The sequence below is a fragment of the Ruditapes philippinarum genome, unplaced genomic scaffold (genome assembly GCF_026571515.1).
Source record: "Ruditapes philippinarum isolate M1 unplaced genomic scaffold, ASM2657151v2 ctg1253_1_1_1_1, whole genome shotgun sequence".
Lineage (NCBI taxonomy): Eukaryota > Metazoa > Mollusca > Bivalvia > Venerida > Veneridae > Ruditapes > Ruditapes philippinarum.
The window spans coordinates 276,076-344,195 of NW_026858769.1; the positions used below are offsets into that span (position 1 = coordinate 276,076).

Here is a 68,120-nt window from a genome sequence, read left to right on the forward strand (position 1 = left end):
GACAAAAATTTTAATACTTGTACATAAGTCATTTTTATTTTTAAGGCCTCCCTAGAAAGCTTATTAAGTAATCTTTAATTACATACCAAATTTATGAAAATTGATTAAGAAATAAAAAAAGTTAGTAGGGGCGCCGTGTTTTCCTGGAGTGTAGGACAAAAGCCCCCCCCCCCGGACGAAAGCCCCCCTGTCTAAAAATGACAAGGTGGACAAAAGCCCCCCCCCCATGAAATTTACACATAGGACAAAAGCCCCCCCCCCATAAAAAGTAAAGGTAGGACAAAAGCCCCCCATGGTCCATCAAATTACATGTAGTGTAAATGAATTAATAAAAATGAAAACAATTTATTTTAATGTTTATTTATAATGTATATATTGAAGTGATAACAAAGTATGATAACAGATGAAATAATGCATGCATGCGATACTGATTTCATAGTTTTTCATATACACAACAAGCGTCAGAAGAGTAGTGATGTTTTATCACTTTTGTAAAGGGATCAAATTAATATCCTTAGCACTATATGTCACCTACATGTGATGTCCATACATATTTATTGAAAAAAAACATACATATACAAATATATGTTTTCTATTTGCTAATTAGATATATATATAAAAAAAAAAACAAATTGAAAAAATGCAGATATTTATACATTTACACTATGGGGGGCGCTTTTTGTCCTACCATTACTTTTTATGGGGGTGGGGGGCTTTGTTCCTATCTGGAAATTTCATGGGGGGGGGGGGCTTTTGTCCACTTTGTCATTTTTAGACAGGGGGGGGCTTTCGTCCGGGGGGGGCTTTTGTCCGTATCCGGTTTTCCTGACCGAATTTGAGAGTGTTGTTTTCAGAAGAAAAAATGAGAAACTTTGAAAAAAAATAATACTTTTACTTATGTCATATTAATTTTTATGGCATCCCTAGAAAGCTTATCAAGTAATCTTTTATTTGATACCAAATTTTTTAAAATTGGCCATAAATTATTGTATAATTGTGAATAAAAAAATAACAGGTCTTTATTAGCTTATTAATACCATGCATTTACTATAAAAGAGGAAGTGCGGTCTCTTTTAGGTGGTTTTGCTTCTTTTTGTTATTTTTTTTATTACGTTTTGATACCAGTCTACGATCCCCGCTAAAAACTGCACAACTGTCATTTCCCATCGTAATTACTAAAAAATTAATATATTTAACCTTTATTTGCATATAATTGACAGTAACTATATAGTCCATTAGTTTCTTTACATGATAATCCATTAAACAAAGGTTGCGGTTTGTCACAACCCTTCATTTGGTATGTCTGATCCAGAGGATCTGCAAGAAGGTAAACGGAAGATGGCTGACTGGGTTTTCCAGTTGAGACGAATTGGACCACCAGCTACATGTGCTAAAGTCCCAGATGCAATGAGGTACACATGGGTACAAGTTTTTAGGCACTTGTCTGAATTGCAATTTTTATAGACCTGAAAGGACTCTTTTCTGTAAGATATAGATTCCTAATCCTATAAAATTAGATTTTTTTTTTCTTACTGGCACCAAATCATCGGTCCTACTAAACACTGCTAAGGACTGCTAAGGACCGCTAAGGACTGCTAAGGAGCCACAAAGGACTACTAAAGAGGCACAAAGGACCTTCAAATACCTCCTAGGCCATTCTTATATTACATGGTATTATTTTTAGTGGAAAAAAAATTATAATTTTAAGAAAAAATATGATTTTGGTGAAAATTTTATGAGTTGTCGGACCGCTAAGGACTGCTCAGATACACAAAAAGACTGCTAGGGAGGCACAAAGGACCTTAAAATACCTGTAAGGGGCATTCTATAATACAAGGTAGTATGTTTAGTGACAAAAAATGTATTATTTTAAAGAAAAAATATCATTTTAGTGATAAAATTTATGTTTTTGAAGAGTTGTCGGACTGCTAAGGACTGCTCAGGTGCACTAACAACTGCTAGGGAGGCACAAAGGACCTTCAAATCCCTCCTAGAACATTCTTATAATATATGGTAGTAAGTTTAATAGACAAAAATGTATTATTGTAAGAAAAAAATATAATTTTGGTGATAGAATTTATGCTTTCGATGAGTTGCCGGACCGCTAAGGACTGCTCAGGTGCGAAAAGGAATGCTAGGGACCTTAAAATATTTCCTAAGGAGGCACAAAGGACCTTAAAATACCTGTAAGGGCATTCTTATAATACATGGTAGTATGTTTAATGATAAAAAATGTATGATTTTAAGGAAAAATATCATTATAGTGATAAAATTCATGTTTTTGAAGAGTTGTCGGACCGCTAAGGACTGCTCAGGTGCACTAACAACTGCTAGGGAGGCACAAAGGACCTTCAAATCCCTCCTAGAACATTCTTATAATATATGGTAGTAAGTTAATAGACAAAAAATGTATTATTGTAAGAAAAAAATATAATTTTGGTGATAGAATTTATGCTTTCGATGAGTTGCAGGACCGATAAGGACTGCTCAGGTGCGAAAAGGACTGCTAGGCAGGCACAAAGACCCGTCCAAAAGTAACAAGAACTTTCACACCAAGGAAGTGAACGTGTGTAATGATTCTGTTGGAAACAACAGACATCTTGTTCTGTCGAGCAGCACACTTTCACAACCTTTAAAGGAAATAAAAACCAATATGACTTAGATCATTGAAATAGTACTTGTGAAATCTTATTTGTATATAACTTATTTATCTCTATATTTATGTATTTGTAAATAAGTAGACATAGAAACATTAGGTCCTGCTGAGAGTGCACATTGCCTGCTGCACAGTAAATGGGCAAATTATTTCGGAACAAACAACATAATTATAATGCAGGCTTTTTATTTTAAAAATATATTGCATTTGCAATTACTTTGTTAGGTTTTCCCAAATGCCAAACTTAATTAATACATTAAATGTTCCTTAAAGTTTTTTTATAATAGCATGACTCAAAATATAGATACAGACATTTTTATACCCTAAAATTGCCCAATTTTATATGTAATGTAATACATAAGCATCTTTTTGGGGTTTTTTTTGTTGTTTTTTTTTGTTTTGTTTTTTTTGGTGATAGTGGAGTAACCACCACTATTATCTGTTTCATTTTCTTACATAGAGGATATTTGTTTGTTTTGCATGTAAGATTGAAATATAATTTCACTGAGTGAACACCAGATGCAATATTTTCAGGAGTGGCGTAGCCACGAGTGAAAATATAATAGCTGGTGTTCACGAATGAAATATATTTCAATCTTATATGTAAAACAAATAAATATTCTTTTTATTTCATGCTTTTAAAGTAATTTTAAGTATTTTTTACTGATTTTGCCGCGTAACGTCGCGCATTCTCCTTTGTGACGTCATCACATCATGACGTCACATCATCAATTTTGAAATATAGTTCTGTTAAATTCTCTAATTTTGTTACATTTTTTACATGATGTATGGTGACATCGACTTTCTTTTCCTATAGAAGCAAAATTTACGTATGATGACAATTATTTCTGCCTGTTATTCCATTTAGTTTAATTTTCTTTTCATCCGCATTCAGATATAGTCCGGCTACAGTGAAAATTATATTTTATAAATTACACTAGTGGTTTACCAGAATATAATCATCTGATATATTACAATAAAACACTGGAAAGCATGAAATAATTAATTATTTTTACATGCACATAGAAAATGTAATGACATTTCCGATGATATATATCACTTGGTATAGGTAATCCTATATATAATATATTTAAAATAAGATGTGATGAAAAAAACTAAAACACCCCCTCACCCCACATAAAGTATCCAATTGTGAAACAAATGCGCATTACGCATGACAAAACCATGTTACTGGTGCTTATTGATAGTCTAACAATGAAAATGTTACAAAAATTGCCATTTTCTCCGGCAATTATGTAACAGTTGTCTGTAACATCCATCCCTATCATCAGTATTAAATTTATATGAGCTGCGTCACGACAAAATCAACATAGTGCGTTTGTGACCAGCATGGATCCAGACCAGCCTGCGGATCCGCGCAGTCTGATCAGGATTCATGCTGTTCGCTATCAATTTCTCTACTTGTAATAGGGTTTGTAAGCGAACAGCATGGATCCTGATCAGACTGCGCGGTCGCAAAGCCATTATGTTGGTTTTGTCATGACGCGGCTCATATGGTGCTTACTTAATATCACAAAGGGAGTTTTACCCTAAATCTCCAAAGCAACCGATATTATTTTTTTCTACGAAAATTATTTACATAACATAGATTATATGTTACTCTAACCTTCAGTGGACCAACAATTTATCAACATAATATTAAAGCTTAAAATAATGAATTTCGGACACATATATAGAGGATATTGAATGAGTGTAGTTTAATACTAAATTTATTGAAAGAGTTGAATAAAATCATATTATGCGAGCCTCTGGCGAGCATAATACTGTTTTATTCAACGAGTTCAATAAATTTAGAATTGAATCTACACAAATATAATATTCTATTTATCACATATACAAAATAAGAACAGTGAACTGTTAAAATGAGTAATTCTACAATGACGCGCCCATAGTGTAACGCTATGTTTATATATAGCGCAAATGACGTCACGTCAAAGTGTTATTACACTAGTGTAATATCGTTTTTATTAAATGGCTTTATAACACTCCCGCGCCGGGGTTTATGTGATAAAAATATATATATATAAATATTTTTTTTTTAAGGAACTGAAGTGGACAGATGTAACAGAAATGAGCAAATGATTCTTTTTACAATAACACTAAACTTATCTTGTTCGATATGGAAGTAGTTAGCTTTGCAACTGTACATAGAAATATTTCACACTAAAATTAAATAGAATAATCATAACAGAATAATCTTATCAGGCTATATATTCACAGAAAACTATTAAAGTAGGATATATAGAATGTTGAAGTGACATTGTGGTTAAAATTAATCAATGGTTAAAACATAGATTCTTTAAGATCATTCTTTTTACTTCAATAAAAAACAAATCATCTATCCCAGCCCCTCATAAAACAGTGGGATAAGGATCCTAACTATATACATACAGATGGGGCTGGCACATTATTGGAAGTTAACAAGCTGTATATTGGGAGCTGTGTATTGTATATTGGGATGTGTGATATATTACAAACCAGTGGGGGTGCCAATATAGGGTGATATACTTCAAAACAGTGGGAGGGACTTTCTGTTAGAGAATGCCTATTAAGTAGGCTGTAGATCAATTAAGTCTAAGGATCTATTGAACATCATTTTTTTATTGGCCAAATATATAGTCAATGAAAAAAAAACACCAAAAAAAAAAAAAAATATATATATTTCACCACCCTGAATAAAGTATTTGTCTCCATATTCCAGCACATTGTCATATCACTTGACCAATATAATTATTATAAAAAATGGAAGAAGATCATAAGAAAAAGGATTTTAATAAATGGTTATGACCCTAGTAATGAAAAAGTGATAATAACTAGACCTATCACTGAAGGTGATTAATACCCCCACCAGCAACTTTGACTTTTTGAAAAATAAGTAGTCTGAAGAAAAATTTGAACACAAACTATCAACTGTGTACAAAGAAATATTTCAATTAATTGTAATTCCTACTGGGGTCTCTAAATAAGCTTGCTTTTCACAAAGTTTGAATACAATATCTCATTTCTAACTCTAGTTATTATCCGGAAACCATTTTTCTATTTTTAGTAACACTGTAACAGTGACCTTGACCCTAGGGGGTCCAAATGCAATACCAACCAAGGTCTTCATATTAGCTTGCTATACACCAAATTTGATTCCTAACTCAAGTTATTGTCAGAAAACCATTTTTCTATTTTTAGTAACAGTGACCTTGACCCCAGTGGGCCCAAATGCAATACCAACCCAGGTCTTCATATCAGCTTGCTATACCCCAAGTTTGATAACAATATCTCATTCCTAACTCTAGTTATTGTCCGGAGATTTTTCTATTTTTAGTAACAGTGACCTTGACCTTGACCCCAGGGGGTCCAAATGCAATACCAACCCAGGTCATTATATAAGCTTGGTATACACCAAGTTTGATAACAATATCTCATTCCTAACTTTAGTTATTGTCCGGAAACCATTAAATAACGGTGACCTTGACCTTGACCCCAGGGGGTCCAAATGCAATACCAAGCCAGGTCTTCATATAAGCTTTCTATACGCCAAGTTTGATAACAATATCTCATTCCTAACTCTAGTTATTGTCCCGAAACCATTTTTCTATTTTTAGTAATGGTGACCTTTGACCTTGACCCCAGGGGGTCCAAATGCAATACCAACCCAGGTCTTCATATAAGCTTGCTATACACCAAGTTTGATAACAATATCTCATTCCTAACTGTAGTTATTGTCCGGAAACCATTTTCTATCTATTTTAGTAACGGTGACCTTGACCTTGACCCAGGGGGTCCCAAATGCAATACCAACCGGAGTTTTCACATAAGGTTGCTATATACCAAGTTTGATTACAATACCTCATTCCAAACTCTAGTTATGGTCCGGAAACCATGATGTGGACCGACCGACCGACGGACCGACCGACGGACCGACCGACAAGCTGACTCCTATATACCCCCCCCTAAACTTCGTTTGTGGGGGTATAATTAAAATTTGTTTGTAAACAAAGTCCTAAACAAATATTTTGACTCTATAAATTTTAATGAATGACAGCTGTCCATTTATACTGAAACATTAACATAGAGAACTATCAATACTAGGAAATAATGAACTTATAATAACACTGAATCATAATAACATCTTCATATAATAATGTTACTGACATTTCACATAAATAAAAATAAAATTTCATCAATTGGTAGTAATAAATTACAACATTATAAAAGCAGATCTGTAAATTTTTTAATGAAAATTTTTATTTGTTGGTATTTACTATTTTAGTAAATAGAAATTCAAGCTTATGACAACTTATAATTTACTTCAGCCTGTATAATATCTATTAAAAACATAAATCTGATTATATCACTATATACGAGGTATGTTCAAAAAGTTCGTGGATTTTTGCTGCCATTTTTTACTTGGTTCATAAAAACACCCTTAGTGGATATGAATCGAAAGAGTGTCTTTATTTCTAAAAGTAAGATTTACTTTTATTGTTAACTTTTATTTCCTTAACGAGGTATGTGCACTTTAATAACCATGACAACGCAACATCGGCGCACGCCGAAATTTTCATATAATGTTTAAATATAAACAAATGTTAAAATAAACTGAATGATTGTTGTATGAAGTAAAATACAAGTAATCGTCTATTAATATTTAAATGACATAAATCTGAAATTTGACGTCGATTGGACGTTGAATAGCAGGTCCTTAGCGGTCCGACAACTCTTCAAAAACATGAATTTTATCACTAAAATGATATTTTTTCTTAAAATTATACATTTTTTGTCACTAAACATACTACCATGAATTATAAGAATGCCCCAACAGTTATTTTAAGGTCCTTTGTGCCTCCCTAGGAAATATTTATAGGTTTTTGTGCCTGCCTAGCAGTCCTTTTCGCACCTGAGCAGTCCTTAGCGGTCCGGCAACTCATCGAAAGCATAAATTCTATCACCAAAATTATATTTTTTCTTACAATAATACATTTTTGTCTATTAACTTACTACCATATATCATAAGAATGTTCTAGGAGGGATTTGAAGGTCCTTTGTGCCTCCCTAGCAGTTGTTAGTGCACCTGAGCAGTCCTTAGCGGTCCGACAACTCTTCAAAAACATGAATTTTATCACTATAATGATATTTTTCCTTAAAATTATACATTTTTTGTCACTAAACATACTACCATGAATTATAAGAATGCCCCAACAGTTATTTTAAGGTCCTTTGTGCCTCCCTAGGAAATATTTATAGGTCTTTGTGCCTGCCTAGCAGTCCTTTTCGCACCTGAGCAGTCCTTATCGGTCCGGCAACTCATCGAAAGCATAAATTCTATCACCAAAATTATATTTTTTCTTACAATAATACATTTTTGTCTATTAACTTACTACTATATATTATAAGAATGTTCTAGGAGGGATTTGAAGGTCCTTTGTGCCTCCCTAGCAGTTGTTAGTGCACCTGAGCAGTCCTTAGCGGTCCGACAACTCTTCAAAAACATGAATTTTATCACTATAATGATATTTTTCCTTAAAATTATACATTTTTTATCACTAAACATACTACCATGTATCATAAGAATGCCCTTACAGGTATTTTAAGGTCCTTTGTGCCTCCTTAGGAAATATTTTAAGGTCCCTAGCATTCCTTTTCGCACCTGAGCAGTCCTTAGCGGTCCGGCAACTCATCGAAAGCATAAATTCTATCACCAAAATTATATTTTTTTCTTACAATAATACATTTTTGTCTATTAACTTACTACCATATATTATAAGAATGTTCTAGGAGGGATTTGAAGGTCCTTTGTGCCTCCCTAGCAGTTGTTAGTGCACCTGAGCAGTCCTTAGCAGTCCGACAACTCTTCAAAAACATAAATTTTATCACTAAAATGATATTTTTTCTTAAAATAATACATTTTTTGTCACTAAACATACTACCTTGTATTATAAGAATGCCCTTACAGGTATTTTAAGGTCCTTTGTGCCTCCCTAGCAGTCTTTTGTGTATCTGAGCAGTCCTTAGCGGTCCGACAACTCATAAAATTTTCACCAAAATCATATTTTTTCTTAAAATTATAATTTTTTTTCCACTAAAAATAATACCATGTAATATAAGAATGGCCTAGGAGGTATTTGAAGGTCCTTTGTGCCTCTTTAGTAGTCCTTTGTGGCTCCTTAGCAGTCCTTAGCAGTCCTTAGCGGTCCTTGGCAGTCCTTAGCAGTGTTTAGTAGGACCCCCAAATCATAGCATAGTTTCATTGATGAAATAATTACAAATTAGGTAGGCTTGGCATTAAACAGACCCTGCAACAATGTTGTCTGGGAAACATTCAAAAAAGGGACCGGTCAACTCTGCCTGAATTAAACTTATAGTTACTGATAATAAGATCAATGCATTGTTTATCTATTTTTATCAAGCGTTTAAGATTATATTCGTAACTTGTTGGGGACCAACCAAAACCAAATAACTGTCAAACGCTGACGACCCTATAAATGGGTAAAGAGTCAACTAGGCATGCAGAGTTGTCATTAAGAGGCGGCAGGAGGCCAAAATGCCTGTCTCAAATGCATTATGGGCCGCCTCAAAATTAAGAAAACACTCTTTGTTATGCATGATAAAGACAGAAATGACCGCCTCAAGTTCAAAACAAACCTTCTGCAAAAAATGTTAATGACAACCCTGGGCATGGGTCAACTCAGCACACGTCAACTCGGCACACTTTTAAAAAAACGTGTTAAACTTTTCTGATTACTTGCATGTTATCAAGGTAAGCTGTTTTAAATGAAAAATAAGAGATATCTGTTATATTATTATATAATTGTACATTGTACTTCTGCCGATTAAAGAATATTAAGAAGAAATATGTTATGTTTATTCTAATTTCTTGCAGATTTGTTAAAAATTCATATAATAGTTAATACAAATGTGTTTCCTTTGATACTTTTTGTTTGTAAAGAAATCCCCGATAAAATACGAAATGATAACGGGTTTACTTATTATATTAAGCTTCTAAATAGTTGCAGGTGGGGCCATCCTTAAAAAAATGTTCGTTTGCAGTAACGCGACCGACTCACAAAATTTGCCCCCACTCAAAAAATTTTTTCATGGTCTGGATAAATTTTTTTTTTTAATCAGAAAATTATGCCTTGTGCTTTGTTTTCATTCTTTTAAAGGTTAATGGAAGAAATTAAATGTAGGTCTTATTAAATTAGTATTCAGTTATCAATTTATTAATTGTTACCAGATTATCAAGGCATATATTGTCCAGCATTTTGACATTCCATGTTTATTTGGGAGTACAGTTCAAAAAAAAAAAAACAAAAAAAAAAAAAAAAAAAAAAAATCGACCTACCTACCCACCTTGAAAATTCTGGGTCAGGTTACTGCAAACAAACATTTTTTTAAGGATGGCCTGGTCATAAATAAATATTGAATGATTTCATCAATCACCTGATTAAATTGGTACCCTTAATATACATGTGGTAATTAATTGGTAATAATAACAGTCCTTTAATTAGCTTAAATTATTTGTAATAAAACAAACCAATATATTCATAAATTGAAAAGTGGGCCTAGTTGACCCGTGCCGAGTTGGTATATAGGGTGGAGCTAACTCGGGGGAGACGAGTACGATTTAGGGCCGAGCTGACCCTTGATTCCTAAAAATGCCTGATTTAGTTTTATTTCTGTTGTTCAATCGGTGGCATTTTTATCAACACTAAATGCATGTTTCTTCCATAATTAAGTAATTGAATTTATTTAAACTTGTGTAAATTTTAATATTTTGAGTCCTCTTTCATTTTCAAGAATGTTGAATGACATTTGGACATCAGTGTAATAGCTGACCTCTTATATTAGATAATCATTGTAAGAGTAAACCATAGACTATTCAAAACTTCATACAAGTTCATTGCTACTGAAATATGTTAAAAAAATTAAAGCACCCAATCTTTTATGTGGATTAAATCAATGTCTAGTACATATCTGTCTGGTCCGACACATACTATAGTGTTGATTTAGGTAATTTTGATACCTGTCTTGACGGGCCTCAGATAAAAGTGAAACATAATCAGAAATAAACAAACTAGTTTGCTAGTTAAGAGAAGCAGGGTTCCCTCTGGGTCAAAATTAGTTTGCGCCACCAAATTCGCCAATCAGAAAAAGTTGGAGCCAATGGCTCCAAAGTTGGAGCCAATAATTCTGCAAGGGAGACATGCCTATCTTTGCTAAGATTTGCTAGCAGTTATATATCATTATGATTACAAACACATATTTATAATATTTCATTTTATTACAGCTGCACATGTTTTTTTATCTAAAATATAGACATATTATTATGTGGTTTTCAAATTCCATTTAAATAAATACACATAACAACATAAATGTAATCAAAAACATCATGTTAAGTTAGTCATGGGAGGCCCTGTTTTCCACCGTTTTGCCAGTATAGCAGTTCTTCTCACAGGCTGGACTGAGCAAAGATCTTTCCGAGCTTCTACCAGACAATCGGGTGATCTACAGATACAAAATAATAAAAAAACAACATTACTATAAATTGACTTCATCTAAAAATCAATGAGAACATAAAAATGAAATAAATACTAAGTATTTTTAACAATGAAAAATATTGTTTATTTTAATAGGGTTTGCATGTGAATAGACACTTCAGCACTTTACATTCAGATATGAAAATATTAACATTGCAGTAAACAGTGGCTTTAGATCAATCATTAGTGAAATTATTCTTTTAATTGTCATCCGATTTAATATTCAAACTGTAATTATTTTTAATCAGTTGACGAGTCAACTTACCTAAAGTTCAATGTTTGTCAACATAACAGACGATCTTTCACTTCTCTGTTCGCTACTAACACCTGTTGACCACACATGTTATTATCAGTGCTCCAAGTCAGAGAATGAAAGACGTAAATTGTTCCAATTAACACATTGACACTTTCATCTTCACATGTTCCCGAAGTGTCACACAATTGATGACATAATTGATTATACGGTACCCGATTATACAGTTTGATAAACAAACTAATAGTGCGTGACCTTTCACATTTGGGCCGCTTATGTAATTGACGCGGCCGCTTATGTCATTTAAGTGTACTAGTTGTCGGATGCTTTTATCTTACGTTGGTGCCAGTTAAATTCGCCAATTAAAGATTTTATGCGCCAGAATTAATATTTTGTCGCATTTGGCGCCATTGGCGAGCGACAGCGGGAACCCTGGGAGAAGCTATGTTTAGTTGGGAGAAGAACCTAGATGTACTGTGTCAAATTTTCAGATTTCTAGCTTTAAGATTATGAAATCTGTACAGAAAAATGTTCAAAAAGTGTCCAGTTGATGTCCAATTTATGGTATACCTTCACATCCTTATTATTCATCTGTGTTCTATGTACTTTAGTCAGTTGAGAAAACTTTTGTTTGTCTTTGAAAAAGACAGTTCTAACACTTAAGTATGTAACAACTTTTTTCTCAAATTGTGTAATTTTCATTTCTCGAAATCTTTTGATACAAGTTAAAATTGTATTTTTGTTTCAGATTGAATTTGGGACTAACAAAAGTTGGTAGAGGCCAGCACAATGATTATTACCTGGACTCCGCCGTCCTCAAAAATTTCATTTCACGATCTCATGTTGAAATATTCGGCAAACAGAATGAAAATGGCGAAATTGAGTTCATACTGACAGATAAAGGCTTGAACGGAACTTTTATAAATGATATAAGGGTAAGAAGAACAGAAGTTGTCTTGTGTGTTGTACAGAATGCAGACTTGCAAAGAAACGAAGCTGTTGAGAACTCATAAATTGGCCACTGCTTCATGCTTTCTAGTTATTCTGTTCGATTTATCTTAACCCATTCACTAATCAGTTAAATGTACTATTGCAGCTCAAAATTTTTGTGATGATCAAGCATTTTGTCTTCTTTCTGTCCCATTCTCGCAAGGACACAAAACATTCTGTCTATAGAATTTAATATACAGGACTTGTGCTCTTGATAATGGAAAGTCAGATTATTTGTTAAGCTCAGTTAAAGTAAAGTAAAGTAAAATTTAAGTCTTAATTTTTGTTATGTTGAAGTTTTAAAATTTAACCCTGTTTACGCCTTCATAAGTGTTTCAAAATGATGAAGATCTTCAAGTATTAAGAATAGAATTATGACAGAAGTAAAATGTAAATGTACATGTATGTAATAGTTTAATGAAAACATCAGGGCTCATCCGGAAGGGCGATTCAGGCGAAAACTTCGCCGTGTATATTTCCATTTCGCTCTCACAATTGATCAAAGAGAAGTCAACATCGCCGATAAAATCTTAATTCCCAAAGAATAATTACTTGGCGATGTAAAGAGCAGAGATTGTATACGCCCATATGACGACTGCTAATTATCATTATCCAATCAGAGCGTCGCTTTATACTACCCTTCTACCTGTATGCAAAGCGATAGACCGCCTACTCTAAACAGTAAATAATGAGAGCATCGGCCCGAAACGGGTATAATTGTGTGACAGTTTTGCGAGTTTAATACGGGATTTGGCGATAATTATAGATTGTTTTTTCCCGATCATCTAAACACGTGCAAATCTTCCCTAATTGATATACACGCGGTGTTTAACCCGAGTAAAGGCGATCTGCAATGGGTTTTTCACGGCTATCACAAAACTGTTAGTCAATTAAAAATAATCAATTTCATTAATGATCAGCGACCGGATTAAAAACTTAATCATAGTTTTGAATGATTTCAGTCTGTTAACATAAATTAGTTAACATAAATTAAAAAATTGTTATGTCGCTCACGTCATGGCTACAGGGCGAAATGCCCAAACCTAGAAGTAAAAGAAAGTTACTGATTCTGACGCAAAAATTTAAGAAAGCCAATTCGCAAAAATCTTACGATTGGTATGTTGAAGACAGTGAGAGTGTTTGGCATTGTTATCTTTGTAGAAATGCCAAATTTGACACAGCTTACGCACGTGGGCACGACATCCCGGAAAAACTACGAATCATGATTGGCATGCTACATATCGATCGTATATCATGTGTACATGTATATATCGGAAAGACGTGTTCTTATTGTTTCAATATATATATTTGTTTTAATGTCATAAATATGACGCTCAGATTAAGATTTATCAATATTGTAAATTTCAAAAAGCATTATTTATAAAGATATTACGAGTTTAACATTTCATGAAAATAAAGGGAGGTAATTAGAAATTTATTTTCTATAATTTCTCAGTCAAATTTTTCAATAAGAAATGAATGTATTTAATTTTAGTGATCAAATATAATGTGCACAAATGTTTGCAGTACATATTTTACATATTCTTCGATGTTTGAAAATTGTTTTATAAGCATAACTATATGTAGATAAATATGACATTACAACATGCAAGATCATATAAGAATTTTCTGTAATCAGAACAGAATAGGCAGATTTTGTTTGAAACTTTATCTTCTATTAAAAGTGAGGAAAGTAAAAATATGAAATTAATTTATTCATCAAATTTTTTCTTACACATTATTATCAATAAATCTACATGAAAATATATAAACAAATATGTAGAGAAAGCTTATAAATTAGCTGATAAATAGTTTAATTGTGTTTATATTATAGTTAAGGATGTATAGCCATGCATGTTAATGCATACACATTGGGCTGTTTCCCTTCTCCCTATTTTTCGCGAGGAAGTCACTTCTCCCTAAAATTTCCCCCCAGGATGAGCCCTGAACATTATTTAAGATTTGTTTCTTTTCCCTAAATTGTTAAGTTTTGATTAATTTTGCATGTCTTGTTTTTTTCAGACACACAAAACTTGCACATTAGAAATTGGCGATAAAATAACGTTCGGCCACACTAATGGATACAAGATACAGCCAGGCAGCTATGCGGAGCAACCACAGTCAGAATTTCAATTTGTGGTAAATATCAACTTAATCTGCGAAGTGACAGAAGTAGCTTAAAGGCCCATTTTGCCTCAGAAATGCTATCATTTTTATTTCTCAAAAACTTTCTAATTTTGGTATCTTGATTTACAGTTTCCAAAAAGATACTCATTTGCCACAGAGATGAACTTCTTTTTGCTCTGTTGGCAATGAGTATAATCATAGTAAATGAGTTTTTTGTAAGGAAATCAACATACTACTGTGATTACATTTGCTTCCTTTATGACACAAAACTGCACATTCAACACCAACTTTCTTCAGTTGTTAAACTTCTAATGTGCCCTAAATCCATTATTAAAACATTATTTTACACATGTTTGACATTTCTTAAAACATCATTGGAGTCCGTTATTGGGGTCAGCAACTATTCTCTTTATTATAAGTGACAAGTCCAATGCTCAGGGTTGGCACAGGTCTTGAAAAGTGCTTGATGCTGATCTGTGTCTTAAAAATTACTTGATTGTGAGGGTGTCCTTGAAAAAGTGCTTAATTTTGAAATGAGATACAATTATGTAACAAAATGTTAGTAAGTATGAAATGAAGACGGGATGTGTTTTACTTCCTCAATTTTTTTTGGGTAGATATGTAGGTATACAAGGTCATTGCTTTTTACATTACCTTTTGTTTACAAGTATAAAGAAAAATTGGTAAACTTTGAAAACTAAAGTTAAGATATATAACTTCCTGTTTAAAGTTGCTTCATGTTTACTGATTGGGAATAAGATAAAAGGATGTTTGAAGTGGCCATTGCCGAGCACTGATGGGTATACATGAAGATAAATAGTTGGTATGGGAGATGGTGAAAGTGTTCTGAGGAGCAATGAAAGTGGAAACACCCACAAGGAAAATACAGCCTTCATAATGAATGTGATAAGATGTCTAAAGAGTACAATTTGCTTTTTGTAATGTTTGCTTTAAACTTGATTGTTTACAGGAATATTTATCGCGGGACTTGTCCTTGAAAATGCAAAATTGGCCTTAAAAAGCACTTGAAAGTGCTTGAATTAAGTTGACAGATTTATGTTTGAATGACTTAATGGTTAGATTCAGGAAGCTGAATACAAAGTGGTTGAAAATTAATAAACAACATCATGTTTCATCACTGTCATGCATAAAGGAATACAATTAAAGAAGTAAAGCAAAAATGTGTTTAAAAGCAGTTTTATCTTTAATTTATGATATTTTTTAAAGGAACTCCACTCCGGTCCAAAAGCCAAAATACATAATATTTGAATTTCATACATAACTAAGCTGAGGCACTAAAACATACAAATATGAAAAATATAATTAAGAAATATACTCAGAAATAAATTTAAAATTGTATTTTTATGCTATTCTTGATCCGATTGGATCAATTTTGGGTCATTTTTTTCACAAAATAATTATTCTGGAGAAACTGAGTGAACAATCTGAAATTTTGCATACAAGTAATTGGTCTATATCCACATCAAATGAAACATTAATCTCAAAAAATTATTTCCAGTTCTAGAGAAAGAAAACCACAGAAAGAGTATTCCTATTGTATTAAAATAATATTTCATTTCATTTCCAGTTCGAAAAAATACCAAGGAAATCAAAAACCTCGGAGATGTTTTCAGAGTCACTGTCATCACCAAACACAACTCCGGTAGAGGAGAGTTCAAATCCACCAGATCTCAAAAAGGACGCGACAATAGTGTCCGAAAGACTATTTAAAAACAGTGACATTCAATCGAATGTAGAACAGTCTCCCGAAAAAAGTGCAAAATCGAAATCTCCTCATAAAGGTCGCACCCGGAAAGATTCGAGTTCCCATTCTGACAATGACCTTGACTTTGTTTCTAAAAATAGCTCATATCAAAAAGGCCGACGTGGTTCAGGTAAGCATAACTCTGAAAGTTCTGGTAAATCTCCAATAAGTGATTCAGTGAGTGACTCTAAACGTAAAGTGTCAACGGGAGGAAGTAAGGATGTATTTTCAGAAACATTGCCAGCTGAAATTGAGGACGTAGTTAATAGTGATGACGATGATGATGAAATAGAAGAAGAAGTTGAGGAGGAGGAGGAAGAAGAAGAAGAAGAAGTGGTGGTTAAGAAGAAAAGAGGAGTTAGAAAAGGAAAAACAAGGTAATATGATGAAGGGTTATACCAGGGCTCGAATTTAACACTCGCAAACTCGCAAAATGCTAGTTGAAAAATGATTTTGCGAGTTAGATTTATGACTACTCGCAATTTTTTGCGAGTTGAAGAAAAAACGGAATACGCTCGTTAGGAAAATCCGAAATATAAATGGGGCGTAATATTCGCAGGTAGCCGAGTTATAAACTATGCGCGCACTTGCTGTCTGGTTTACATTTTCGATACCTTAACCTCGCTTAAAAAAGTACACCAATTTAAACCAGTCCAAATGTCATTTTGTCCGTGTAAATCAAGCGTGATCGGAATAAAATGTCTAAACGAAAAATAACGAACTTCTTCCCACTTACTAAAGCAAATGTGTCTTCCGATAACAATACTCTTGAGTACAGAAAATGATTCACAGTCTATCAAAAGAAAGACAATCAGGCCTTCAGTTAAAACAGTTAAAAATGGGAGAAAGAACTGCACGTCAGTCTGACGTACGAACTCGATGACGATGGAAATGTTGCCAAAATATTTTTCGCCGATTGTTGTGTGCATAATCCAGACCTGACATCATCGGTATGGCGACAATATTGCATTATTATTTTTTTACATGTAGATTGACATTTGATAAGAATCCCTGTCCCCTAAATCAAGTTTTTGAGTAGAAAGTTACGTTGCTGATTCGTACCCCAGGCTGTTCGGACTAAATTACAATTTTAATTTTGTTATTCTCTATATCTAGCAACAACTTTGTCTTTCAGCACATCAAATAATTAAACTTAAAATTGAAGTATTATAATTTTTTTCATGCCCAATTTCATGATTAAGTCAGCTGTCACAAAATATGTTTAAACCTTTTGCAATTTTAATTTTGTTATTCTCAATATCCAGCAACAACTTTGTCTTTTTAACTAAGTACTGTCAATTTATGTGTTACACTACAACATTTATTAATAAAAACATTTTCAATAAAATTCATAATTATGATACATAATTGTAACAACAATGAATTAATTATTATGGTACATGATAATTTAAACAATTAATGAATGTACACAAAAGTTTAAACAATTTTGGAATTAAAAAATCATTGTCTTAAAAAGTGCTAGTTGAATTCAGTTTTTGCTAGTTAAAAATTTGTCCACTAGCAAAAAATTGCTAGTGGCCAAAAAAGTTAAATTCGAGCCCTGTTATACTATATATCATTATGATGTAACGCATTAATTCCTAACCTGTTTCATGCTAAAATCTAATTATCAGATAAGGGTATTACAATAAAAATTTCACCACAACATGTTTGTTAACAAAAGAGCACATGTCAATGTTTGTGGTTAAATCTATTGTTATTCAATGAATAGGTCAAGAGTAGGGATCTGTTACTTATATTATCGTGGTTTGGTTGGTAAGGTCAATACTGTTAAGAATTAAAAGATCATATCGCAAATTTCCAGGAGGACATTGAGCGCCTTTTGTTGCATTATTTCAAGCCCAAATTTGCTCCCAAGTAAAACTGCTGACATTCTATAAGCTAGTTGAATAGCTTCCTCTCAGAAAGAATTTAAAGTCTATGATGGGATTCAAACTCACAGCAGTGAGAGGCAAGTGGTTCAGAGGCCATTAAACCTCTTGGCCATTGACCCCACTTTATTCTATGATACACTGGTAAAACAATATTAAGTTGGATACTCCACGCTTCATTGTATTTAAAGTATTAAACAGTTTCAAAAAGTAAGCGCTCATTTTAATTAAAGACATTCTTTTACTTAAGTATTTGGTCCAAAATTGCATCCTTTTTATGTGCAAAATTAGAGCACTAAAAGTTTATAGAAAAAGTATACCTTCAAAAACCTGTCAAATGTCAACTTGTTTCCTCTGTGTTATAATTTAATGCAGCAAAATGTCGTTACTTGTCCAATTTTTTTCTATATGTAATATTTATATTACAGTGCACCACCAAAGAAACCAGTCGGTAGAAAGAAAGTAGTCGAGCCACCATCAGAATCGGAAGATAGTTCAGAAGAAGGTAAGAAATGCCATTTAATACACACCGGGTCCTCATTTCTAAAAATTATGAAAGTTAAAATTCAGCCCCACTCTCCAACCAAATTGATATAGAAAGGGTCCTCATTTCCCAATTATTTGAGGTAAAATACCCTACAGAATTGATAATATTATCTTCTACTTTTTAAGAAAAAATCCCCTTGGAAAAAAGTGATTACTAAAAAAACCCTTTGTAATATCTTATCATTTTTCTTTTTGCAATGTAAAAAAATAATACTAATAATAATATATGAGTTTTGTTCAGTGTCTATTCTAGGACGCGCGATTGCGCGATTCACGCTAGTATTTAACAGATCGCGCACAATTCAAAATCATGTGCGTGAAAATCACGCATCTATAAAAAAAGATAATAAAACCGTAAAACTTCCATCCCACATTATATTTGGTTGTTTTGTTTACATTTACACCGAAAACTGAAGGGAGGTAACTGTAAGCTAATTATAATAATTTAGTACCGTACGGTACTGGTTACGTGAGTTGACGGAAAATAACGGAATGTTCCGTATCGACCGGAACTAGTGTGCTAGGTCTGACAGTTGGGCGCCATTTTAGTGTAGTAAATAATCAAGAAAAATGAGGCAATTCCTAGCTTGGCTACAATCTAGACGTGAAAGATAGTTCGATTATTTGTATTGCCAATCCCTTTATAATCAATCGCGGCAGTTCTGTAATAATTTGTTTTCGTTTAAAAATTAAGGGGGGACAACTTCTGCTGCCTTAAATAAATATTATCGTTTTAATTATTTCATCGGTTGAACGCCTCAGTGTAAACTTAATGCAGACGATTTAACATTGGCAGTTTATATTGGCACCCTTTGATTTTGAAAATCGCCCCCTTTTTTGAAATAGAGGGGGGAAAATCACCCCTATTTTTCAATTCCTAGAATAGACACTGATTGTTGTTGACAGACAAAATATCCTTTTTCTTCTTCTTCAAAATGACTAAATTCCCCAGCCTGAATGGCCCAAAACCCCTATAATAAGGTAGTCATGGCCCTGATGCTTGTTACTACTATAGTGTCAGGTGACCATTTGTAAGTTTACCCAACTAGGATGGTGTAGTATTTGTAAATAGCTCACTGAACACAAGCACCTATGATGTTATATCGTCAAAACAAGCAAGCTGAAAATGAAAACAAGTCCACCAGCTAAATTGTTACAGATTGATTGCTTATATGTTTACAACTTGAGTGCAAGTCCACCAGCTAAATTGTTACAGATTGATTGCTTATATGTTTACAACTTGAGTGCAAGTCGACCATCTAAATTGTTACAAATTGATTGCTTATATGTTTACAACTTGAGTGTAAGTCCACCAGCTAAATTGTTACAGATTGATTGCTTATATGCTTACAACTTGAGTGTAAGTCCACCAGCTAAATTGTTTTTTAGCAGAAGGCGAAAGAAAAAACAGCAGTTCATTATGTCTACAAATAAACAATCTGCAAATACTATATCAATAAAGGGAAGCAACTCTGTGTTCAAGATTCTTAGGAGTTCTTGTCTAGAAAATGGATTTTGAGCAAAATGATTTAATGCACTGATGATAAACTACCAGTCAAGATGTGTTTTAAAGACAGAAGGAGAAAATTAGCTCTGAATGAATGATGACCCCCAGACTGAAGTTTATTACACAAATTGTAACCAGTTAAAGGTCTAACAGTGTGTTGTTTGATTGTATTTACAGATGACTCGTGTAAGCCCGAGGCTGATCAGAGGCCAAAGTCACAAGCCAAACAAAAACCACAACAAAAGAAGAAGAGGCAAGGTAATATTCTGTGGGACAATTATTATCATTGTCCATTATATTACATTATAAATCATAGGAGTGAATACTTGTGAACTTTTCAGTCACTCCATTTTCATGGTTTTTGGATGATACTAACTAGGAAAGTGGAAGAATTTAAGAAAATTTGGTACACGTGTAATATAAAGAAATACAAGACATGCTTGACTTTGCTATAAAGTATAAACCACTATTATTTTATTTTTACCTTACTGTGGCCCTGTCTTTAAATTTGTGTCAAATAACGTTTTTTGTGACTAATAAAAACATCAAAAATTGTTGTTATAGGTCAGTTTCTCGTTAATTAGACTAGTTCTAGATGGAAAGTCAAGTTGAAATATGCAAAAAATATTCTTATTCATCCAGAATATCAAAAGTCTTGCTTTGACTTGATATGGTATTGTGACTGTTTGTAAACATTATGCATTCAATAATTTTAAAATCAAAACTAATTGGTTAGCCAACCAAACTTTAGTTTGAACTGTCCAGGTATGCACTTGTGCCAGAAGATACAGAGTAAGGGGCACTAGGCCTGGTGACTTTTCCACGAAATGTACGTCTACAATATGGTCATGTGATCTCAGTCTTGCTTTTCATCACTTAAAGCTAATGAAATATTTAAAGCTGCATGCTTCCAGACAAACCAAAATATTTCAAGAAAATCAAAGTTAAGGAAAAATTATTTTTAGAAAAGTAAAAACACAATGCAAAATGCAAGTAATAATTTACATTGATGTGCGATTATTGACTGATTTTGCAGTATTTTATATCACTATACTTCCACTGCATGTCTAGTGCAGTAAAGGCTGTTTTTGCATATTTTGACCTTGTTTTGGTAATTTACGGGATTGCAAGGGCGTTTGCAGTGTGTAAATTACTTTGTTCACTTCGCAATATTTTTACTTTTAGATACATTTCAGGGGGAAAAAAACATGAAAATTAGCATTATTCAGAAGGCATGCTGAATTTAATTGGTATGTTTATCAATCTTTACAGGAAATGATGCACCGGCAGTTGGAAGCCGGAAAAGGAGAAGAAAAGGTGGCGCGGCTTCTTCTTCAACAGCTTCTACAAGTGACAACCTCGAGCCTGGCGTGGAATGGTACGAGGATGACACGTGCGACTCTGCAGATTGTAAACGTCCGAAAAAGAAGAGAACCCCTTGGGTAAGTTACTTTATAGAGGATTAACCTTTTAGTTAGTTTATACTTACTTATTTTACTTAGATTGTTTGAAAGCTATAAGCTTATTGAAACACTCTCAAATCCATTCCTGGAACCAACTAGTACTACGCATTAAGTGTAAAGTTTCTTGGTCAAGGAAACAACAGCTTGCCCCTGACGGTGTTTGAACTCAGGCTGTCAGTAATCCTTAGATTACTAGTCTGACGTGTTAACCACTTGGCCTTGCCTTCACAAGCTTTTATTTGATATTCAACTGCATTGATTTAAGTAGAAATTAGGTTTTTAGATTGAAAAAAAAATGCCATGATAAGATATTGTTTTAGGATGAAAGACTAAAGACTAAATTAAAATTATACATATATAAAGTAATAAGTTTGTTAATCCTCCCTTATTCTATTAAATGTTGTAATGGATTTATTATTCATTGAATTTTTAGCTCACCTGTCACAAAGTGACAGGGTGAGCTTTTGTGATCGCTTTTCGTCCGTCGTCCGTCCGTCGTCCGTCCGTCCGTCGTCCGTCTGTAAACTTTTGCTTTAAATGACATCTCCTCCTAAACCACCAAGCCAATTTTATCCAAACTTCACAGGAATGTTCCTTTGGTGGTCACCTTTAAAAATTGTTCAAAGAATTTAATTCCATGCAGAACTCTGGTTGCCATGGCAACCGAAAGAAAAATCTTTAAATATCTTCTTTTAAACAACCCTAAGAGCTAGAGCTTAGATATTTGGCATGAAACATCTTCTAATGAGTGTCTACCAAGTTTGTTCAAATAAAAGCCCTGGGGTCAAAATTGGCCCCGCCCCAGGGGGTCATTGATTTTCCCTATATGCATATAGTAAAAACTTAAAAAATCTTCTTTTAAAGAACCCAAAGAGCTAGAGCTAAGATATTTGGCATGAAACATCTTCTAGTGAGTGTCTACCAAGTTTGTTCAAATAAAAGCCCTGGGGTCAAAATTGGCCCTGCCCCAGGGGGTCATAGATTTTCCCTATATGCATATAGTAAAAACTAAAAAAATTTTCTTTTAAAAAACCCAAAGAGCTAGAGCTAAGATATTTGGCATGAAACATCTTCTAATGAGTGTCTACCAAGTTTGTTCAAATAAAAGCCCTGGGGTCAAAATTAGCCCCGCCCCGGGGGGTCATTTATTTTTCCTATATGCATATAGTAAAAACTTAAAAAATCTTCTTTTAAAGAACCCAAAGAGCTAGAGCTAAGATATTTGGCATGAAACATCTTCTAGTGAGTGTCTACCAAGTTTGTTCAAATAAAAGCCCTGGGGTCAAAATTGGCCCCGCCCCAGGGGGTCATTGATTTTCCCTATATGCATTTAGTAAAAACTTAAAAAATCTTCTTTTAAAGAACCCAAAGAGCTAGAGCTAAGATATTTAGCATGAAACATGTTCTAATGGGTGTCTACCAAGTATGTTCAAATAAAAGCCCTGGGGTCAAAACTGGCCCAAACTGGCCCCGCCCTGGGGGTCATTGATTTTCCTTATATGTGTATAGCAAAAACTTAAAATCTTCTTTGAAAAAACCCAAATAGTTAGAGTTTAGATATTAAGCATGAAACATCTATAAGTAAATATCTACAAAGTTTGTTCAAATAAAAGCCCGGGGGTCAAAACTGGCCCTGCCCCAGGGGTGTCATTGTTTTTTACTATATGTGTATAGTAAAAATTTAAAAAATCTTCTTTTAAAAAACCCAATGAGCTAGAACTTAGATGTTTAGCATGAAACATCTTCTTATGGGTGTCTACCAAGTCTGTTCAAATAAACAAATAAAAGCCCTTGGGTAAAATTGGCCCGGGGGGGGGGGGGCTATATACAGGTGAGTGACCTCAGGGCCATCATGGCCCTCTTGTTAACATTCCATTCAAAGTTAAAAAGGATTTTGATAACAAAATACAAAAATTGAGATATCCAATGGTCAGAAGCCTGGTCAGACTGCTAGAAAATGCAGGCTTTCCCAGCTCATACTAATTGCAAAGGCTAATTACTCTTGGTTCCAGAAGGTAATGGGTTAGATTTTCACTTTGTTTCATATATGAATTGCATAATATTTTTATTACTAAAAGAGAAACAATATTGCCTTTAAGTGTGTGGCCTTCATCCCTCAAATCTGTTGGTTTGAAGGATCTTGAGCCAAGGAATAGTTTTCATAAGGGGAAGTTTACAAAAATAAAACGGTTGAACTTACTTGTAACAGGACTAGTGCTCAGAAAGGCACATAATGTCTTCTTCAGTCCAGTAAGGGCTTTAACAGTATTGTTATATCTTTAAATGCAAATGAAAAATTTGTCTGTGGCCAAGTGGTTAAGGTTATTAACTTCAAACCACTTGCCCCTCACAGTCACTGCTTTGGGTTCCAATCCCGGTAGGGACTTTGGATTCTTTCATGTGAGGAAGCTATACAGCTATCTTACAAAATGTCTGTGGTTCTATTTTTACTAAGATGCAAGTTTGTGCCTGAAATATGTGAAACATAATTTAACATACCTTCATGTGGGTAATGAAATTTTAATGTGACTTAGTGTTTCCATTTATCTTCTTATGGCACAATTTGCACTGTGCTGTCACATTTGCAGATGTTTCTTTTGGAAATTCAAAGACATCATAAATCCAATGATATGACATTTTGGTTAGAATACCAGCCAAACAATGATGTTTATCTTTCAGTTAGAATTATGGATTAAAACTTATTTTTTCATTGTGAGTGATGTCATAAAATGTCTCACTTGATATTTTACTACCTTAGTTAAACTGTAACATGTGAAATAAATATTTGAATTTTAATACATTCATGTTAAATCTGAAAGTAATCAACATCAATCAAATTGTAATCATAATTACAGACTGAAATTAAGCTGTAATTGATTAATTACAATTAATGTAATCAATTTTGAGCAAGGTAATCGATTACATGATGATTACAGTGTAATCATGTAATCAATTAAAAAATCGATGATTACGATTAGTGATTACCCCAGGTCTGGCCTGAATTAATACAGGAAGGGCACCCGAAGTCTTCCTTTAAATGAAAGCAGTAAAGTTACCATAAAACCTATACTGTGTTGGTGTGACGTAAAACCTAATAAAAAAAGTATTATAAAAATATATATAAGGCAAATAAACCTGCCATGAGGGGCTTGTCCTGAAGGAACTAGAGGGTATGGTATGAAGTTAGGAGAAGAGTTATTAGATGGAAGAAAGATCAGTATTTTGGTAATATGCCTTAAATTATAACCTGACATTACTTTATTTCTATAGGTGCAGTGTGACGATTGTGACGGTTGGTACCACACGGTGTGTGTCGGCGCAAATTACAACAAACTGAAGGATAGCGACGAACATTTCAACTGCGGCTGCGACTGATGATATTATATCTGCAACTGTATTATTTGCTTACGTGGGAACGATTTGACTATTGCGGCAAATGAATCGTTAAAACACATGCGGACACCAATGACACATTTCCAACTGGATGACTGTCAATGTATAAACCATGAGGATATTTTGCAGTGGTTGGGGCAATTGTAAAATTAGGGTTATGATTGAGTAAAGCTTGAAAATTTTTTAAAATTTATTTCTTTTTCCAGAAGAAAGGCTTTTACAAAAATTCATCCCTGAATAATGTTAATAATGTAGAGATCTTGTCAGATTTTTAGCTAGTTTTACGCCCATAATGAAATGCTCTGTGTATAATAGTGGTCATCTATTTAAAGATTTTGACCACTAACTTCCATCGAAGTGAGGATTTCATAGGGTTTTATTACATGGAATATGCCTTGAACTTGTCTCAGTCTACTGATAGGAGAAGGAGTAAAGATTGGACTACAGGCGTTGACACAAAGCTGTATTGAGCATTTATATTTGCTATCATTTTCCATTGTTTCATGAAAGTATTTTCGATTTCATATTGATTTAATTAGAGAGTTAACATTGTTTTGAAAGATATTTTTGATGTTCACAAACATTGACCGTGGTATGTGCATGAAAATATAATATTAACTGCATGGGAAGGAAGTGTATAAGGGAAGTAAATCTGTAAAATATTGCAATAAGAATGAATTGTGTCCCTTAGATCTAAAAAGATTCATGTTAAACAGTATCTATCAGCTGCAAGTTAAAGCACTGCCATGTCTTCCTTCTCAGCCAGCAAAGAAAGTTAATTGCATTTCAAGTTTTCAGACAATATGATTTAATTATCTTTCTTAATTGCTTAGTAAGCACCTATCTCACCTATTAAAAAAACCAATTTAGTTTATTCATTTAAAGGTCTTGATAATCGAGCTTACCACTCTTCCTGTCATTTAATTGGTCCTCCAATAAAATGTTCCTAGAATACCACTTTTGACCGACCCGCCAAAAGTTCTGCCTTTTAGGGATCTCCCCAGATGCATGCCGATGCGCTTAGATTTTTACATCAGATAGTGTTGGCATGCCTTGATAGTTTTATATTATTGACAAAAATACTTAGCCTCAACATATTATGGGTTATTGTAAGCCGGGATATGACCAAAAATTAGTGAAACTTGGCATTAAAAACAAGCGAACATGTTAACAAAATCACACAGAAAAATGGGGAGCATCTCTTAGTTTCTTCATTGCTTCTTGAACTTGGAGTTCTTTGATTTTCTTTTCCATTTTATCTGAAGCATTTTTTGTCTTGTCCATATGATATTGATTCATCTATCCTGTCTTGGCGCCATATGACCTAAATTGTGTTTGTGTGCTGTAAAACCAAAAAAATAAACAACCAAAGATATTGATAAAGTAAATTCTGGAAAAAAAACATAAAAAAGACTGTACCAGTGGACAACCCCAGTACAGACATCTGTGAGAATGAGCATCTATCTTAGTTACTATGTAAAATTTGCGGTCTACTGAGAATAACACCATTGAATATGACCTGGGATTCTTTTATACAGTGAAAGTCTTACTAGATATTTAATGTTTGAAACTTATATATTGAATAGAGGGTAACTTTAGTACAGAATGAGCTTTTTCAACTTTCAAGAAATACCAGTAGAAATGTAACATAAATCTTGTAATGTATTTGAACAATAATGTGAGGGGAAAGTTTAAATGGTTGCACATTTATATGTAATTTGTATGTTACTCACTATAATATACTTGTGTTGCTGGAGATATTGCATTTTGAAATATTTTTAAATATTGTGTTGTCCATAAGAATTACGCCAATATTTTATGTAAATTTAGCTAAACCGTTGTAAAGGTGTTCAAAGTTCTTGTTTATACTTCAAAAGTTTGGTTATTATTGAAAATGTTGATGATTTTTTTTTTCTCTCCACAATTTTGGTGATTTTTCAATATTTTGATAATCGTACAGATCATGAAGTTGTGCAATATATGGCAATATTTGGATATTGCAATATTTTATCTGGCAATAATATATTGCAATATATTTTCAGATACTGCAATATATTGAAGCTATAAACGTTGAATATAAACATGAAAGAATTGTAGTCAACTTGTATTAGTTTGACTTCAAATGTTGTTTAAACTCCTTGATTTACAATGGCTTTTTTAACACATTGTGAAATCTTTTATTAAAGGGCCTCTTGCATACGATTTATTGTGACATATGATAATTTTAAATGAATAGATAAGTCAAGGTTCTGTAGGTCTTACCCTTGATTTTCAAGCATTTTATATAGTTCACAATATATTGCAATATATCTGTAAATATCGCAATATATTACAAAATGATTTTTTTTCTTTGCAACACCCGCCACTAATACAAATACTTTGTTAACAGACTTAATGTGCACAATTTTGGTGCTCACTGTAACCAAAATTGCGTTGCTTATTAAAAAGTTTGGTTATTCAAAATTTTGAAAAATTACCAAAATTTTAGTTTTTATTGACATTTTGAGATGCTATTAATGTTAAATGTATTGTAATTAATGGGCATGGCTCATATGCAGATGTATTCTTATTTATTATTGCGAATTATTTGTTTTCATGTTTCATTGACACTGCCATTTTTCCGTTAATGAAAATTACTACAAAGGAGGGGTTTTGATGGATTTAGTTAAATAAGTTAAGTTGCATATTTACAGTTCTGTTGGTCACTATATTATAAATAACTTCCTTTTATGTACATTAAAATGTTTGCTGCCAATTATTTCAATTGCATCTGCGCCTCCGAGTGTGCGGGGTGGGGGAGCTTTTTTTGCCAGATCATTTCTCTGACTGTATGTATGTCTAAGTGTTGTCAACATAAGCTTTTGAGCTTTTGAGTCCTCATTTTAAAAGCTAAAGCCTACATAATGTGACACAGTTCAAGCTTGATGGGAGCCTCATTTTGATTTTTTTGTAATTTGACCTTGACCTATGAATGACCTTTACCTTTAAGGTCAAAATGAGGAAATTTATCCATAACTTTATATTACCTTAAGAATATTGTATTTGTTTGTAAGTGAACTTGGAATATATACTTATTGGGCAGAAATTCAGGGAAATAACATATACAAGTGTTCCTTTGAGTTTTTTTTTAAGTGAATTGTTATTTAAATACTTACCATAGATAGAATAATAGTCACAGTGTTTATATTGTTGTTAAGACATTGAATATTTATTGTATACATAATTAGTCAGTTTCCAGTATTGTTTGAAGTTAGAAGGCAGCCTGTTATTTTAAGTGTAGTGATGTTCGATTGATAGTTCTTAAGGTGAGGCATCCAACAATAGCCTGTGACAATGCAGCAAATAGACGTACTCCTAGGGAATTAAGAATATTTAAGGTTTTCCCTGAGATAATCCGGAGGTACAAACAAAGTTTTACTACAGCTTTTGAAAATAAGCGCAACAGGTTGACTAATCTATTTTGATGGGTAGTGCACTGTGAAGCTATAACAGTAAAAAGTTTGTTTTATACCGGGGCATAAGCTTGGAAAAACCAACATATGCCGAGTTCAGAATAACATCTATTGTTTAACTTTCCCATAACCTTAAAAGGAATATAACAAGTACGCAGATTATCTGGAACTCTGGGGCCTGCTGTTGTCGGATAGAACGCCTTAAGGATCTTTGCTATTTAACGAAAGAAACCAGAATGAAAAACTATTCAATATAGTGCTATTTATTTGTAAGAGAGATAATATTTAGAGTGCATGGGTAATTTTGGGTTAGCTTTTACAATGACTACAAAGTTGTTTATCAGAAGTCAAAATATTTTTTTTGCCAAGTGATTTGCTTTGAGTTTGAATCCCTTGAGGGATTTTGGGTTCTTTCATATGAGAAAGGTATCCGGTTAGCTTGTCGTGCTTACTCATGCCTAAAGTATTGCATAGAATAGCATCTTAGGTCTTGCTCCAAGCTGGAAATCCCGATATGACCTTTACAGTGTTTATGTAAGCGTAACCTTAACAATAGATATTTTTAGATAGATATTAAGGTATGAAATTATTATGAAAGCAAAAAAATTACATGTTGTAAATGCTTGATGGTTTTGTATATAAGTTGGTCATGACCAAATCACTATTTTTCAGGGATTGTTAGATGTAAATTAGACATATTTATTATATAATAACATATAAATTTATAAATAGTAGCTATATAGGACCAAAGAACAATGTGGGGGAAAAAGGACGAAAAATGTGTTTCTGTCGATACATGTAATGTGAAGAAAAAAACAACAAGTTGTAAAAAAAATATAAAAAAAGTACATAAATTTGATGTGCAATTATAAATTATATGAAATATATGCATTTTTTTACATTCATTAAAGTATTTTCCATTGTGGCAATAAAACATTAAAAAATGTGTGGAAGGTTGGACGATTTATTAAATATTTTTTGTTGCTTAATCTAAACCTACCTTGGCCTAAATTTGTGCTTGCTTTTTTGTGAGAATATTTATTATTTGTACTTATGTTACAAAATGGGGAAAATTTGTTTTTGGCTTCAATGGGACATTATTAAAAATACTGCACTGAAAGGTGTTGAAAGATGTTAAAACATTTAAGCAAATGCAATTTTCAACTCTGATAATTAGCTGATCATGATGTCATTATGTGACATCATTAATGGATGTCAATTGATATCTTGTCACATGTGACATCAATGTTGGGTGTCCAGTCAGTAATACCACGTGACATCGTTGTTGGGTGTCCAGTTATTGATAACACATGTTACATCATAGTTGGTTGTCCATTTATTGAGAACACATATGACATCGTTGTTGGGTGTCCAGTTATTGATAACACATATGACATCATTGTTGGGTGTCCAGTTATTGATTACGCATGTGACATCATTGTTGGGTGTCCAGTTATTGATACCATATATGACATCATTGTTGGGTGTCCAGTTATTGATACCACATATGACATCATTGTTGGGTATCCAGTTATTGATACCACATGTGACATAATTGTTGGGTATCCAGTTATTGATATCACATGACATCATTGTTTGGGTGTCCAGTTATTGATAATTAATAACACATGTGACATAATTGTTGAGCCTCAATTTATGTTTATATGTCATTTTAAACAGATTTTTGTCCCTTCATATATATAACAAAATAAAACCTGATAGATATGAAAGACTTTTTGTAACAGATATAGAATTTAACTGGTGTTGAAATTCTTTGTTCTTGCCACCGACGTCCATTTTTAGTTACATCTATCTTGGTAGGTCTTTAAATTCTTGTTAAGAATTTAAATCAGTTTAAGTTATGTGTTGTTGACATTGATATGTAATTTTTGTTCGGGGTCTTGAATCAATTTAATGTTCAATAAATCAATTATTTGTTTAATCAATGTAGAAAAGCAAATCATGTCAAAATTATTATTTAACTTGACATATGTCAATCTAGTTAGGCCTTTAAACATCATCATTTGAAATGAGATGAGTTTTTTTAAACCAATTTACATAGAGATCGTGTTAAACTCAGCATAGTTGGTGTATGGTAGGTTTGGACTTGAAACAAATTTGTGTTCAATGGATAAAGTTTTTATCATTTTAGAAAGCAAGTAATTTCTTTCTTTTTTTTGTAAAATCAAGATATTTTGGTGAAGCCAAAATCTTTGCTGAAAGAATATTTTAGACTTACATGTGTATTTGTAAGATTAAATATTCATGAATTCCATCTGTCAGCTCAGTTTAAATGATTCTTGGATATTTAGTTGATTTGTAAAATTACCAAAAATTAATGTTTTTATATTACTCAACTTGACAATTAGAGGTTTAGGTTGGTCTTTAAATCATTTCATGTCACATAGATAAAATCTCATTTTTAGTGAGTGAATGTTGTTGTTAATTGATTAAAATGTTTTATCATTATTTCTGTGCATCTAATTTGATGAGCATTTTAATTGGTGGAATTTTATTATGAAAACTTGGTCAATAAAATTATATATGTGGGTTTTTATTACTGTATTCTTTGTTTTTTGTTTTGTCCAATATTTTTATAACACCCATTGATTCAATCAGGTAAAGCTGGAAGAATTACATGCACAAAGCCTATTTGTTCTTGTCTAGCATACACTTTAGCTGCACTGGAAATTGCACACTTTGTTTTAAATCAAAGCACTGATTTAAAATAAAGGTATGATCCTGTAAAATGTGTGATTATGCTAAATATGAGATCACGCTAAAGATGTGACTGTTAAAGATGTGTGATCATGCTCAATATGTTATTGAGTTAGAGGTGATAAAATATTTATACCAGTACCTTTGGCCTAGTGGTTAAGGCGTCCGCCTTCGGATCCGGAGGTCGAAGATTCGAGCCCCACGGGGAGCGTTAATTGAAGGATGAATGTTTCTCGTGGGACTTGTTCCGAAATGGCCGCTTCGTGAGGTGCGAGGTAGTTAAAATGAATGGTTAACGATTTCTATCCACCTGGCATAGTGGTAGGAGTTGGGAGGTACATGGTATGCAAGCAAAAGGTGTCTCATAAGTCAGAAATGGCTGACCCTTTCAGTTGGGGGACACTATAATAAACAAGACCTTTTATTTCTGAAAAAAAAATATATATTTATAAATTCTTTAAATATGGTTTAAAGCAGACTGCTTTAGGATTTAAATTTAAAATAAATTGTTTTAATTAGAAAAAATGTCAATTGCAAAAACACTTATTTTAGCTAAGCTAAGACCAAAATCAGTATTATCCACCAACGTATTGATATATACAGACATTGCCATTGAGCGTAGTTATTAACAGCATTAAAATGTGATATTAAAATGGCAAATTCAATTATTCATAGTTTGTATGAAACATGCAAGTATGAATATTTAAGTACAGTGCAATCTCGGCATAGCAACACCCTTTGGGAAACAAATATTTATGCTGGGAGGTCTTGCTCTTAAAGAAGTTAAAACTTATTGTGAAGTCTTAGTTTGGAAATAAATTAATACTGTTGTAAAGAGGTTATTGTCCTACAGAGGGTCGCTCTGGAGAGGTTACAGTGTAGTTTTTTTGAGGGTCGCTCTAGAGGTTATACACAGTGTACTAGTTTTTGATGGTCGCTCTGGAGAGGTTACACTGTAGTTTTTGATGGTTGCTCTGGAGAGGTTACACTTTAGTTTTTGAGGGTCGCTCTGGAGAGGTTACACTGTAGTTTTTGATGGTTGCTCTGGAGAGGTTACACTTTAGTTTTTGAGGGTCGCTCTGGAGAGGTTACACTGTAGTTTTTGAGGGTCGCTCTGTAGAGGTTACACTAGTTTTTGAGGGTCGCTCTGTAGAGGTTACACTAGTTTTTGATGGTCGCTCTGTAGAGGTTACACTAGTTTTTGATGGTTGCTCTGGAGAGGTTACACTGTAGTTTTTGATGGTCGCTCTGTAGAGGTTACACTAGTTTTTGATGGTCGCTCTGTAGAGGTTACACTAGTTTTTGATGGTCGCTCTGTAGAGGTTACACTAGTTTTTGATGGTTGCTGTGGAGAGGTTACACTGTAGTTTTTGATGGTTGCTCTGGAGAGGTTACACTGTAGTTTTTGATGGTCGCTCTGGAGAGGTTACACTAGTTTTTGAGGGTCGCTATGGAGAGGTTACACTGTAGTTTTTGATGGTTGCTCTGGAGAGGTTACACTGTAGTTTTTGATGGTTGCTCTGGAGAGGTTACACTGTAGTTTTTGATGGTTGCTCTGTAGAGGATACACTAGTTTTTTGATGGTCGCTATGGAGAGGTTACACTGTAGTTTTTGATGGTCGCTCTGGAGAGGTTACACTGTTGTTTTTGATGGTTGCTCTGGAGAGGTTACACTAGTTTTTGAGGGTCGCTATGGAGAGGTTACACTGTAGTTTTTGAGGGTCGCTCTGGAGAGGTTACACTGTAGTTCTTATAGCCTTATTTATACTTTTAAAATATTCTTTACTCACCAGGTGGTTGTATTTAAGATAATACATGTACAATCATGGATACATGTACAATAGATAATGATCTCGCATATTCTATAGGTACATAATTTTCATGACCTTTTTGATATCAGCCGTCCTTGACCTTGCTTCAAGCAATCATGTTCACCTACTTTTCATCACTCATTTATCATAAACTGATTTTAAGATTTCAGATTAACCTTTACGAGATAAAACATCTTGATTATTATCATGGTATATGTATTATATATATAGATAAAAGTATCCTCGTTAGATATCAGTCTTTAAAATCAAATAATCTTAAAAACTGTGTCACAAAATAATGTTCTCTTTAATCAATGCCTCAGAATAATGCCCCTAAATTGAACATGCGTGCTTAATTTGATCAATTAAGTCTCTGCTACACGTGTGGTATAACAGAGGTTTATGATCACGCAATTATTCTTTTGTTTTGAAAGACATAGGAATTTTGATAATGAGGTTAAAAGTGTGAAATGTTCGAAATATTTAACCTATGACACGTCTGCCACCCGTACTGCGCCGTATTGAATTATGCAACATGATATTCTTGTAGACTTGTTTTGACTATTTCTTTCATGTCAAAGTCACAGAGAATCAATCCATTTTAAAATTGTGAATGAAGGACGAATGTTCTGAAGTAAAAATAACATACAAAGCGATTTCCGAAGAAAAAAAAAAACAACAGCGGCGATGCACATACACTTCCCATAGCACCGGCTGAACTTCTTTGAGATTTCTGTAAATCAATTACCAGGCGTCTTTTTGTTGTGCCTTTTAGAGTCGCATGAGAAAGTGGTTAGTCATTGACAAACGTTATTTGCCGTGATGGTTTCCTCTCAAAATCTACCAAAAAGGATACCTTACGACCTCTCGTAATCTACCGCTATTGCTGCTCAACGTGCTATTCCTCTCTAATCTTCCGTGATGGTTGCCTTACGTTGTATCTTTTTCGTAATCTACCTTTTTTCTGCCTTACGAGGAATCCTTCTGGTAATCTACCGTGATAGTTGTCTTACGAAAAATTTCTCTCGTAATCTACTGTGACGTCTGTCTCACGATGAATCCCTCTCGTATTCAAGCGTGATGTCTGCTTCACGATACACCCCTCTTGTAATCTACCGTGATTGCTGCCTTACATGATAACCCTCTCGTAATCTACAGTGATTGCTGCCTTACCCGGCATCCCTCTCGTAATTTACCGTGATTGCTGCCTTACCTGGTATCCCTCTCGTAATTTACCGTGATTGCTGCCTTACCTGATAACCCTCTCGTAATCTATCGTGACTGCTGCCTTACCTGGTAACCCTCTCGTTATCTACCGTGATTGCTGCCTTACCTGGTAACCCTCTCGAAAACTACCGTGATGGTAGCCATATGTGATATCCCTCTCGTAATATACCATAATGCTTCTTTTACATGGTATCCCCTCTCGTTAATATCGTCATGGTTGCCTTACGTGTAATTCCTGTCGTAATTTACCGTGATGGTTGGCTCAAATGGTATCCATTTCGTCATTTTCTATGATGTCTACCTCATATGTAATCACTCTTGTAAATGTAAGCATCATTTTCTGGGTAAATTGTAAATTTCCCCGGAAATTCCGCCTGCTGTTTTACGGACACATCGATTTTAAGTTAACCATTTTACTAAAAGTCCTAACATAGTTCTTAATATAAAAGCCATCATATGTGTTTCTGACTTAAGTAACAGTAAAAATAAACCCTTAAGGATTTGTTTAATCGGGACCTCTGCTGGTTCGGGCTTTAAAGTCGTCCTCGTCCTCGTGCATTTGCAGATGTTAATGCACGAAAAAATCGGAGGTACATTTATCCAATATTCATAAGTAACGTTAAGATTAAAAAAAAAACATCTCGTATTATTCGTTCTTTCACTTTTTCTTTTCTTTTCTTTTTTTTTTTTCTCTCTCTTTTTTTTCTGTTGCTACAAAGAGTGTGTTATTTTCGAAAAGGATTTATGAGTACTAGTATATACGAACGTATTTTAATTGAGTGCAAAGTGCATCTTGATTTGCGACACAGGAAAAAACATTGAATAGATAAAAAAAAAACGTCAGAATATTCAATGCACGTTTCATTGTTATTTATCTAAAGTGTGGTGCATTTGTTAATGGTCTTTAGAAGTGATCAGTTATATAAGAGAAGATGAGAACATGTATAATGTTTGCAATAGATAGGTCGCGTTTAGTGGTGACAAAAACTGAATTTTTGTTAAGAGTATTGCTAAACTTTTGAATTAATTTCAATAAAACCATAGAATTTTACACTTCTGTTACATAACTGATTCCACTCATCATCACTCTTTCTCTGATTACATTGGGTCGTGGTGGTGGTATTGGTAGTTTTCACTAGCAAGCCTCATTAAATTTACTACAGTTCAACCACGGCATCGTTCCTGCATGGACAGACTATCAAGCAGTTTACCAGTACTAGTTGCCTTCACTTTAGCAAGGAACTGATAACTTCTGTACATGTCAGAGCAGAGGTACAGTGCGGAAAAAAGGATTTCATGATCAGTCACAAGTGACCTGCACCGTCCAGGAATCGAACATACCCGTGCCGTTTTTGCCAGTCCGTAAAAACCTTATTGCACGGCATATAGTTTGATGTGACGTCATTATGCAAGCCCCTGGCGAGCATAATATGATTTTATTCAACGAGTTCAATAAATTTAGCAATGAACTTACACGAATTTAATATTCTATTTATCACATACCAAAAATAAAGACCGTTTGAAGTGAAAAAGAACCATTTTTCATTGATGCACATATAGTATAACGCTAACATTTAGCGCGTCTTTACAACGCTAATGACGTCAAGTCAAAATATATGCACCACTTTTACGGAGTCGCAAAATGGGCACGGGTATATGATAAAGACGCATAATAAAATATGTAAGCATAAACTTTAAGCGAGTCGATGAAAAAGTGATTTATGTTACTGTCAACAGATTGTATTTGGATATGTAACCAGACATGACATTTCCGGTACGTTTTCTATTACCTTTTGATCTAAAAGTGGTAACAATCTTGAAATATCACGAAAGATCAAAATAAGCATTCATTTGTATGAAAATAAGAAGAAAAAAACATTTAAATAGACGTAATAAATTCAAAGAATAATAAAATGACATGCAATGTATACAGAAATATCTTTCGTAATTATTATCAATCCAATTGCCCTGTTCGAAATCTAGGCTAGACAGCATACTTAAGGCGACATATTATTCAACATGACCAAATATATAATTACACATATATTTTTTTTTCATGAAAGGGACAGAGGCTTGAGTTTTAATCCTTCTTTAAACAAACAGATCGTTTTCGCGGCGCACTTCAAATTTTATTGATATGAATTCTTCATTACATTAAAAACCTGGACATTTATGATCCTAATGTTTACAAAGGCTACATCAACAGATAGTCCTTCCCCCCACTTATCAGATACCATTCTTTAGGTTCCTATATTTGATTTGTAAATTATATTCGCACTAGTGTTTAACTTAGGATCAACGAAAATATTATTATTGTGTAATCTCGGGGTGAAAAGATAAAAGCAATATTAAGAGCTCTACGGTGATAGGACAAAGATCTTCCAAATTATACAATTTCTAAACTATCAGAGAGAAAAAAATCCATGGTTTGAGATCATGCTTATAAGGAGCCATAGTTTCACACGAATGATAAATTATAAATATCCAATGTTTTCTTCAAAACAAGGCCTCGTGACAGTTGCGTTATAATTCAACGGATAAATCTGTATACCGGGTATGTCAAAATCAAGCTCAAAACATGCTGTGATATAATTTACATATGTTTTGACAGTCAATTCATATATGGTTATGCCAGAGTTGTGGAAAAATGTTATTTAAGTCTTAGTAACACCGACTCGTCATGTACTGTAACCTTTTTATTATATTCTGCGTAGATCTCAAATACTGTTGTCCAGAAAATAATTATTTATCTCAATATGGCAACTGTGTCAATAGGTGAATCGGAACATTTGATATCGATACTAAAAGTACCGACAAGCTGAATATCTTACATCTTCGGTTATACGTAACGGGGGATAAAGGCCTGTACGATGGAAAGAAATTCTTCTGTATCCTTTCCCACATTCGAATTGCGACTACATTTGAATGTATAAAATGCGCGTAACTTTAAGCAGACGAAAGCTTTGTAACCTTAAATGACCTCTCTTCGCAATGTTTACATATGATGTAGATAAGTCTATGTTTGTACAAATATTATGTAAACATCAAACGAATCTTGTTTCTTTAATAATCATTTTGTGTATTGATACAAAGTGTTTGGAGTAGTCACTATCTACCTATTCATTTCTTTTTTGAAAATTATTTCACGATATGATTCTACAATGACCTTAAATGGGGTCATGTCTAGTTGCGCTAAATTTAAAGAGGATTCAAAATTTCACCAGGAATTTATAAGTGACGATATCAGTATAAATTTAAAGCGTTGTAAATAATTTTCGTTTTACTACATTTGCGAAGAAGACATAATGCATTGTGGATATTAATAAACTATTTAAACTATCTAAAATTATTATACCTCGTAAAGGTATCACATATAATTCAAAATCTCGATTTTGGAATTTCTCAGTGCTCTATGAAAAGTGGCTGGTTAAAATATTCTGGAAATAAATATAGCTTGTAGGAAAATGTATGCTTTGTTAACATACTGTATTTTGTTGTTTTGTGTTATTCACACTGGAATTACTAAATCGTTTGTGATTATCGAAGGCGAAGAGTGTTTAGATAGCACCATAGAAGACAAAGAGAAACGCGCGGATGTTGTTGCTTCAGCCAAAGTTCTGGAAGTATTCAAAAACAGGCGGGATAACACGTACTCGGCAAATATTCAAATTAAAAGAGTTTTTAAAGGAGATGGAATTATTGACGTTATTCCACATTTAAAACTCTCTCATAAAAGTGCTTATGGCAACTATAACAAGGTTATTAAAATAACAGGCCTAGGGAATACCGAAATTTGCGATAGTGACGTGATGAAACGGGATTCTAAAATATTCTTTTTGGATTATAGTGAAACAGCACGTGTTCTGGAAGTGACGTCATCAGTTATTTCAATTTCGATGTATAACCTCAAACGCGTTGAAGCATCAGTACGCAGTAAGTACTTTTCTTAGGCCGAGGGGAGGGGGAATCGAAAAATGTGGAATTTGACTTTTGATTTTCAATCTCTTAGTCAAGGCTCGTTTCCCCGCTATCCCTACTCCTGGTTTTCTAAAAGGTTTGGCAGCCTGGATTAAATTTGACTGGTGTCTCGTCAAAGATGAGATACGGTCATTAAACCATTAAACTCTTGAAGGTGGATTCTATGTAAATATGTTAATAAATTAAAGCACTCCACCTTATTCCAGATCTAGATATAAAAGTAAGAGGCAATAAATACTATATCTAAATAAAGATTAAATGATTTAAATCTGCGACATTTTTACATACCATTAATATATGAAACATGTGTTCTTTTTAGCTTTTTTACAGTAGACCTATTTTTTATTTGAATAATATTTTCATTCAATATTTTTTTTCTATCTATATTATCAGCCATAACCCCATGCTGTAATCTAATACAAAACTATTATCATAAAAACTTTACAGATTAAAATGTGATATGAAATTCCTCCCCTATTTTGTCAAACGTTCTTGACTTTATCAACTTGAAGAAAAAAAATCAGACCAGTAATTGTGTATTGTATTATACTCAAGGAGTGTTAACTGTGATAGCTAGTTTATTTTATACCTTTTTTTGGTATAGGAATGCAGCTTATCTACGTGCATGTTTTTGTCAAGGATTTGAACTTATGCACTTACATTCTTTAAAGAAACAATATTGGTATGCAAGTAAAGTTAAAAACGACAAAAATTTAATAAATAATATTTAAAAATGTTTTAAAGGCAAATTGCGCCTCAGAAATGAACAAGATTTGTTTCTGTGTAGAAAATGCAGACCTGAGTTTAATAATGATTCCAAAAATTAATTTAAAGAATGTGTGATGCTTTTCGCTCGAAGAAATGTGATATTAAATTAATGTCATATTGTAAAAATTGCAAAACAACTGAAAGGTACATTAAGCCACATAATTTTTATTCTTTCTGTAGAAGGGTCAAACATGTGTTTTATCATGTTGTTAATGTGGATTTAGAACATTTTAGAAATTTTAGATGCACTTGGAATACATACTTGTAGTTTTGAATATGAACTATTTTATAAGAAGGTAGCAAAAATGTGAACAAATTGGTATTTTGATTTCCATACAAAACGCAAAAGACGTAATAGATATGACTCAACTATATTGCCAATGAGTAACATTTTGGAAAATGTAATAGGATTTCAAAAATATAACAAAAAGATATTGAAAAATGAAAATATTACCACTTTTAAGACTTAATGGGCCTTTAAAGGAACTCCATTGAGCTCGAAACGCCAAAAACATAAACTTTTAATGTCTTACATAGATCAGCTGGGACACTGAAAACAGAATAAATAGATAAATAAATAAATAAATAAATTTTTGAGATTATCAACATGAATTAATTTCTAGACCTTAATGGGCCTTTAAATATATTTTTGTATCTCGTAGTTTTAGAAACGTACGTAACTTGTCATAAATTAACTGTAAATTAAGTGCTACATCATGACAAGTTAATAGAATAAAACCAAATAAAATAATATTCTATTTATAGAATAATATCATTAATCCATTGCGCGTGCAGCGTTCATCATTTAAAACAATAATACTCATTGTATTAACGTAATAAAACCTTAAATGAATAAATGAAACATGATTCTGTCGCTCTGTGTTTTCATTGCTATATTTTGATGTGTGTTTTAATTTCCAAATAATTCATTTATCGAGAGAATAAATTATTTATTCAAAATGATCTTTAGATTCAAAGCAGTACATAAATTAAAGGAGCTCCACTGAGGTCCAGAAGCCTAAAATTATAAAATTTTAATTTCTTACATTGATTGTTTGGGTCACTTAAAACGGATAGATTTGCAAAAGAAAAGAAAAAAAAAGGAAAAAAGATCAATAAAAATATACTTAGAAACATATTTGAAATCGTATTTTTGTGCTATTCTTAGCCCAATTTGAGTGAAAATCGTTGTAACGCTTTTCAATTTTGGATCATTTTTACAATTATTATTCTGGAAAACGGAGTGAGCAAATGATCAGAAATTTTGCACACACATTATCGGTCCAGACCTACATCAAAATGGAAAAGTTTTATTTCCGTCATGTCAAAAAAAAACCCGTTGAGTCCCTTTAATATGGAAAAATTAAACATATTGCAGGCTAGGTTTTATTCATCCTTTGCATAGACGGTAGAGTTTAAAACACATGTTCACGCAAAAATAACTACAATAACCGTATAGATCAGTTCACTATTTAAAAGTTTTCTTTACTGCTTTGAAATAATCTGAAACGGGAAAGAAAATAAAACGTATTGAGCGAATTTTTTTTCCATACAAGTTATCTTGTGTCTTGACCTTCATCAAATAGTACGTAAATGTATAAATATAAAGAAGTGGAGTCCCTTTAAGGCTATTTTGATAAAAATTGCTACATGATAAATTTGTACCAGTAATTGCCAATGTATGCACCCTCAGTTAAATTAACACCCATTTGAAATGCTTAATTTATTCTTCTAAATCGTCACAGGTTTTGTGTTGATTACTTTTATATAACTTGTATAGAGTTTGAACATACAATCTCACAAAAAATAGAATAATTACACTTTATCTAGAGAACATGATAGTTATCTTCAATAATAAACAAAAGGTATTTTCAACACGGCAGAGATATCTGAAAAAAGTATATATAACAGTCTTATGTTGTCTGTTCTGAATGCAAACGTTGTCTTCAGATGTCTAGAGTAAATAAGGAATGCATTTTTATATTAATAACTTTGTTGATATTGCAAGTAAAGGACCTTAATATAACAAAAAAGATTCAAAATTCAGGCAAAGTTGTTCCTAACACATATAATTATGTGCAGGATTTGCCGAAAAAAGCGTTTCAGTGAAGAAAAAAATGCAAAGTTAAATTTCAAATAGTTATTTACGATGTCAGATTTGTGTCAACAAATACTGAATTATATAACCCATATAAAAGATATGGAGGGAAAAGTAAAAAAAAATCTTTCAATACAGCCCAGATAAGCGGGGAGTGAGTGTTTACAGAAGAGTGAAGATTTGGTACGAGTGTTAAAAAGGTCCTGAATGGAAACATTAAACAGCGTCGTATATCACACTCTGATTACATAACCTCATTCCAATATCTCGCTGCATGTTTTTATGCACAGGTGAAAGATCTACAGTTTTTGAAAATGTGCTAGACATGAAATTTAAGATTTCCGATTCAAAAAAAAGAAAAGAAAAATAATTTCTTAAGATGTGATGACAGTTTGAATGCACATTATACTTAAATAGATGCATATATGCAGCCATTAAATAGAAATACAATACTGCGATAGAAAATGATATTGGTAATTAAAGCGGAGCAAAATTAACAATACCATACCATTTAGTATAAAACAAGTTTAATTTTTACGTATATATTATACACGTACTTTTCGATGCATATCTTTTCAACAATGCATTCTGGGTATCTGCTCTACCTGAAGATACCTAATCCTGTAACATGTACAATTTTGTCACCTGCTTAAACTTGAGACAACTATCTCTTAAATAGTGATTGCACATCATCTTTTATAAATTAAGACACCTATCTCATCAACACGAGCAAAGTTGTCGTCTGCTGTACTTTAAGTCGACTGATTCTTCGACACGCGTGATTGCATGTCATCTTTTTTACTATAGCATACCTATCTCTTCAATATAGGCTTAAAAGTTTTGCAATGTTTATTTCATGAGTAGTGCTCTGTGAGTCTTCACCTCATGAGTAATGATAAGTGAGTTATGTTCATTTCATAAGTAGTGCTCAGAGTTTAATGTTCAATTCATGAGTAGTGTTTCATTAGTAATGCTTAGTGAGTTATGTTCATTTCATGAGTTTAATGTTCAATTCATGAGTAGTGTTTCATGAGTAATATTCACCTCAAGAGTAATGATTAGTGAGTTATGTTCATTTCATGAGTAGTGCTCAGAGTTTAATGTTCAATCCATGAGTAGTGTTTAACGAGTAATGTTCACCTCATGAGTAATGATTAGTGAGTTATGTTCATTTCATGAGTAGTGCTCAGAGTTTAATGTTCAATTCAAGAGTAGTGTTTCATGAGTAATATTAACCTCAAGAGTAATGATAAGTGAGTTATGTTCATTTCATGAGTAGTGCTCAGAGTTTAATGTTCCATTCATGAGTAGTGTTTCATGAGTAATGTTCATCTCATGAGTAATGTTTAATGAGATATGTTCATTTCATGAGTAGTGCTCAGAGTTTAATGTTCAATCCATAAGTAGTGTTTAATGAGTATAATATTAACCTCATGAGTAATGCTCCAAAAGTAATGTTCATCTCATGAGCAATGCTCTATGAGTTATGTTCATATCATGAGTAACTTACAATATCGCAACTGTTCGGAGAACAAAAGTGAACAATATTGGCTAAAATGCTTTGTGTTCAAATTGTGGTCCTCATTTTCCTTACTTACAGAACGTAAAGTGAATGACAACTGCTTCAGACTTTAGGCATGTAGTTTTGCCGTTTTTATTTCCCTTGGAGAGATCATTATGTTTGTAAAGTTTAGTTTCCCTCTAATACATGCGCGTTATAATGTGAGAAGTACAACATTATGAATGTAAGGACTACAAAATTTGCATTTATGTTTGCTAAATTACTGTATTTGAAGACGGTTTGAGCCAGGCCAGTCTTAAAAATATCTTTGTTTTCCCTCCCGCGGAAAAGGCCGCTTTCCGTAGGATATGTGGGTAAATGCGAACGCTTTAGCATCTGTTCAAGTTTTGGAATCAAAGTTTCCAAGTTTTTTTTATCAATATACATCCCAGTGAGTATATTTACAAGAGGTGATTCTGCTTCTCTGTTTTAGGAAAAACTACTTTTGGTAGCAATCGTTTTTTTGCGGGAAGATAGCGAGAGCGGCAACAATAAGTTATTTTTTACTTAATTTATCAACAGCAATGGTATTAGATAATAAATCAATAAAAATAGAATACAAAATAAATAAAAAAATTAATAAATAAATAAATAAATAAATAAATAAATAAATGAATGAATGAATGAATGAATGAATGAATGAATGAATGAATGAGTGAGTGAATAAATAAATAAATAAATAAATATTTAAATAAATAAATAAATTAAAATAAATTAATAAATAAATGAATAAGTAAATTTTTAATTTTAACAAATAATCTTATCACCTGAAGCAAATTGTATGCGTAATTTCAGATTTTCTAAAATATTTGGAATTAACATCCCTTTATAATGCACGCTTCAACATGAGCAAAGTTTTAAAAATTCATAAAACTTTAGAATAATCGATCTATAGTATCTGAAATGTTTGAATATTAAAAATAACTGTACATCGCTTTAAATGCTGTATGCAAGTTAATTTACTGCTTCTTTCATTCTATGTCTACACCATTATTTTGAATATTTTGAAATCTTTTATATAATTTTGATTTATACTGACTTATATGCGTTTATTTGACTATTATTATTTTGTTTTAGAAATTACTACGAGCATTTATGCCTTAGCAGTTTCACAAACATTTTTTTTCTCCATCGTTTTGCTCAAAATCGCCACCGTTCATTGACAGAAGAACATTATAATAGTAGATCAGAAAAAAGCTACATTGATTTTTTTGTCTAATCATACGTATAAATTACAAAGTACTCTTAAAAAGCCACAATTTAAAGAATAAAAGTAGACATCAAAGCTACATGCTTCTAAATCCAGAAAAAATGGCAATTTATCTTATCGTCATCAAAGACATCAAACATTTTTCCCCTCCTGATAATCAAGCCTTAATTATATTCCTTATCGATGAAGCTTCATTTTTCATCTATAGCTTACCCTTTTTTCTCCACGATACCTGCCAATTAGTTGTTACAAAATGAGGACATACCAAACATAAAGACACTTTTATAGTAAGTATAATATATCTAAATTACAGTGCCGTATTGGTCGAAGATCTAAAATCAAACAAACGCGAGTACATTTCTAGCTTGCTAAAAGAAAGGTCAACGCAAATAAGCGCAAACTTATGATTTAAGAATAATGTCAGTTCTATCTATCCGCCCGTAACGCACGTCAGCTTTTCGCTTAAAAGTTATGGTTATTTATAAGATGTTGGTTTATGATATTGTTTATAAGAAACATCGGATATTGCGAACACAAAGACATAGTCCAGACGAGTTCGCTATAAGCGAGTTTTACTGTACATTTCTAGTAAGCTTCTAAATAAAGTCAGTGGTTTTACTAGGGTGCCAGCTTGTGCCTGAAATAAAGTATGGAAAGACAGACACAGAGGCTCTATTCTGCTTAAAAAACTGGAATTTTTCCATATGACCTTTGACTTGATACACAACCAATTAAAAAAACACAAAGATGAAAGAAAAGTTCTCTTCGGAACATGACGAAAATCATACATACTGTTGGTATAAAAGTGATATAACCCTTCCAACGAATGATATGGTACAATATTGTATATATAAGTGATGTCAGTGGTATATCAGTCATTAAAAGCGGTCATTAACAACACAAAGGCCATGATCAAAGCTTGTAGTAATAAAAACGACAACACTTTGATTGAATTTATAGAACATTATCGCTGATTAAGTATTCCCTTAAGAACTGGTTTTCTTTAATCTTATAAAACATGCAGAGTATATGTCGTGAAAGTATGCTCAAATAAGTGTTAAAAGAACCTAAGAATTCTCCAATGAAGCTTAATATCTGTTTTTACCAAGCAATATTTAAAAACACACATTAAAAGTTAGTTTGCATGGTTTATGTGCGCTATTAAATCCAAGTAAGAATCGTTCCTACAGGAGAACGTAAGAGAGGCGTTTATGTTGCCTAATCATATATTTTTGTCTATGATACACTAGTATATGGTAATAACTCCTTTGTATTGCCTAAAAGTCTTTCTTAGCCGACCAGCGAAACAAGCGACAAGTTGAAACCTAAATCAAACGGTATCTCTGTGACGACTGACCATGAATTTGACTGTTATCATTCAGCTCATTTTTCAAATTTGTTCCTAAAATTGCTAAGATGACGAATGTTGTTTATAATCCAAACAGAAAGATGGCAAAGCCCATTTTAGGTACTTAGTGTGGAAATGATTAATAATAGCAAAATATATATACTAAAATACAAATATATAAAGCGTAATATTAGCTTATGAGCAAGGTTATATTTTCTCAAAAGTTGTTAAATATACCAAGAAAATTTCATGTAATAAATCATATCATATTAAACAATAAAGAGCATCAATTATTTTTGACAGATGTACCGGAATAAGAAGAAAGCATGAGCTTATCAGAACTTATTTTTAAAATCTTTGAATTTTAGCACATACTTTAAGATCAAAACAACCCGGAATAATATTCTCTCCACGGGATTTTTAAGTAGGGTGAAATGTTGAATAGCTGTTATGTTTTCTTCAGGTTCTGATTATATACATGAATATAATGAACCTTCCCGGTATTTACCTATGAAACATTTTTCTACTCATTACTAGGTCAACTGCTCACAAGTAGTGTCACAAAAACAAAACAGGTGTTCTCTTGTTCCAATTATGACAACCAGTTACTATGTATAACCTCAGAGTAGCAATTGGAAAGCCAGTCAGCCAATTTGCATGAAACTGTAATCCATTGATAACGTCCATTCATCTAAATAGTCACCATGTCTTTGGAACAAATGTTTATAGCCCAAAGGCAAAACTTGATCATTGATTTCCTAACAAAAAACAGCATGTATGTGGCCATAAAAGACAGAAGTATTGACGTTCCTAAGCACACTATAAGATAACAATAATTTTATGCATTGCAAACAAAGCCCCTTAAGCCGATGTTGTCCTTTCCATGATTCTAACTGAGCCAATGTTATATTTTCAAAGCAGGCATTGTGCCTGATATTTTCAAACTTTAAGCCAACGTATTACATACTGACACAATTTCAATATTTTTTAAGTGATCATGAAATTTGTAAAACTCTGCACAACCTGAGATCCCTCAAGAAAAAAGGTTTTAAACTGAAAATTGCAGACTCAGTTTGATTGAGTCGGTTCCTGAAACAATTCGACTTACATATATTACTGCTTGGCGTTTTACATAATTTTACTCAGCATTACTGCTTCTTTCAGCCTTAATGGATAGACAGAAATAACAGTAACAACAAACACAAATTAGAAAAAAAACAATATAAGAACTGATAAGATTTCATTGAGTGTGTACATAAAACAATTATGAAATATATTTGAAACAATCAATACTTTGTTCCTTGTAATATCTCATTAAAAAAAGAGTAAGATGTTTTCGAATGTTTTAATTTCTCATAACAAAAGATGTGAACAACAAAAATTGTAAACCTGTACCTTCATTCCATACATTACAAAGTTAATTGTATCAAAATAATTATTCCCGTGATAGCAATTTTTAGAATTTGGGCAGAAAATTACAAAACTTGATTAATTTCATCATTAGACTGTGATACCTGGAAGTGTTTTAACTTAAATATTGTAAAGTCTTACGTCGTAAAATGTCGTCTATCTTATTTGTGTCCTCTAAAAAAATAACCTGTAAACGTTTCTAAAATCTGTAAATCTGTCGATCAAATAATCGATGATTTTCATGACTAAAAAGAGACGAAGTACAAAGGCGCAGAGATTGTGTTTGTGTATGAACCATACAATTGTTCGGCATTTTTAGATTAAATTGGAAGTACAAGATGAAAAAAATAAGCAAGAATTAAGTTAATTGAAGTAAAGTAAATATAAATGATGTGAAGAGGCCAAGTGTAAATTATTTTACATAATTTTGATATTTAGCATTAAGTAAAAATCGAAAAACTTTGTATATAAATGAATGATATTGTTTTATATCTTATATCTATATAAAAATCAAATACATATTTTGATCATTTCTGCAGTCGATCGGTCCATCGAACTTGCTTTCCTGGATAACTAACCAGAAAATACTAATTTCTCTGCTGGTGACCGACTACTAATTCCACATGATATCTTAATCAACGATGAGCGACACATAAACCATTTGACTCAATGTCAATGTCTCAATTACAGTATGAAGTTTCATCAACATTTTTGTCCCTGCAAAACACATATTACGTTGCCTACAAAGATACTCATTTTGCCTAATTTATTATGTTACTAAATGTCACTAGGTTAGTAGGATATCTTCAAATCAAATCAGAGGCTGTTGTATCAATATAGATATCTACATACGTCATGCCTTATTTTGTATTCCTGATAACAGCTTTAGGCTACAAAATTACAAGCCGTATTGCTTGTTTCTTTTCAAGATTTTTGGCCGATTCTTAACAAGCTTTATATTATAAACGTAAATGTTAGCAGTACTCACTGTTTTTATATTAATACTTATTTTAAGTACATTTAATTGTATGTATGATGGAGAAAAAAGTACTTTCCGGTATTAAAAAGGAAGTTCGGATATTTTCGTTCATTTCATTTGGAATTCATGTCATTTCTCGTGAAATGCGATTCATTTTTCAAACCCATCATATTTACTTTAACATATATATATAGAAGGCCGTATTGGAAATAAGTTGTATGTTTATTATGTACTCTCAATATGTCACCTTCTAAAAAAAAAAGTCATTTTTATTATTATTATTGTTATTATTATTATTATGTATTACATTACATCTTCATAAATAAAACATGTTATTTATATCGATTGTATCAAAACACAAAATCTTTGATCATTCACATCCGAATTTATCACCAACCTATGCCGTAAACGGTATGAAAAGATCTCAACAATACCATTTTAGCTGGAAAAGATAGGTGATCATTCCAAACTAAAACTAAAAAGTTAATGTCCATCTTCTGCGAGATGGAGGAATCCAACTGTACCGGTGTTATTGTTTAAATCAAAGATGTTTGGTACTTGCCGAAGCCGAACGGCACTATCATAATTTGCTTCACTAGACGGAAGCTCATAACCAAGTATCTTTTCCCTATTTCCAGTGAATTCTTTAATCAAAGGTACACGTGCGTGTGACAGATTCATACACCTTAGACGTCCAGTTATGTATAACTGACATTGCATTTTCAAAGCATACTTATCCGATTTAAATCTTCGTTTCTATAAATTCAATTTACTTTTAAATAATTTTAGAATGCTTAGACCACATAAAGTATTCCAATGTTTGAACAAGCATGCTTAGTTCTTTCCTTTTTCGCTCTTCCATAAGAAAAGAGACAAACATCCAGCGTACTTTCTGGATTATGACACGAACACATTTGTTATTTCCTGATGCATATAAAAATACAAAGGAGCGTACAAAAGAGCGGAAAATAACTTCAATGTACATCGCATAAGTTGTAGACAATCATGTCAAAAGCATATGTCTGGCTATGTAAACATGAATGGAGTCTGTTACCCGTACGATATATTGAAAACTGAAACAAGATGTAAGTAGAAAAGTCCTCAGTATTTTAAATAAAAATTACTTTTCTATGGATCGGTAAAATAAAAGTATCGAAGATGTGTGTTTTAGGCTTAATAATTCACTGAATAAACAAAATAATTGAATTTTAAAAAAAAAAGCTGATAATAAAAAATAAACATTTTTGTTTTGTTCATAATATATGCAGAATACATTAAATCTTACTTTAGACTATTGTTTTTTTTTGTTTTTCTTTTAGTTGTAAAACGATAAGTTAAGTCCCATACCTGTTGTGACTATGGAAGTCTTTGTCACATGTAAAGAGCCAAAAGTCTCAAAAATGGAAGCTGGACAAGTATGTAAGAAATTCAGCAGATTAATGATTAATCTTTAAGGGAAAACAGAAATAACAATTGACAAACGCTCAGTTCGTTAAACCTTTGATATCATATATATTCAGTACTCACAGACATTCATACAGGAAATAATGTAAGGAACTAATTTAATTGATACATCTGATGCTGATTGAGGAAATATTTAGGTGTAGTGAATGCAATTTGTTAAAAAGCTCCAAATCAAATTCTTTGCCAAGGAAGCGCAATTGCGGGAAATAGTTATGACGTATGACAGACGTATTGTACGAGGTCTTTAATTCATTTTTTATAATCTTTACAAAAAGAGTAATTAAGAAAGTGTTTCTAATTGCCAATGATACAGACTTGAATCAATACGGATAACATGTTACATCCTAGCAACATCATGCATGAGACGTCTTAATTGGAATTACTTTGAAAATGTAAATGTTCTCATTGATTTATTTAATTTGGTCTTTTTATAAAAAATAAACATCTCCTTGCAATGTCTTTCGTTTTGACATTTATCATGCATACTTTATAAATTGCTGATACAAAATAGCATACGTTTTGTATGAGAAACGTATTTCATAATTTGTTGGAAGTGTCGGGAAAACTTCCCCTAATAAATCATGCCATTGTAAATATAAAGAACATCAATTAATCTTGTCGGTTTACATAATATTTCAAATGTCAACTATTTAAGATGGATAGGGGAAAACATATTCGGATGTTCTATGAATAGCAAACAATTATTTCAGTATGGATTCGGCAATAAAAGATTTGGCAAACAACTTTGATCAACCCTACAAGTTTTGATAGGTGATAGCTAGATGATTTTAATTCCTTGATAAGTAAAACGTTAAATGATGTTGCAAATTTCTACTATCATGAAATACCTTATGAGTTTTGCATTTACATGAATTGCCACGCATGAACTTTGTTTACAACGTTTAATTTTAATTTGTATCCAAAACTATAAATAATGATGCTATTTATTTTAAATTAATTGTATTATAAACTGTACTAAAAGGTAAATTCTAGTTGAGAGGATATAATAAATATTGTGTTGTAAACTTGTGCTTATACTGTTGTAGTTCCCTTATAGTTTATGAACATTTGCGATTACTAGTATATTAATATCTTTTGTTGTAAGATCCAGATACACATTAAATATTTAATCATTTAAGATCTTTATAACAAAACTATTCTCAAGTATCCAGTTCTGCTGTTGGACACGGAAACACGGACCTGACAAAAACTGGGATCGATACCACCTTAGCAAGGTTGTTGTTTCATATTATACCCATGCGACGAGTGCAGACAAAGATCGGCTGGCATATCCGAAACGATAATTTTTCTTTTTTAGATTGTTAGTAGTTTTGTTTGGACATGAATGTGCATCTATGCAGTAATTTAAGAGGCCACAATATTATTAGATCCTTAAGCATACACTATGATGGCAATAATAATATGCATTGGAAACAAAGTCCTTAAGCTGATGTTGTTTTTTCATGTTTGGACCAAAGCTATACTCATTATATCAAACAAACTGAAGCTTGTATATATGTGAACAACTTTATGTATGAGAAATTATCTCTAACATCTTGTTTTATTTTCATTTTGAATGTCAATTTCCCCGTCATTACTAAAGTTTAAGGTATTTCCACTTGTAATTATTTCTACATACAATAATGAATAAATATATTAGTGGTTTCTTCTTTATATGAATACTTTTAATGAGACACGGAGATTGATTTTTATTTATTTATTTATTTATTTTTTTTTTTTTTTGGGGGGGGGGGGGGGGTAAACACATAGTAGGATAAACTGAAATCTGTGTGTTTTTTTTGCTAAACGTAAAAGTGATCATTAACTAAATGGATGAAGCTAAATTACTGTAATGATGTTCTCAATAACTAATGATCCTTAAGTAAACTCATATTATTGCTTTAGAGAATCTTTCATCAGTGTATTTCAGACGCTCATTAAATCATTAGATATTGTTCAAACTCGTCTGTGTTGATGAAGATTCGTTTGCTCGATAAACTTTGTTTATTTAATGATATTGGCATGCATATTAATATTAATAAATAATATTCTAATATTAACTAAAATGTTCTGCTTAAGCCGGTGCTACGGTGTGAAGTCTGTACTGTCGTCAAGAAACAAGCTTTTTTATCAAACAAAGAGACTTAATCATGTTCTTCTATCAGCTATGTCCTGAGCTAGATCCATTGATATACGTTTATATACTTTAAAATATTTTGAAATTACTAGTAAATCGTCGATATAAAAAAGACTTTTGACACGTCCTGAGAGCCGGTAGGTGAAAGTTTGACGTTAGCGTAGTAAAATATATAGGTTAAGAAGGAATTTTGTCGCGACTTTTTCGACAAACACGGAACTTTAAGTAAAGAGCTATTTTTGTGAACAAACACATTGAATTTTGTTTTGTTATTAAAGGCTTTACTTTGCTTCTTAGTTCAAAATTCAAAATTTGATATGAAACACTATGATTTTTCTTCTTTCCATTCTAAAACAGAATCGATCGAATCATTAATAAAGCAGTGTTATGAAGTAATTTGTTGTTGTTTGTCTTTGTTAACTGTCTCATTTCTCCTCATTTATCTAAACACAAAGTTCCAAAAGGACTATTAAATGTTATTGTTTTCTTATCCAGAGACAATGCGAGTTGCTCTAATAAATCACACAGAAATTCTAGAAAGAAATTACCTGAAATTGCGAAAACAAAGTACATTTTGAATGCTTCCAAATATCTTTTGCCTTTCTTTATTTTATTAAGATCGCTCTTCACTTTTCCCAATTTTTTGTATGAAGAAAATATCTTTAAGATAACATTTACATGTATATGAAAATAAATATTTAAAGTCAGGAAACACTATGTTTGAAAAAATATATTTTTTTACATAATACATATATTAAAATCTTCAAAACAGTTTCTACCAAACACAATATTTTCAAAACATAAACAATTTGATAACAATTATAATTTTTTTTAATTATTTCTTCCTCTTACTGCCTTTTGATACAAGTGTATTTCATTAGAACATAGTATCATAATAAAATAAACTGGATATGTCTTCAATCAATTTTCTTAATTTTTTTCTTTGAGATAAAGCTATCAAATATGTTGCAGAGCGTGCCACTTTACTAACTACGCGACATAAGCATATTCTTAACGATTAAAACGACTTATTGAACTTTAATAGGGCAAACAATAGAAGCAAGAAAGTTCTTAAACTACTATGGCATGAATTTCACTTTAACTAGTTATTACGTACATTAAAATAAGTTGAATTTACAGTTTTCAAATGAGTCATGAAAGGTTCGCTTTTTTACCGCTACCACCTACACATTGCAATTGACTTTAACATTTGCATAAAATTATAACTTCTTGCAAAGAAACAAGTTCACGAGACTTTATTAGAACTATACGTCATGTGAAGTACCTCTGTGTGTCAACTTATGACATTAGATTAATGCCTCACTCACATGATATTTAATCAAGAATAAATGTCAGAGACTAATTGAATTTTGATCGTCTTGTGTGTCAAGAATCTGACGATATTTATACAGCTGATGTTGATTAAAGAAACCACTAGGTGCCGAGGATAAGATTTATTGAAAGGCATTTGATCAAATTTCTTGACGTGATGCCATGTCTGGAGATAGTTGAGCTTTTACAAAGTAGTATATTTTAGAGATGGCAGAATTAAATTTAATTAAGAACTACATTCTAGGTCGTTTAAGTACAACTGCAGGAAAAACCTAAATCTGAACGGCTCACCCGCTTCAAGTGTTTGTTTTCTTTCAATTTATCACCCCTCGACTTCCTAGTATCATAAATAAAATTAAGATGCAAATCATGTATCTATTTTAAAAGACTTATCTCCTTGTAAAATTTGATATTTTAATGTTAGTCTACTACGCTTGATAAGTGATCATTACTAAGCATCAATATATATAACCATATTTTTATAGATTGTTAATTATTCAAAGCTACAAGTTATTCACATTGTATATATTGTCTTTTTGGGGACATTTTAAAATTGATTCTTCATCATGTATTGAGTTTGGTTTCGACCACTTCCACCTAAAACATAAAAACTCAATGTTTATAATGCCAAAAAAAAGTACGAAAAAATCGCAAAATACCAGTACTGATATTATTTCTATGCAATATTCATTCTTTGATTATATCATAAGTAGTATTAAAATGATTCTCGCATTACATACCCCATGAGGAAATGGGCCATTGAATAGCGATATTGCCAGAGGACCTAATTGCCGCGTTATTGAAATCAAATTGGATTTTATAAGGTATCGGCAAATTCTTGATATTAGATGAAACCATGAAATATTCCCTTTTTTGCCTACATTGCGTTCGGTATCTGTCCGGTACATTTCTGATTCAAATGTTACTAAGAAACCTTAAAAAGGAAAAAGGAACTGCTTGGTAATGATGTGTACATCTATAAGCAAATTAAAATAGTATGCATGGTTGAAAGTTACACAACACAATTAAATCGTGCTTAGAGACACAAAGATATTTTTTAAATTCAAAACTGGACACACAGATGAAACTTTGTGTTGAAGTCACTTTAGTACCATTGCAAACTAACAATTTAAAGCTTCTTTTATCGTCAGGTCATTGTAGATTCCTGATTCAATCCGCTATTATAAACATTATCAAGGTTGTTTATTTATTAGCGGTAAAGGTAGTTACGATAATGTATATGGGTCAAAAATGGATTTGGCATTGGAAAACGTTAAGGAATTTGAAATAAAATGAGGAACGTTACAATTTTTATGATCTATATAGCCTTTTTATTATGAAGTTGACCCTAATATTATATCTTATCGCAAATATTCATATCATAAAATTATGGAAACAAAAAATGAAGAGCAAAGTAGCCTCGTTTGAAATAATCCTTGGCAACAAAAAATTCGTTTTCTTTATTTCCGTCAATATTGTTGAAGTTTGAACATGAGAACTTGATAGATTTAACAATCAGTTTAATGAAAAACAAAAATAGTATCCTTTATTGCTGATATATTGTTCCCTCGATACTAAGTTTCCTTTAACCTTGTTTGCAACTGTAGAAAATGTTACGTTATGTAGAAGCTTTTTACTGCATGAATATTTTTATTATGACAACAACAATTGGTAATATATATATTAAAACTTTGATATGCTGAATGTTTGTGGCGGATTGCCTTTTAATTTTTGCAATCATTTCATTTGAAATTTTAGGAATTTCATTATCAAAATATAAAAGTTGTGCTACAAACAATATATAACCTATGCGGAATGCATGGATGAGCAACCTTGCTTGACTCTATACTGGTGGCAGATGCTTAAAAAGTTTTGTTCCGGCAGGTGTAATATATACATTTTATTACAATAAAACAAGAAGAACTTCATCATGGCTTGATTTAGGTTACACACATTACCATCTGAACAGAAATTACAATAGTTTTAATGCCAAAAAGCATATCTAGATATTAATATTATTTCTATGCAGTATTGATACTCTAGCAGTATAAAAAGAACCAGTATTAAAAGGATTCTCTCAATTACATACTCCATGAGGAAATGCAGCATTGAATAGCGATATTGCTGGATGACGTAATTACCTGATTTTGAGGTTATGAAACGAAATTTGATTGATTTTATATGGTATCTGCAAAGCGTATTAGTGTTATATGTTGCCGTGAAAGTTTTCTGTTTTTATTCTAATATTACTTTTGTAACCTGCTACATTGAAAAAAAATTGGAATAGCTTGGTACTGATATTTGTCAGTATAGAGTGACTTCATGCTCAATGTTTCATTGTTAATTAAGTTGAATTGACTCTATATTTCAAAAGATTGACATTTATTATTGACCGACATTTGATGTTGGAAAATGTGTTGGATAAAATACAAATCTTTCTAAATCATCAAAAGAAAAAAATAACATTACAGGTTAATCCTAATGGATATCAACATAAATTTCTTTAGGCTACATGAGCTTTTTATTTTTAATCGCAAAGGAAATTATAATATTGGAAGGAATTATGGCAATATATATATATGATGATCAGGAACACATTTTTGTCAAAATATAAATTTTCAACCATAATGATTTGGTTGTCTTTATTTCTATCTATATTCAAGACTTATGTTTCATCTTTGAATCATTGAACATGAGATAATGATAAATTTAACGATTTAACAATCAGTTTAAAGGAAAATGTATTGTGCTTTATTGCTGATGTATTGTTCCCTTGAGATAAAGTTTCCTTTAATCTTATTTGCAACCGGAGATGTTACGTTATATAAAGGTTTTTACTACAAGAATATTCTTATATTCCAACAGCGAGAGGTGATATTGATGTTTAAGCTGTTGAATTTGTGTGACGGATTTGATTTTTCGTTTGAATATTAACAAGCCATTTGAAGTGTAAGGGATTATTATATCAAATTACATACTTTGAGCTACCAACAATATATTGCCTGATCAGACGGCACGAATGTGTAGGCATGCTTGGCTCTTTACTGGGGACAAACCCTTATAAATTTTGGTTCCATCAGGTTATAGGTGATAATTATATTTAGAACTTAAGTTCTATCAGTATTCATCATATAAAAATTATACTGTATTTTTGTGATATTTGCAAAATTCTTTGCAATAGCGATAATAACATTTTAATAAATACGATGTAAATAAAAACTCCTAGCAGTATTGTCAATACGTTTGATGAAAATAAAAAATAAAAATGGAATTGTACATTTCAAATGTTTAGTTTGTAAATAACATAATCAAGATGTAGTTGTACAAGTTATAAAATATCTGAAGAATTGTAGAAATATTGATCACTAAATGTATTTCATGTGTTCTGTTACGTCATTTGTCTTAAAGATAAACACGTTTACAAACCTACAAACCACTGTATGCATAAAATAATTAAGCACCATGCATTACTGACAAGCACTTATTTGTGCATACTCATTGATTTTACGGTGAGAACTTTGTATGTTAAGAACAAGTTTAATTGATACATCTTACATTGATTGTGGATATATTTACGTGCAGTGAAATCGTTTGAAAATTCTTTGCCACAGAAGCGCAATTGCAGGAATTAATTACGACGTACTGCAGACATTCTGCACAAATACTTAGATGAGTATAATGAGTATATGTTTAACAAAAAGAGTTATTTAGAAAGTGTTTCCACTTGTCAATGTAGACTTATACCGTTATCATTCATAATGGTAAATATCTTTATTACTAGCAACATCATGTCATGCATTGGACAACGTCTTAATTGTGATTACTTTGAAAATGTAAAAGCTTTCAATGATTAATCTTGTCTTTTATAAACAATAAATATCCTCTGGCAATGTCTTTAGTTTTGACATCTGTCACGCATACTTAATAAATTGCTGAAACAAAACAGCATACGTTTTGTATAAGAAATGTATTTCATATTTTGTTGGAAGTGTCGAGAAAACTTCCCCTCATAAATCATGCCATTGTAAATATAAAGAGCATCAATTAATCTTGTCAGTTAACGTAATATTTCAAATGTCAACTGTTTAAGATGGATAGCGGAAAACGTATTCGGATGTTCCAAGTTTTAGCTCTATGAATAACAAACAATTATTTCAGTATGGATTCCCCAGTAAAGTGTTTGATAAACAACTTGGATCAAGCCTACAAGTTTTGATAGATGATAGCTAGATGGTTTTAATTCATTGATAAGTAAAACGTTAAATAATGTTGCTTATTTCTACTTTCATGAAATACCTTATGATTTTTGCATTGACATGAATTGCTGCGCATGAACCTTGTCAACAACGTTTCATTTTAATTTGTACCAAAACAACGAAGAGTGATGACATTTATTCAAAATTACATTTTTCCTTAGACTGTACAAAACGGCCAGCAGTTGTAGTTTAGAAAATAAAACAAATATTGTGTTGCAAACTTTAGTTTATACGATAAGTTTGTTTTTACTGTAATATCAGTACTGATAGAACAAGCATGATAAAATCAATTAAGAATTAAGAATTCTTGAAAATCAGATATTTTCACGAGGCCAAATATTCCTGAATTTAACATTTTGGACGAATTATGGCAAGGTTAAATATTCGCAAAGTTTTACTTTAAGTAGTGGAGTGACGTTAGCGCACGAAATCAGTGAAAGCTGTACACTGTTCGATATCTTTGTCCTATTGACAATCGTGCATTGTTCAGCTGTCATCCTCCAGTGTAATCCTTCAACCTACGTTAATCATCTTAAGAAACAAGCTTGTTGTTTATTCTTGCACATAAAATCATAATACACAGCCGCTGTGAAGAATAGAATAGTTTTTCATATAGTCACATATGGGACGGGAAATTTTAAGTAAATAAACAAATACATATTAAACAAGTGAAATAAACAAATTTAAGCCATTATGGAGCGAGAATTGCAAGGCATAATAAAATAGTCAGCCAAATTAGTGTTATTTGTTAAAAATGTACGAAACAGAGATAAAAAGAAAGAAATATACATGTAGGTCTGTACATTTTTAAAAGGCCATAGGTGATGATAATTCCTTCATTAATTTTCACATGTATCATTGTAGTTTTGTTTGTGCAAATGAAGGTGATTCATGTAATTAGTCATGTTTTCAGACCAATTGTTTATTTGAGCATGCAATATGATTAAAATAATGATATGCATAAGAAACAAAGTCCTAAAGCTAATATTGTCTTTTTACATATTTGAAACAAAGCAATACTCATAATGCCAAAAAAAGCTAATGCCTGTATATACGGACATCTTAATGTATGAGAAATTCTATTTAACATTTTGTTTTATATGCACAGCAGTTATGTTATTCATGTCTTAATGGGTTCTTGTTTATTTATCTGTGTCTTTGCATCTTTTTAAATGTTCAAAGTCCTCGTCATTGCTAAATTGTAAGGACTATTTACTTGTAACAACGAAGATGTAATAAATTCAAACTGATTACACCACAAACATTAATGAATATTTTCGTGTTTTCTTCTTTATGTGAATACACTTTTAATTTGATTTAATAATGAGGCGGAGACATATGTATGTATGTAATGACAATGGCTTGAATATTGATATTTAGGAATTATTTACTAATATTAACAAAATTTTGAGATCTGCTTAAGTCGGTGCTAGGGGTGTAGTCTGTACTGTCATCGAGGCACAAGCCCTAACAAACAGAGAGCCTTCATCATTTTTTTTCAGTCAGCTTATATACTATAAAACATTTTGAAGTTTTATTGTCAAGACATTACTTTCGGCACATCCTCAAAGTTTGACGTAAACAAAGTGAAATTTATAGAAAGAAGGATTTTGCCGGGACTTTAAGAATTTTTTGACTTACACAGAATTTTAGTAAAGCAAGTTTAATAAAGAGATATTTTTTGTGAACTAACACATTGATCTTCGTTTTCGGTTCGGAATGGAAAGCGCGATATTGTTAAGTTATGCTTCTAATTTCAATTTTCAAATTTTAATACGAAACATTATAATTTTTCTTCTTTCCGTTCTAAAACAGAAATCTTTGAGTCATTAATCAAGCACGGTTATAAAGAATTTTTGTCGTTATTCAGAGCCTCATTTCTTCTCATTTATCTAAACACAAAGTTCCAAAACGACTATTAAATGTTATTGTTTTCTTATCCAGAGACGATAAGAGTGGCTCTAATAAATCAAACAGAAATCCTAGAACATGTAGAAAGAAATTACCTTAAATTCCGAAAAAAGTACAAAGTGAATTTTTAATGCTTGCAAGAATGTTCTGTCTTGCTTTTTATTATTAAAATCACTATTCACTTTTCCCAGTTTTTTTAAATGAAAAATAATACTTTTTAGATAACATATGAAAATAAATGTTTAAAATCAGGAAATTGTATATTTTTGGATATACATGTAATACATAAGTGAAAATGAAAACATATAAATCTTCAAAACATTTTTTTCCACAATGTTTGCAAAAATGACACAACATAAGCCGTTATTCTAATTATTTCTTTATCCTTATATCTGTTGATACAAGTTTATTTCTTAAGAAACAGCGTTCCATAAAACAAGAAAGTTTTACTTATAAAGATTAACCTGATATTTATTTTTAATTTACTGAATATTCTTAACCTGTTTCAAATTTAATCAAAAAGTGAATAAATTTATCATCGCATTTTTCCATATGATAATTTTCTTTGTCATAAATGCAGTCGAAAGAAACGTAACTAATTATTGACAATTAAATTAAAGCTTACAACTTAAACAATAATTCGTTTACTATATTTTAAACAATTTAGAACATTTCAACCGCTATCATTTTATCAAATGTTTTCTAAAGAAAATCGTGTAGATATTTGCTTTTATAGTAAAGCATCTATTCTGTATTGATATTTTTAAAAAAAATGCAGTCTTTCATAATAAGAAATCAGTTTGATAAGCAGAAACGTCACTGTGTCCCAGGAAGATCAAATATAACAAGCAATTATCATAGTATTGCAAGCAATCCATAAGTCCCCTACCGGTAAGAGCCCAAGCAACATTCTGAAGGGCCATTGGCCATTCACTTATGTTCCTATTTTAAGTAAATTTGTTAAAAAAGTTATTTAAAAGTTATCACAGGAAACAGTTTTTATGTACAGACAGACAGACTGAAGGACACTCTAAAGTTGTTTTTTAAACATCCCTGTTATCAAAATATAACATTTTTAAAATCCTATCATGATTGAAGAAGTTGGAGTAAAAATTACCAATTTCTCAAAAAAAAAGTCTAAGTTCAAAAGGGGCATAATTCTGGAAATAGTCTTGCTAGAGTATTGAACACTCACAAATGTTGAGTGATAATAAGAAACATTTATATGAAGTTTGAAGTAGTTACATTAAAAAAAAGAAGTTATTAAAAAAAACAATTTTTTTTTCATGAAAATTTTAAGTTCAAGGGAGGTAATTCTGATAAATTTTGTGCTAGAGTTGTAAACCTTGTCACATATGATGTGGTTGATGACAAGCAACTTATATTTAAAGTTTGAAGAAAATACCTTAAGAAATAAAGAACTTATAGTGAAAAAACTTAAAAACTAGAATCAGAAATCTTGAAATTCAGTCTATTTGTTGCCATAGCAACCAGAATTTTCAAACATAGGAAGATAAGAAAAGGATGTGCATAATTTCCATACTGCCATCTACCCATATGTCAAGTTTCATAAACATATTTTCAGTACTTTTTGTGTTATCACTGGATCCAGGTTATGTGTAAAATTTGCCATATTTTCAGTCTATTTGTTGCCATAGCAACCAGAATTTTCAACATAGGAAGAAAAGAAAAAGATGTGCATAATCTCCATACTGCCATCTATCCATAAATCAAGTTTCATAAAAATATTTTCAGTACTTTTTGTGTTATCGCGGGATCCAGGTTATGTGTAAAATTTGCCATATTTTCAGTCTATTTGTTGCCATAGCAACCAGAATTTTCAACATAGGAAGAAAAGAAAAAGACGTGCATAATCTCCATACTGCCATCTATGTATATCTACGAAATATATATAATTATTTTAGGCTTATGTTCAACCATAATGATATGTTTGTCTTTATTTCTATCAGTTTTCAAGAATTATGTTTCATCATAGAATCATTGAACATGAGATAGTGATAGATTTAACGATTTAACAATCAGCTTAAAGGAAATTTTATTGTGCTTTATTGATGATATATTGTTCCCTTGAGGCAGAGTTTCCTTTAATCTTGTTTGCAACTGTAGAAGATGTTACGTTATAATAAAGCTTTTATTGCAAGAATATTATTGTATAACAACAGCAAGTGTTGTTAATGATGCTTAACTCTTAACCTCTTGAATTTCTGAAACGGATTTGGATTAGTGTGAATTTGTAACAGTACATATTGAAGTTAAAGGATTTTTGATACACAAATATTGAGCTACCAGCTGTTAATAGGTTAGCAGACGAAACTGATATGTATCCTTGCATGGCTCATTACTGATCGCAAATTTGCCTAATTTATTTTGTTACTAAATGTCACTAGGTTACTAGGATACCTTCAAATCAAATCAGAGACTTTGGTATCAACAAAGATTTCTACATACATCATGTCTTATTTTGTATTCCTGATAACAACTTAAGGCTACAAAATTACAAGCTGTATTGCTTGTTTCTTTTCAAGATATTTTTGGCCGATTTTGAACAAGCTTTATATTATCATTGTAAATGTTAGCAGTACTGTTTTCATATTAATACTTATTTTAAGTGCATTTTATAGTATGATGGAGAAAAAGTACTTTCCGGTATTAAAAGAGAAGTTCGGATATTTTCGTACATTTGAATTGATTCATGTCATTCTCGTGAAATGTGATTCATTTTCAAGATAGTTAATGACGTCAGATTTACTTAAACGTATTAAATTACATCTTTATAAATAAAACATGTTATTTATATCGATTTTTTACAATCCTCTATAAAACAAACGTGTCTCGGCGAATAACAGAGATATGGTGTTTTATATTGACTAGATACAGTACATCTGTTTGACATAAACTTATACATAATTATGACTAATAATATGGCATTAAGTGCTCCAATGGCCGACACTGCTTATTTTTACTCCTCTGTCCAATCAAAATATTTTGAAGAGTTATGGGGTCAGCGCCATTTGGGCCAATATTGGAATGGAAATATCTGTGTCTTAATCTAATTTCATTTTCATACCTAGCCTTATATAATATATTATAGAATCTACATATTATAGATCTATAGAATATATTATAGATCGACATATTCATTTTGTTACCTAGTTTATTGTATTATACACAAATTATCATAATTTACAATGGTTATTGCAGTGGCGGATGGGTTAAGATAACGAAGAAGTTAAAGTCCATCTCCTCCCAGAGATGGAGGACACCAAGCAAAAAGAAACGACTGGTGCTAGTTTTATTGTTTTAATCGAAGATATTTAACACGTTCAGAAGCAAAATGATATTATCAGAATTTGCTTCACCAGACCGAAGCTCATAATCAAGAATCTTACCCCTAGCCCCTAGTGAATTCTTTTGTCAGAGATACATGTGCGTGTGACTGATGCATACGCCTCAGACATCGTTCATATCCTTTTTAAAGCGTACTTATTCATGTCGATTAAAATCTTTGTTGTCTATTAATTCAAATTACTTTTTTAATATTTTTCGGATGCTTAGACCACATTTAAGTGAACAAACATGATTCTAAGTTGTCCCTCTTAAAAACTCGTTTTAGGCGCTTTGTACTAACTGGAATATGACACCAACACATTTGTTATTTCCTGATGCAAATACAATACAAAGGAGTGTACAAAAGAGCGGAAAATAACTCCAATGTACATCACATATGTATAAGACAATCATGTCTTGTTGTGTGAAAAAGAATGGAGACTGTTACCCGTACGATATATTGAAAACTGAAATAAAATGTACTGGAAATATCATCAGTATTAAAAAATACTTTCCTGCGGATCGGTAAAATGGGTGGCGCGATAGCTCAGTTGGTTAGAATACTGACTGTCACTCCTGAGGTTCCGGGTTTGATCCTGGGTAACACCCTTGGGATTTTTCAGAGACACTGTCAGTGTTTCCTTCCTACCTAAAGGTTTACTGGTAAGAAACCCAGGTAATTCTCGCATGTATCAGTGCTTTACACTGGGCATGTAAAAGAACCAAGGGGTCTATTGAATAAGAGCTAGGGACTGGTTCCCGGACTCCCTTGTATCTCATAGCTGTCTCTAGAGTCTGTTGAAGTACGGAACCTACTGGAAATAAGTGCTTGCACTTTCGTAGGTTATCCTTGACCGCCAGGTCTAAAGAAAATCAATCAATCAATCAATCAATCAAAATAAAAGTATCGAAGATATGTGTTTTAGGCTTAATAATAATTAGAAATGCTGATGATCAAAAGCATGTTTGTTCATAATATAGGCAGAATACATTAAAGCAGCATGCCTCCAGATTCATGAATTTCGTGAAAATTTTGAAAATGTCTTTAAAAGTAAAATAGTGTGAGATGAACAAAGAAAGTAATTTACACAATGCAAACGGCACTTACAATCCATGAAAATTACCAAAAAGAAGTCAAAATAAACATAAATACCTCTTACTGCTTTTGTAACGCACTTAAATTATAGCGAGTGATACTGCAAAATCAGTCATTAACTGCACATAGCATATAAATAATTAATTAAGTATTGAATATTTTTCCTTTTCTTAAGATCTAAATACATTTTTCTAAAGATTGAATTTCTTGAAATATTTTGGCTCATCTGGAGGCGTGCCGCTTTAAATCTAAATTTAGACTGTTTTTTGTTTTGTTTGTTTTTCTTCTTTGTTGTTAAACGATAAGTTAAGTAAACGATAACTCCCATACCTGTCGTGACTACGGTAGTCTTTGCCACCTGTAAAAACCAAAAGTCTCAAAATGGAAGCTGGACAAGTATATCAGAAATTTACCAGATAAATGATAAATCTTTAGGGGAGAAGTGGAATATAAATTGACAAACGCTCAGTTCGTTAAACCTATGATATCATGTGTATTCAGTACTCACATACATTCATAGAGGAAATAATGTAAGGAACTAATTCAATTGATACATCTGATGCTGATTGAGGAAATATTTAGGTGCAGTGAATGCAATTTGTTAAAAAGCTCCAAATCAAATTCTTTGCCAATGAAGCGCTATTGCAGGAAATAGTTATGACGTATTACATAAATTTTGTACGAGTTCTTTAATTTATTTTTATATCCTTTACAAAAGAGTTATTTAGAAAGTATTTCCAATTGCCAATGATATAGACTTGAATCATTCTTATCAAGTACTGTTAACATTTTACATCAAAGCAACATCTTGCATGGGACATCTTAATTGTGACTACCTCGGAAATGTAAATGTCTTCAATAATTTATTTTATTTTGCCTTTTATAAAAATAAACTTCCCTGGCAATGTCTTTCTTTTTGACATTTATCACGCATACTTTATAAATTGCTGATACAAAATAACATACGTTTGTATGAAGAACGTCTTTCATAATTTGTTGGAAGTGTCGAGAAAACTTCCCCTAATAAATCATGTCATTGTAAATATAAAGAGCATCAATTAATCTTGTCGGCTTACATAATATTTCAAATGAAACTATTTAAGATGGATAGGGGAAAACGTATTCAGATGTTTCAAGTTTTAGCTCTATTAATAACAACCAATTATTTCAGTATGGATTCGGCAATAAAGGATCAAGCCTACAAGTTTTCATAGATGATAACTAGGCGGTTTTAATTCATTGATAAGTAAAACGTTAAATGCTGTTGCATATTTCTACTTTCATAATATACCCTATAATTTTTGCATTGACATAAATTGCTGCGCATGAACTTTGTTAACAACTTTTCATTTTATTTGTATCAAAAAATGAAGAGTGATAACATTTATTCAAAATTACATTTTTTCCTTAGACTGTACAAAACGGTCAGTTGTAGTTAATTAAACAAATATTGTGTTGTAAAACTTGAGTTTATACTATTCTTTACTAGTGTTATCCTGAGGTTCTGTTTATTTCATGTGATAAGTTTGTTCTTACTAGAATACTTGTACTGATAAAACAAGCCAGATTATGTCATTTAAGAATTAAGAATTCTTGAAAATCAAATATTTTCACGAGGCCGAATATTCCAGAAATCAACATTTTAGACTAATCAAGGCAAAGTTAAATATTCGCAAATTTCTACCTTTAGTAAAGAAATGAAGTTAACGAACTTTAATTCCTAACGAAACTAATAAAAGCTGTTCTTTATTCTATTTGTTCAGCTGTCATCTTCCAGTGTAATCCTGCAACCAACGTTCATCATCTTAAGAAACAAGCTTGTTGTTGTTCTTGCGCATACAATCACAATACAATACCGTTGTGAGGAATGAAATATTGTTTCATAAAGTCACATATGGGACTAGGGAATTTTAGCAAAAAACAAACAAAAAAAGCCAACAAACAAACAAACAAACAAACAAACAAACAAACAAAAACAACAAATATATATTATACATTCAAGTGAAACAAAGACATTATAACTATTATTGAGCGAGAATTGTAAGGTATGATAAAGCAGTCAGGCAACGTATTCTAAGATGATAAGAAACGTTTGCTACATATGTTTTAAAAAAGAATAGAGGTCTGAACATTAAAGTTATTGTCTTTGTTTTTTAATGTCATCGGTGATGATAATTAATTCTTTTAAATAATATTCAAATGAATCCTTGTATTTCTGCAAATAAAGGTGATCCATTTTAAAAAGTCATGTTTTCAGACCAATTGTTAATGACCTCAATCTCAAAAAAGATTTTAAACAACGTACGACATCTATGTAGTCATTTAAGAGACCAAACTATTGATATACTTGAGCATGTATTATGATTGCAATAATGAAATGCATTGGAAACAAAGCCCTTAAGCTATTGTTGTCTTACAAACATGTTTGAAACAAAGCAATACTCATTATGTCAATAAAGCTAATGCCTGTATATACGGACATCTTAATGTATGAGAAATTCTCTTTTCTATAGCATCTTGCTTTATATCCACATATACACAGCAGAAATGTTATTCATGTCTTAATTAAATGGGTAAATTCCGATGTTGTTGTTTTTTTTGTTGTTGTTTATTTATCTGTGTTTTTGTTTTATTTTGAATGTCCAAAGTCCTTGTCATTGCTTAATTCTAAGGACTATTTACATGCAAAACCCTAGATGTAATTAATCGGCAGTATCACGAAACGTAATGAGTATTTTCGTGTTTTTCTTCATTATGTTATTACACATTTAATCTAATAATGAGGCGGAGACAAAAAAAATTATGGGGATATAAGGTAGGATAAACTAAAATCGGAATGTTTACTTTTGCTAAAACATCAAGTGATCATTAACTTAATGAATGAGCATCTGAAGCTAAATTACTGTAATGATGTTCTAAAATAACTAATGGTGCTTAAGTAAATTGTCATATCAGAGAATCTTTTATCAGTGTATTTCAGACGCTCATTAAATATTGTTCAAAGATGAAGACACATTTTCTCTACAATTTGGATTTCCTAATGACATTGGCTTGACTGTTTATATTAAGGAATTATTTACTTATGTTAACTACAACTACGTTTTTGAGTTCTGCTTAAGCCGGTGCTAGGGACGTTTTCTGAACTGTCGTTTATATACTATAAAACATTTTGAACTTTAATTGTCGAGACCAAAAATGACTTTCGACATATCCTGAGTGTCAGTATGTCAAAATACACGAAGAGAAATATATAGGAAAAGAAAGAATTTTGCGGGGACTTAAAGAATTGTTTGACTTACACGGAACTTTTAGAGAAGCAAATAATTAAAGAAGTATTTTTGTGAACTAACACATTGAATTTCGTTTGGAAATAGAAAGCCGCAATATTGTATTGTAAAGGCTTTACATTGCTTCTTATTTCAATACTCAAATTTTTATATGAAATTATCTTCTTCCATTAATCGAGTAATTAATCAAGCAGTGTTATGAAGTAATTTATTGTTTTTGTCGTTGTTAAGTGCCTCATTTCTCCTCATTTATCTAAACACAAAGTTCCAAAAGGACTATTAAATGTTATTGTTTTCTTATCCATAGACGATGTGAGTGACTCTAATAAATCAAACAGAAATTAGAAATTACGTTAAATTGCGAAACCAAAGTACATTTTAATGTTTTCGAGTATCCTCTATCTTAAGATTACCCTTCGCCAGTATTTCTAATAAAAGTTAATACTTTTTAGATAACATATTATATGAAAATATACATTTAAAGCCAGGAAACACTATGTCTGAAAAAATATATTTTTGGACATGAAACATAAATGTAAATCTTCAAAACAGTTTCTACCATACACAGTGTTTGCAAAACATAAACGTTAGCATAAACAATTATTTCAATTATTTCTTCATCTTACTGCTTCTAATACACGTTTTTTTCATAACAAACATCGTATGCTAAAACAAACAAAAAAATTATTTGAATAAACTGGATATCTAATTTTCAATTAACGGAATATTCTTAACCTGTTTCAATTTTAATCAAAAAGTATAATTTGGCAAATAGTATTGAAAGTTATTTTGTTATACCATTGTACAATTAATAAACTAATCATTGTATTTTTTTCCCATATGATAATTGTCTTTGTCATAAATGCAATTAAAAGAAACGTAACTAGCTATTGGCAATTGTATCACAGCTTACGACTTATTAATAAACAATAATTCATTTAGAATATTTACTACCATTTTATCAGACTTAATTTAAAACAATCGTGTATATATTTGCTTCTATAGTAAAGAATCTATTCTGTGTAGCTATAGACATTTTTGAAAAGTGAAATCTTTTATATTTAAACATACACGTTCAACTTATTGCTTAGATATGCAAAAACTCACTGTGGCACAGGTATATCAAATACAAAAAAAGTTTAATAATCCAATCTTGTGGTAAATTGTATTAAATGATAAAGAGCATTTTCTCTCTTGTTTGCTACGAAATATGTTATTATATGTTATCTATTATATGTCTTTAACGACTAGTTATTACATTAAAATTAGTTGAATTTACAGATTTCAAATAAGTCAATAAATTAAAATGCATGCTTCCAATACATGGGTACATGCTGGTCTTAGGCTTTGTATAACAAAAGTGGTACGATACTTACACAAACAGAATAATCTGAATCTTGAAAAATGAGATTCGCATTTCTCCGCTACCACCTATACAGTGAAATTGACTTTGTCATTAGCATCGAGTTTTAGCTTCTTAAGTAACAAGTTTATGAGACTTTATCAGAACTATACGTCCATGTGAAGTACCTCTGTGTGTCAACTTATGACATTAGATTAATGCCTTACTCACGTTGATATTTAA

General features: G+C 31.9%; 1 protein-coding gene across 1 annotated transcript; it reads left to right on the top strand.

The window, feature by feature from the left end:
• The first annotated feature begins 1,123 nt into the window (after nt 1-1,123).
• LOC132754234 (uncharacterized protein C01G6.5-like) lies at nt 1,124-29,357 on the top strand. The gene is made up of 8 exons (XM_060744852.1): nt 1,124-1,412; nt 12,210-12,396; nt 14,474-14,590; nt 16,167-16,720; nt 18,664-18,740; nt 20,466-20,546; nt 21,561-21,730; nt 25,022-29,357. The coding sequence occupies exons 1-8, from the start codon at nt 1,300-1,302 to the stop codon at nt 25,124-25,126; spliced, it is 1,404 nt and encodes a 467-aa protein (XP_060600835.1). The 5' UTR covers nt 1,124-1,299; the 3' UTR covers nt 25,127-29,357.
• The last annotated feature ends 38,763 nt before the right edge of the window (nt 29,358-68,120 follow it).

Coding starts and splice junctions, on each gene's coding strand:
- LOC132754234 (XM_060744852.1), top strand. CDS start 1,300: ATGTCTGATCCAGAGGATCTGCAAGAAGGTAAACGGAAGATGGCTGAC. Junction 12,397..14,473: donor CTTTTATAAATGATATAAGG/GTAAGAAGAACA, acceptor TGTTTTTTTCAG/ACACACAAAACTTGCACATT. Junction 14,591..16,166: donor AGTCAGAATTTCAATTTGTG/GTAAATATCAAC, acceptor TTTCATTTCCAG/TTCGAAAAAATACCAAGGAA.